Here is a 59,670-nt window from a genome sequence, read left to right on the forward strand (position 1 = left end):
TTAGCCAGAAATACACTTAAGCTATTGGCCAAACAGTATTGCAAATAATATAGTTTCTGTGTGGTTATTTCAGGAGTCTGGTGAGCTGGGAAACACAAGCAGACTCTTACTACATATAGTAAACTAATTTAAATTTCTAGAAAGAAATTTATGCAGTAGCAATGCTGAAGCATGCATGGGCAGCCCGTATATGGTGATTTTGTTGAACTTGTCCATATTGGGTTTCATAGTCTAAGTTGATGAGGATGACTGATCAGGTTTCTTCCTCAAAAGGGCACCAGATCTCATTACAGATGGTTGTGAACCACCACGTGGTTGCTGGGAATTGAACTCAGAACCTTTGGAAGAGCAGGCAGTGCTCTTAACTGCTGAGCCATCTCTCCAGCCTCCAATAAATTAATTTAAGGACATATAAAAACTCATGCTAGCTAAAGACAGACTACCATCATTAATTCTGTACTTTTATTAAAGACGTTTGTCATACTCAGTAATGTTTAACATCACCCTTTTCTGCATCTTCACTATTGTTCCTTTCTGGGTGCAGTTTAAGTGTGTAGCAATTTCTCCTAACAGAGTCCTTACACGGGGCAACTGGGTAAGTCCATTCTCAAGGCCCTGAATGTCACACATGATCCTCTATGCACACACGCTTAATTACATGCAAGCATATGTGCACATGTGCCCACGCTCAGCTTCGTACATCAGGTGCCCAGTACCCATACATGGTCTGAGTTCTCTAAACACGCCTGTTCATTAGTGACTTCCTCTGCTGCCAGTGGAGCTCTCCCAAGTCACTACCATGCTTTACATCATGTAGAAAACAGCACTTTGAAGTAAGAGAAACTTGAGCTTCAGAAGAAACACACAAAGGCTTTGAATGTACCAAGTGGAAAACAATGGATTCTTATACACTCAAGTATATTTCCCCAATTATTCCAAGCAAGTGTATAATCCCTGCTGTATCTATGTAACAATTAGACATTCTGGGAGATGGCTTGTTAGGTTGGCATTTGAAACAGTTGCATGGAAGGAATATTTTTGTAATATTAAAAATTTGCATTTATTTTTGTCTAGATATAGTGTGCTTATATTATCATCCATTTGGATTTTTGCAATGTTCTAGCCCTGACTAGGATACACAGCAAGACCCTGTTTTGAAAAAATAAAGGAAAGAAAGAGAAGATAAAAAAAACTTCACTTGAAAGAGACATGCACACATAATACACAAAGATAAAAAAAATCAAAGGCTGTCAGTTCAGACAAAACATGAAGTTCAGTATATGCTACATAACAAAAATCACTTCAACTATAAACTTATCAGGATGTTTACAAGTGAAACACAGAAAAGAGAGTCATGAAAACATTAATCAAAACAAAGCATAAATATACATCAGGAAAAAAAGGTAATTACAGAATAAGAACAAGATGAAGAACATTTTAATTTAGTCAGCTCATCAAGATTACATAATAATCCAAAATGTGTTATACATAATGCAGTTTTAAACACATTATGTAACTGGAATGAGAAACAAATCTAAAATCACAGCTGGAAATATCATGATGTTTTAGAGGGAAGGCTCTCTCTCTCTCTCTCTCTCTCTCTCTCACACACACACACACACACACATTCATGCAGGCACTCTCTCTAAGATTTCTTTCTTGACAACACCACATCAGGAAAATATGGAAATTCTCAACACTTTAAACCACAGGAACGTGGTTTCTCTGACCTTTATAGAACAGTCCCAGCTACAAAAGAAGAATTGTGCCAGGAACACCACCAACGTAGATCATCCTCTGATGCATAAAACCAACAAGCTCAAACTTTATTTATTTATTCTTTAATCACAACATTCAAATTAGAAATCAATAACACAAAACTCTCTTGGAAATCCCCAAATGTTTAAAAATCAGCATAACATTAGATTATTATTGTAAATTGAAGGGAATCTGCCTGAAAGGAAATGCTTTAGCACAGTTGGTGAGAATATAAATTAGTTTGAAAATAGAAAACAGTGGGGAGTTTCCTCAAGACATTGAAAGTAGAACCCCCATGTGATTCTGTAACCTCACTGCTGGGTATAGCTGAAAGGAAAATAAAATCAGGCTGTTGAGGCTATATCTTATCTTCATTCCCATATTTACTGTGGAATTACAATAGCCATGGGACAGAAACAAGCATCCCCACCACCAGATGAATGAATGAGTAAAATGTTATGTATACGCTGTGAAATGGTTTGGTCTTATGAAAACAGGAGGTGCAAAAGAAATGGTTCAGGGGTTAAGAGCACACACTTCTTTTGGAGAGGACCCAAGATCAGTTTTCAGCACACATTTCACACAGCTCACAACTGCCTGTAACTCCAGTCTCAGGGATCCAGCGCCCTCTTCTGGTCTCCACAGATACCTGCACACACATGCACAGCTCCCCCAACCCCACCAACCACCTCAATACAGGTAATTATTTTTTATTTGTTTGTTTAAATCTTTTTTTTTGAAAGAGAAGAAAGTTATGCCATTTATAACAGTGTGGATGGAAATGGAGTTAGTTATGCCACCTAAAATAAACCAGGTCCAGAGAGTCAAACACCTTGTATGTGGAAGCTAAAATTGCTGCTCTCAGAGAGGTAAAGAATGGAACGGTGATTAGCGATGCTGGTGGCAGGACCGCTAGAGGGAGACTTAGAAGCAGCTACTGAGCTGCAGTTAGGCTGGAGCAGGGGGCTTGGTGTGGTAAAGAGAAGGGTGCCGATGAATAGTAATGGATATTTCTGAAAACTCAAATAAGAGGGTTTAGAATGTCTTTGCCACAAAGACACAATAAATGAGAAGATAGATTTGTTTACCCTGATTCAATACATGTATTAAAATATCACATGGCACTCAATATACATTGTTTTTATTATATATGTATGTGTGAGCGTAACATTGTTTTTATTATATATATGTGTGTGTGTGTGTGTGTTACTTTGTTACTTTTCCCATAGTGACAAGAACATTTGCGACCTAGCTAGAAAAGGGCTTCTGTTTGCTCACAGTTCTGCCTATCTCATCCATCTTGGCAAGAAAGGCATGGCAGTGAGGAAGGCACGGGGGCAGGGGAGCTTGCAGCACAGCTTCATCACTTCCTGGCAGCTTAAAAATACAGAAGGGGCTGGAAACAGAGCCAGTTATAACCCTCGAGCCTGCTCCCGGTAGCCTGTGTACATCAGATAGACCCCAAGTCTCAGAGGATCCATGTCCCGTCAAAACAGTGCCACCAGCTAGGGAGACAGGTCACATTCAAGCCACAATGCAGGCTAAAACAAGTTAATTTTAGAATGAATTATAAACTGCTAAAAGTTAATTTTTATCTGTTAGAACAAATAAATTATTACAAAGTAATAATGTGAAGTATTATATGTAAACGCCTTGCCTGTAAATCAAAGCTCATTAGCATTTAGTGTTCTTTCCCCCAAAGATCCACATCGAAGATTTAAAGGTTTATGTTGAGACTACTTAACTCCATTGTCCAGACATTTAATGAGACAATAAATGTTTAACAGGTGTTGGTTTTTAGCACTTATTGTTTCCACCCAAAAATTGCCTCCAGAGAAATAATCAATGATTTAATATTCTGTATTATTTTATGGTGGGACACATTACTTCACTCAATGTATATTTACTAACATTTACTATGGCAATATAGGTAATAAAGACGCTCATTTGTTTTATATTCTTAAGAGGCTTTTAATTTGCGAAAGTTGTACGATAGGTACATGGAATGCTTCATATAAGATAGATATTTTAAAGGGGACACACACACACACACACACACACAGAGAGAGAGAGAGAGAGAGAGAGAGAGAGAGAGAGAGAGAGAGAGAGAGAGAGAGAGAGAAATGAAGGAATTTGGGCCTCGGGTAGACCATAGTCACTAAGGAAGCCCTGGTGATGATTCAGAGAGCATCATCAGCAAACACACCTGTGTTCCGGTGTCCTGAGTCCTTTTCTTTTTCCAGTTTATTCAAAGTTGCTACTCCTTGGTCGCAAAACTACGAAACACAAAAGTACATCCGTATGTGCACTGTGCTATACTTTTTAAATTAAGAATTTCTTTCTTTTAAAGACTGTGCTAAAGGTCCTGAGTCTTTTAAGTGCTACCTGTGTTACTGAGTACTGAGTCTTTCACTTCCTCCGCAGTCTGGTTCCCTCAACTACACTTTCTACAACTGTGTGTGGGGTGGGACTAGGAAGGTAGACTGGGGACTTACTTTCTGGGACATGCGCTAGCTGTTCTGCACGAGATCCTTCAGCAGATCTTCAGCCTTTTCCAGACACATGTTCTTCTGGGTGTTTGGGAGGAAAACCATATAGAGGGTCCTAGTTGCGCTACACCAACAACTGAGATACATGGAGGATCTTAGCAATGGGGAACTGGTTATTTGTAATTCAAGTGGTATTACCGTTGTAGAGATATTCTCATTGGTTTACCATGGTCACAGCTACCCTAGGGAAAATGGACCAAATGACTGTATCCATCTCTTCTCACATATTTTATTGCTTGCCAGTTTCATATGTTCATAGAGAAACAACACATGGTAGCCATTTTATTGGTCTTATAGATTGTTACACTCTGCTGCTATCATGAGACTATAACCACGTGGATAATTTTTACTTTTTTCGTATTGTATAAGCTACAATATTAGATATTAAACTGATTGGATGAGAAACAAAATAATCCAAGATTGATGATACATATTTTTAGATCAGTTTGCCCAAATACTTGTGCACATTTACAATTCTACTTGAAGTTTCAAAGTTATCAGGCTGTGGGTTTTAATGTTTACCTCTGAGTGTAGTCTAAGTGCTGCTAAGGCTTTGATAAATAATACTCCACAAAAATAATACTGCTTTTTAAAAAAAAGCTTACTCTCAATAAGAGAACATTACTAAGCCTGACTAAACATTTAGAAAGCGCATTGTGTTAAGTGAAACCTTGTATGTAATGAATAATGAGGGCAATAGAGAATCAGACCGGACAACTGTAATTGTCTCAAGAAAAGTATACAGTGGGGCCAGCTCTCCCATTACTTCCTCAAAGAGCCAACACAATGGGGAAAGTAAAGGAAGCGTTCCATAAAAACCCTGAAATGGGAACCAGAAAACCTCAGACATAAACTTGGGGAAATGACACACAAGGAAGCAAAGGCAACAGAAAGAGTGTCCTCCATCATAATCTGAGAGACATGGAAGGCCAATGTTTCCTAGAGACGGAGTTTCACGAGGTGAGCGCAGCCATCAGCACTTCTGTCCGTCACCATGATTCACCTACAGCTCCCTGAAATGGTGCTGCTGCTCTTGGCTTCTTCCACGCTCTCCTCCCTAGAACCGAAACTGCTTCTCTTCCCGTCAAGAATGAACGGGGAAAGTTTACAGCTACTGAAAACTTTGCCCTTCTCATCAGTCCTGCAGTGTCTAGCACACAGGAAGAATTTCCAGCTTCCTCAGCAGGCTGTGAGCCGACACCAGGACCAGAAGGGACATGCCCTGGCCGTTCTGCACGAGACCCTTCAGCAGATCTTCATCCTCTACTGGACACATGTTTCTCCCGGTGCTTGGGAGGAAAACCACATGGAAAGAATCCTAGCGGTGCTTCACCAACAGCTGAAATACGTGGAGTCACTAACTGGACTACAAGCGGAGCAGAAGAGCGGTAGCTTGAGTGTGCAGAACCTTAGGTTACAGATTAAAGCGTACTTCAGGAGGATCCACGACTACCTGGAAAACCAGAGGTCCAACAGCTGTGCCTGGATCATTGTCCAGGGAGAAGTCAATCGCTGTATGTTCTTCGTGCTCAGGCTCACAGGATGGCTGAGCAAACAAGAACCAGACCCTTGAACACCGAAACGAGAGTCAACAGTGTGATTTTAAAAGCATAGGTTGGTGGCAGAGTGTGAGGAGAGAGATGGACATTGCTGGTTCTTTTTGGTGTACGATGGCTGCCTTGTGTTGCTTCTGCGCGTCTTTAACTGTATCTTAAGATTGCATGAGTTGGCTACAGTTATTTTCATTTTGCCATGCCGTGTCATGTTTTCTACCAATTTTTAATTATTTGAGAATTAAAATTGATTCATTAAAATTACATAATTGCTTCTTCCAGCGGTGACGTTTTCACAGAATCCTGTAGCTAGAAATGATGAAGTATGACTTTAATGTAATTAGCATTCCTTAACAATTCCAGTGAATGCCTTGTTTACCAGAAATTGTTAGAGGTAATGAGTAAGAGTTGAAACTAAGACCAAATACTGAATATTTCTGTTACAAGAGACTAAGAGAAATATGGCCAAAAGACATGAACAATTTTCAGAGGAATGAAAACAGATTTAATCTCACTCATTATAATAATAATAATAATGCAGATTACAACTAAATGGCATGCCACTTTATCCTATTAGGTAACACCTCAAGGTTTAATTAAGAAAAATGCACAGACTCACAGACTGCTGAGAAAGCAGGACATTTTCCTGTATGGCAGTCACTGCTAGATTGATTGGCAAAAGCTCTTATAATTCGCCAGATCAGCAGAAGTTGGCACAGGCCATATTCTCACAAGGAAAAATGTTTTTGCTGAAGAGAATGCTTCCCATACATAAACACATAAAGCAAAAAATATAGGAAAATGTGTATAAGTGGTATATTTGGGCAAAACCATGAAATAACCTTCGTATTTGCTCTTGCTGTCTGCGAAGAACTAAAGAACACATGAAAAATAAATTACAGCGGCAAATTAGTGCACTGTGGAGGAAGGAGAGGCAGATTTGGGGGCACAGGCTGGGGAAGGAGATTTTTCACTCTTGTTTCTAAGTGGTAATTTCGAGTCAAATTAAATGTATCTAGCTAGTTAGGGTTATCAGAAATATCAGTGAACGAGCCTTGCTGCTCAAGGAAGGTGCTGGCTGAAGGCCAGAGGAAACAGGACTGAAGCAGCCTACTCTTGCCTGGCAATGGCTGGGAGGAAGCTGAGCACGCAGCAGGGAGGGGTTTCTGCTTCAGGAAGGGTCTGGCGGTGACATGATTACTTCTCTCCTGGGCAAACCTCTTCAGAAGTCCTCACAAAGCAATGTGGAGCAAGCTGTCTGAAGTCCACCGCGACTTGGTCTCTTTGCTTTTCTCTATCCGGATACAAGCAGCAAGGCGAAGAACGCAAGCCCCATAGCTACTTCTACTTCGCAATCGTTGCATAATCTGCCATGGAAGTTACTACTGAACTCAGAGGCTTGCTGGAGAACCTGACTGTCACAGTTTAGTCTAAACACCTCAGGCATCTGTTGGTGGATGCTTCTAGATTTGGTTTAAAATGAACGGGGAGAAGCTGACTGGGCTTCTGGATATGAAGCAATCTCCACAGTCAAGCAATCTTTCCAGCAACTGCAAACACAGGAGCTAGCTGGCAGGAAAAAGTCCTTGCTGACTTCGCTGTGAGGCCCAGGATAGGATCTGTTTACCTTTAAGTTCATACAGAGGTAGTGGAGTCAGGGAAGAAGTACTTACCACACTTGACTGAAAATACAGGTCGTTTCGCTTCTTCTGGTCTGGAAAGCTTTCTTGCTCTTGTTTTTCTTCTTCAAACCAGGAAGTTTTCAGAATCAAATCCACTGTCTAACAATTATTCAGCTCTCCAAACAACCTTGCAGAGTATTTTCTGCTAGTATCTGTTTTTCTCAGGTGGAACCAAGACTTCCAAGATGAAGTAACATGCTTAAGTAAGACAGCGAGTCCCAGAGCTAGCAGAAGCCACAGCAGGAGGCCCATTCCAAGGTACCCCGACTTGTGACTCAAAAGGCTGCTCTGCTGCCATACTGCTGCAAAAAGAAAAACCACTTGTGATAATACTTCTCTTCTAGCTCGTTTTATGCCCTCTGAATCCTGAATTAAAGAAATGACATTTCTCCTCCAGACGTCCCTTTCTGCAGGAGCCCGCTCCTACAAAGTCAGCAGGGTTCCTGGATAGGGATCCTAGGGCCAAAGAAAAGTCAGAAGAAACAGAAGACAGGATAGAATCAGGAGGTCTGTCTGGTCATGCCTAAGCAGCCAAACAGCCCCAGTTTATTCCAGAACTTGTATATATACAAAAGCTGAAGAAAGCACAGCACAGACTGTCAGTATCTAACCACAGACCATTCCTGTCCTTGAGTGAGCAGCCTCCTCTCTAACATGCGCTCACTGCTCGGAAGCAGCCTCACTTTCTACCTTGATGTTCCTGAGGTTTGTTGTCAGCAGTACACTGTCTACTAGACAGAGTGTTCTTTTCTCATGGGCTAAATCAGAAGTCTCTCACAGCCCTCAAGGTTATTGGAAAAGGCAGAGCAAGCAAGCTTGAACTCAAATGGCTTAAGTCAGAAATGACTCCAGATGGAAACTGAGACACACTTGGGTTCCCACACCTTTCCTCAAAACTGAGAAACTGGATGTTCCGTGAAAGGCGAGGAGTGGGAACAGCCATGGCTGCTATCACACGAGAGTGTAGAGTAAGCCGGGCAATGGTGGAGCACACCTTTAATCCCAGATCATGGGAGACAGAGACAGAGAGGTCAACATGGTCTACGGAGTGAGTTCCAGATGGCCAGGGCTACACAGAGAAACCATCTGGGAGTAGGGGTACAGTCAGAGTAAAACCATCTCTGGTTCTGAACAGCATTCAGTAAAAGAGAAGGAAATGGAGATGGGGAGGGGGCGGAGAGGATTGCCCACCTCTTTTATGGAGGTGGGGGATGACTCTGACGTGTAACCATGGCCCTGGATATGGAGGGCACAGCGTGAAATTCTATCTCTACTGAAAAACAAAAATAAACGCTATCTGAATTTCTCTGAGCAATTGCTTTGTTAGAGTCCATTTGGGCTGTGAGTGATGTTGGATGAGTCAATCAAATGGCTGAATTTTTTCCATTGTTTTTTTTTTCTTTAAAATATTCTGTGATGTCGCTAATGGGAAAGGAAAAATAATGGCTTCCCCAAACTACGAAGAGAAGAATGTAACTATGTCAAAAAGAAAAATGGGATTAGTGACCACAGAGCAGTGGTTCTGACCCATAACATGTATGTTCACGTGACCAGATAGTCCTGCTTCTCCCTGTCCCTCATGTAGGACACCCTTTATTCCTCTCGTTGCCATGGCCAGGTAGCTAACAAGAAGCGACTTAAGGGAGGAAGGGCTTAGTTGACTCTCAGTTCAAGGGGTCACAGCCCAGCGCAGTGGGCATGACAGGGCGGTGGGCATGTGAGCTCACAGTCAAGAATCAGAGAGCAGACCAAAATTGGGTCAAGCTAGCAAAATTTAGCACCCAATCTCAGTGACTCAAACTGTCTATGACATTCTGTTTCCTACTTTCTTCAGCTTTCCCAAACAGCTCCACCAGCTAGGGACCAAGTAGTCAAACACCTGCACTTGTGGGAAACCACAAGCACACACACACTGACCTTCAGGGCTGCTCTCAAGGGTTTTCCAGTAATCCCCTCGAGGGCGGGGTCCAGAATATTTACATCCTACACAGTTCTCTTCACAAGGGTGGGTGTGGCCTTGTGCACTGTGGAAACAGGACAATGATGACAAAAGCCAACACTTAGGAACATAGAAGATAAACTGATTTTATGGCTCACTGTTGGGTGTCGAGACAGGTAGGGTGGTCCACTGTTGGGTGTTGAGACAGTAGGGTGGCCCACTGTTGGGTGCCCAGACAGTAGGGTGGCCCACTGTCGGGTGCCCAGACAGGTAGGGCACATTCGTGAATTTGTAGAGTATTTTCATGAGTCAGGCAGTGATCCCGCCCTTACATTGATAAGCTTTCCACCTTTTTTCTCCCTAATCTCTGATGTTGCTCTCTGGGACATTCCTCCTCATCTGTGACATTCGTTCTGAGTTCTTCAATATTGTGGTTGAGCCTAGGACCTCACTCAAGCACCCTCTATGTGCCTTGGTCTTTTTTTCCTTTCCACTTTTGGGGCACACATTTTGAGATAACAACTCACTACCCTGAACTCACTCTGCGATCCAGGCAAGACTTTGAACTTGAGATTTAGAACAGTTGAGTTATAGCTTGTGCCACCAAACCATTTAACTATTGCACCTGGCTGAATACAGAATGGCTATAATAGACCTTCTATGCGTTTTCATTCATTCACTTACCCTTCGTTGCTTTCGTTAAATAATTTATTATTTTAAAACTACTGTATGACCACATGAACACTGAAAGACAAAATGAAAAAAAAAACTTATTAACAAGCATCAAGGAAAAAAAAAAGCCGAGCGGTGGTGGCGCACACCTTTAATCCCAGCACTCGGGAGGCAGAGGCAGGTGGATCTTTGTGAGTTCGAGACCAGCCTGGTCTACAAGAGCTAGTTCCAGGACAGGCTCCAAAGCTACAGAGAAACCCTGTCTCAAAAAGTAAAAAAATAAATAAATAAATAAATAAAAAAATAAAATAAAATAAAAAAAATAAAAACAAGCATCAAGGACAGAAATTCTTTTTTAACTTAATTAAAATACAATTATATCATTTCCCCCTTCTTTTTCTTAGCCCTCCCATGCATGCCTTCATTTCCATGCTACACACACACACACACACACACACACACACACACACACACAGAGCCATTCAATATTGGGGAACCAATTAAAGGGCTCTTCCCCAGGGAAGACTAATTCTGCCACTTTTAGCAGTTGCTAATTGCTTATAAAACAGATTTCCCCCCCCCCCATCTAGGTTGCCATGCCAACTGCTGTTGTCATTGTTCAGGTCTGATTCAGGCAGCCATGTTGTTGAAATTTCCCAGTGTAGCTTTCCTGTCCTAACTAGAAGGCACAATCTCACAGCAGACTTCTGGATCCTTTGACATTTAGAATCTTTCTGCCCCCTCTTCTGCAATGTTCCCTGAGCCTTCAGTGGGGGATTTCTGTTATACATGTATCAACTAGACATGGTTGGTTCTTTGCATTTTGACTAATTGTGACTTTTTGTGATGGTTTTCTTCTGCTGTAAAGAAGGAAGCTTCTTTGATAGGGCTGTGGGTGTGTGAGAGAGAACTTCTTTGATGGAAAGGAATCTACCCTTGCCTGTGGTTAAGTTTTAGAATGTTTGCTAGGAATATACTAGTATAAGGAAGGTCATAATCTTTCCTGCACTGGCCAGTTGGCTCAGCTCTTCAAGGCTAGACTCAACAACCAAAGAGACAAGGACAGAAATTCTTAAATCTTAGGACAGAGGAATCCATGAGCATTTTTGTCATGGGACTTTAAGGAACAGATCAACTTTGCCAGATGGTACTTAATATTTCCCATGTGGCTAGGACGAGCCTTTGCACTGACTGGGAATGAGATGCTCCTTTCTTACTCTGCTCCAAGGAATGTTCTAGCAATTCCCGTGTCAGCATTCTGACCCTTCATTTTACCTCACCTCTCACATCCCCTGAGAATAAAATGAATTTTTTTTTTCTGTTGCCGAGTGTTGCTGTGCGGAACTTCACACTGCTCTCTGTTTAGATTGCAAATGTCTTAACCAAATTATAGTCGTCGTTCGAGCTATTCTTGAATTTTGTGGAGAGGGAATACTTGTGTTAACATGCCTCTGGATTAGAGATGCACAGTCACACTTTCCCAGCTGGGGTGAGTTTGCTTTGTTCTATTTTATTTCAGCATTCTCTGGGAGTCTGTCTTACACTAATTCAAAAAGTCAAATTATATGACTTTCTAATATTTTACTGTCAAAAACCATATTTAAGTGACAAGCTCTTTCCTGATATAATTCTCATTTTAACTATTCAAGGGACTTCATTAAAAATATATTTTAATTTCAAAGCAATGAAGTAGAAGTCTGGGAATCAGTGGTTTTGTGCTTTGTTTTGTTTTGTTTTGTTAAAACAAACAACTTTATGGGCTAGAGAAATGGCTCAGTGGTTAAGAGCACCACCTGCTCTTCCAAAGGTCCTGAGTTCAATTCCCAGCAACCACATGGTGGCTCACAGCCATCTGTAATGATATCTAGTGTCCTCTTCTGGCTTGCAGGCAGAGCACTGAGAATACAGTATACATAATAAATAAATAAATCTTTAAAAAAATAAAATAAAATTTCAGGAGGGAAAAGAAACATTGCTCACTGGAATAGTTGACTGATGACTAATTTAGAGTTTGGGCACTCAACCTTCCCACTCAGAATAAACACATATGTTAGAGCCAGCAATCTGTAAAGTCTTATGTCTTCTCCAAAACTCATGCTGAGTCAAGCATCAGTGCATGTCTTTATATAAGCAACCAGGAGGCAGAGGCAGGAGGGTCTCTGAAAGTTAATTAGAAAAACAAAAAACAAAAAACAAAACAACTTTATTTTTCCAAGTAATTCTAAAGTGATACTAATAGAGAAACCATAGCTATGAGAGAACACATGAACATGGGAACACAGGCTGGAGAGATACTAGGGAACACATGAACAATGGGAACACAGGCTGGAGAGATGCTAGGGAACACATGAACATGGGAACACAGGCTGGAGAGATGCTAGGGAACACATGAACAATGGGAACACAGGCTGGAGAGATGCTAGGGAACACATGAACAATGGGAACACAGGCTGGAGAGATTACTTAGTAGTTAGCTCCCTTGCTCATTGTGCAAAGGGCCTGAAGTCAGTTCCCAGCACTCACGTGACAACTAACAGCCCTCTGTAATTTCAGTTCCATGGATTCTATACCCTCTTCTGGCCTCCAGAAGCATCAAGAACATGATGTATATACATACAGACATGCAAAATACACATCTAAAAATAAATCTTTTTAAAAAGCAGGGAGGGAAGTGGAGACTCTTGACGCTGATTTATGTGGCACACTTGTCTCCACCTCTGCTTCTCTGTCCTTCTGCAGTCATCCAGGAAAGACGGCCAGCCACCAAGCGAGAGCGCTTTGGCTGCCGAGACCAAGTAGGCTGCAGAGCCACCACTGAGGTTTGAAAGAAAACTTACCACTCACACTGGAACAATGAAGGTGAGGAGCAAGGAAGAGAGGCTGGATGGATGGGAAAAGAGGAGCAATAAGCACAGCTCTAAACTCTATTTCTGCTAGGGAGAAGGGCTGCAGGGTGAAGAGACCCCTAGCCAGACATGCAGAGTTGAAATTGGAGGTCTCCATTGGGTCCCTCACCTTGCAGAATAGGAAACCCCATGGAAGAGGGGGATTGTAGGAGTCAGAGAGGATGGGAGACACCAGAACCTGGCCCACTGAGTCAGCTAAGCAGGGCTCACATGGGCTCACGGAGACTAAAGAGGCAAGCACGGGGCCTGCATGAGACTATACAAGGTCCCCTGCATATGTTATGGCTGTTAGCTTGGTGTTTCTTTGAGACTCCTAACAGTGGGAGTGGGTTTATTTCTGACTCCCTTGCCTGCTCTTGGGACTCTTTTCCCCCTATCTGGTTGCCCTATGCAGCCTCCATATGAAATGGCTTTTGCATTGTTTTATTGTGTCTTGTTTTGTCCTATTTGGTTGTTGTCTCTTGGAGGCCAGCTCTTTTCTGAAGAGGAAATCGAAGGGAGTGAATCTGAGAAATAGGGGAGATGGTGGGGAGCTGGGAGAAGCGGAGGCAGGGGAAACTGTGGCTGGGTGTATGTTATGACATAATCTATTTTCAATTTAAACAAATAGAGCTGCAGTATTGGGTGTGTGGGGTCCACAGTCCTTTCCTGTGTGAATGGACAGAACTGATGTGCTAAGTTCCTGGAGAGGGTGGGTGGGGCCAGGGGACCTGCCACAGGTTAAAATTGACTATGAATCAGAGAAATACAAATGAAAAAAAAACTCTGAGATTACATCTTACACTTGTAAGAATGGCCCAGATCAAAAACACTGATGACAATTTATTCTGGAGAGGTTGTGGGATAAAGAGAACACTCCTGCATTGCTGGTGGGAGTGCAAACTGGTACAGCCCCTTTGGATGTCAGTGTGGCGATTTCTCAGAAAATTAGGAAACAACCTTCCTCAAGACCCGGCAATACCACTTTTGGGTTATCCAAAAGATGCTCAATAGTGCCACAATGACATGTGCTCAACTATGTTCATAACAGCATTGTTTGTCATAACCAGGACCTGAAAACAATCTGAATGCACCTCGACCAAAGAATGGATAAGGAAAATGTGGTACATTTGCACAATGGAGTACTACACAGCAGAAAAAAATAACAAAAGCTTGAATTTTGCAGACAAATGGATGGAGCTTGAAAACATCATTTTGCTTGAGGTAACCCAGACGTAGAAAGACAATTATCACATGTGTTCACTCAAAAGTGGTTTTTAAACATAAAGCAAAGAAAACTAACCCACAAATCACAATCCCAGAGAACTTAGACAATGAGGACACTAAGAGAGACTTACATAGATCTAATCTACATGGGAAACTAAAAAAGATCTCCTGAGTAAATTGGGAGCATGGGGACCTTGGGAGATAGTTGAAGGTGAGGGGAGCAGAGAAAAAAATGTAGAGATCAATAAAAATTAAAAAAAATAAAATAAAACTGACTATGAATTTTTCTTCTTGCTACAAAAATAACCTTCTGGGTAGTCTGCTCACTCACTTCTGGTTATGTTCCTAGTGATACAGACCAGGACAGACATCGGCTGTCTTCTTCATGTCCTGGTTAATGACAACTCCGTAACCAACAGACCCAAGGAAAAACATAAGCCTCTGGCAGATTTTTTTTAAAAAAAATAAAGAAAGAAAGAACTAACAATGGTTTCAGAAGTTCAAATTATCAAAGAGTCTGTTTTTCAAAAAATATCAATGAAAATGTAGCAGGTATTTTTTTCTTTGAAAATTGAAAAAACTGAAATAATCATTATAATACAAAAGATCTGCATTAGTGCATTCAATTTAAAAAAAACAAGCAAAGCAGGAAAAATGGTAATAATATAGTTTGTTATTGGAGGGAAAGCGGAAAAACAAGTTGAGCAACGGAAAACATGAAGCAGAGAACAGACTGTGCGCGTGTTCACCTGACCTGTGACTCACGCGTCCCCACGATTCAGTAAGCAGAGATCTTTTCATAGAGGCCGCGAACTGACCGACTACCCACACTAGCCTGGTTTCTCAATAAACAACAAACTGTCTTTTGATTTAAACAATAAAATACATATAGTAATCCAGAGTCGGTGGCTACTAAAAAGATAAGCTTCCAACAGTGCATTTAATCTCAGATCTCTTCTAGCTAGAGTAGCTGATACCATTGCTTTTGAAGAAAAGTTTTTTCAGCTTGCATTTTAATAACTTAACTTTATCATACGTCCTATTAAAGAGTGGGGGGTATTTAAATGCCTGAGACCGTAACTATACTCATTAAAGATGAATATAATCTGGCTTTATCTTAATTAGTCAGAGGGACTTAAGAATGAGGATACCTATTTTACTGTTGTTTCCTAAAAGTTGCCACTGAGCAAACACATTCTAGTGACTGATGTTACTCTGCCCTCTACTGGTTAAAATACAAATCCCCAGTCAGATGGGTTCCAGCCCAGAGATGTAGTCACCAGCTTCAATCAACCTCCCTCCCTCCCTCTTTCTCCCTCTTTCTGTCTCTCCTTCCCTCCTTCCCCGCCTTCCCTCCAGGATCGCACTGTGTAGCCTTGTTTTGCCTGGAACTGGTTTTGTAGACCATGATAGTTTTGAACTCACACACCTCTACCTGTCTTTGCCTCCCAAGGGTTGGGATTAAAGTCATGAACAGTCACACTTGCCTCAAACTTGAGCATTAGTGAAAATTTCGCCTTAAAGCCAATGAGCAAAACAAAAACAACATTAAATCTTGATCTGCATACCTTGGTCAAGTAAGAAGAACAGAAAATGTTTGAACATTATACAACCTTGGATTTACATTGCTAGGCCCATTATGTCACCCAAAAGGTCACACACTGCTTTCCCTGGATAAGTGTAGTCACCGCCGCTCATCAAAGAAGCCTGCTCAGCAAATGGAGATCAGCACAGAGAAACACAACTGCACACAATACAGATAGGAAAGAACAGTGGGAGAACCGGCTCCAGCGGATACATCTCCATCTATTCCACAGCACCAGGATTCGTGACGCGGGGAACTCCAGGAAGAGGGGGCGGAAAGACTGTAGGAGTCAGAATGTGATTAGGTCTGCTATGAAATAGTCTTTCCTACAAACGGCTGCATAAGACAAGACTAGAACAATGGAAGTGGCCATGGATTTATTAAAGTGGAAGGGAGGAAATGTTGCGGAGTCCCACCCCTAGACAAAGAGCTACAGCAACTAATGACAGGTAGGAGAGAAAGAGTCAGCTTTACCCAGGAATGAGCCCCGTATTGGTGGTCCGATGCAGGCCGGTCATCCCAGAAACTATATACACACAGACCACCAAAACAGACTCAGCAGACTGTATTTATATATTTGCTCATATACACATATAAATATATATGTATACAACAATAATTTTAAAAGATGCTATCAGCTTGAAGGGGGCAAGGAAGGGACTGGAGGGAGGATATTTGGAGGGGCTGGAAGGAAGGAGGGAAGAGGAGGAAGTGACACATTCCTATTTTAATTAAGAACATTTGAAAAGCTTTCAAAATGCCTGGAATATTTCAAGCTGATTTTAAACATTCATATCCAATAATGCTTCAACCTGATCATTTTCAAAGTGCAAAACCTTATTTTCAAATCTTAAGAGCTATTCAGACATCAAATGATATTTTTTAGGTTATAAATTTTGTGCATATATTATACAAAGCACCTTTCTCCTTGTTCGGTGCTCTCCATCAGCATCTGCACAAGCAAGGGTTTGTGAAAGACACAGGCATCTGTTCTGGCCTGCCTTTGGGGTTCTGACGGGCAATGTCCTCAGCTGTAGCCACTAAGAGCACCTCCTGTGCACATTCACTATGCTCCCTTTTAAAAGGGCCCTGCCCACCTCCCATCTCTCTCTTTCTTTCTCTGTCTCTCTTCTCTTCTCTTCTCTTCTCTTCTCTTCTCTTCTTCTCTTCTCTTCTCTTCTTCTCTTCTCTCTCTTCTCTTCTCTTCTCTTCCTCTTCTCTTCTCTTCTCTTCTCTTCTCTTCTCTTCTCCCCTCCCCTCCCCTCCCTCCCCTCCCCTCCCCTCCCCTCCCTCCCCTCTCCTCTCCCCTCCCCTCCCCTCCCCTCCCCTCCCCTCCTCCTCCTCTCCCCTCCCCTCCCCTCCCCTCCCCTCCCCTCTCCCTCCCTCGCCCTCCCCTCCCCTCCCCTCCCCTCCCCTCTCCTCTCCTCTCCTCTCCTCTCCTCTCCTCTTCTGCTACTCCTGTCCCAAGAGGTTGGTTTCCCCTCTCCCCTCCCCATTTTCCATCCCCCCCCCCAATAAAAAGCCTTCTCACATGAGTTCTGTCGCATGGCTACTTTCTCATGCATGCTACTATTTTTTTAAAAAATTGCAATAACATGGCTGTTGGCTAGTCTGGGGAAGGATATAATATATAATTACCCTTCACTGGTGGGGTTTCTTAGAATGAACCCAAAGGCCGTGACCCAACACTGATGTGGGGAACTGTAGGAAGTAACAGTGTATTATATGTTAGAAACACTGATGTGGGGAACTGTAGGAAGTAACAGTGTATTATATGTTAGAAACACTGATGTGGGGAACTGTAGGAAGTAACAGTGTATTATATGTTAGAAACACTGATGTGGGGAACTGTAGGAAGTAACAGTGTACTATATGTTAGAAACACTGATGTGGGGAACTGTAGGAAGTAACAGTGTACTATATGTTAGAAACAAGCATGGTGGAGGCTTAAAGGGAAAGGTGGGAGCTTCATTAAGAGGGACCACTTAATGTCTAATAGTAAGAAAAAGAAAGCTAATGAGAGGAACGATGGGGTGAGGGGTGGAGGACAGAAGGGAGAGAGAAGCCCAGAGGACCCTCCAGTGAAATCCCACAATGGAAAATATCCGACTTTTATGTCCTTTTAGGGAATGTGTGAGACATTTCATGTCATGCTAGTTTGTCAAACATAGCATACATAACGAAGAACATGGAGGAACCAGGTTCCAAAATTAGTCACTTTTAGGCCACAGCAAAGATGGATTCTTAGCTCTCTTCCCAGAGAGCGCTATAGGGTAGTAAGGCCTAGTTTCTTCAGGCTATGAGATCTGTTCCCTCAGAGTGACCATCATCTTGGGGGCAGACCATAATCTAATAGCCACTGTATCTATGTTTACCAAATCCCGCCCCCATATCTTTTGAGACCAAGTCTGTAGCCCTGGCTGGCCTTGAACTTTGCCATGTAGACAAGGCCTCCGACTCTCAAGAGATCTGCCTGCCTCTGCCTACCTCCTGAGTGGTGGGATCAAGGGTGTGGGCTACCACGCCCTACTAAACTTGCCCACTTTCTTAAGTTTCAGGTTCTGACATGTTCTGCCTCTTTAACTCCCTCTCACTTACTGAGAAAATGTAGCAAGCACTTGGTATAGTTTACCCCTAGAAAAATTCAGATTTCAAAGTGCAAAGCACAGTGCAGTGAGCCTCTCTCTCTCTCTCTCTCTCTCTGTGTGTGTGTGTGTGTGCGTGCACATGCACGTGCATGCATGTGTGCATGAACATGTATGTATTGTGTATAGATACAAGTTCGTGCTGCAACTCTGCCATCTAGATTTCTGTGCCTTTTGGGTCCTGTGTGTGGCTCTGCCAATTGGTCCAGGGTATCATTGCCTGAAGATGGGCTAGCTGCAACCAGTCACATGCAGCTGCCTTCAGCTGTCACAGCATAGAGATCCTTGCAAACACTTCATAACAGAGGTCCGAGTCTCTCCTCACCTTCTTTCTCAACAGATAGCGTGTGAGTGAGGTAGGTGAACTCCAGAACTGTAGCAGAACCTGCGCCAGGAGGAGATACTGCGCACTGACTCCCACTCCAACCTTTCCTGTACTTCAGTTGAACTTTTGAGGATTGCGAGTGATACAGCTACAGAGATGTGCTGATCAATTAGACAATACAGAACCAGCCAGGAAAACCTTTTCACATTAGAAATGTAAAGTGTAACCCAAATCAGTAACATTATACCTACATGTATATTTCATATGTGTGTATTGCATAAACACACAAGATACGTAGATATTTTATGTTCTATTATACCTTTCAAATATTATGATCTTCCATTCGGGGAGTGCATGGAAAAGATACTCTATTCTAGCTTCCTTCTCTGTTACTGTGTTGAAACACGAACCAAGAGCAACTTGGAAGAGAAAAGGGTTTCTTTGGCTTATAGATTGCAGTTCATTACCAAGGGAAGCCAAGGCAGGAACTCAAGACAGGAACACGGAGGTGGGAACTGAAGCAGAGGCGTGACCCTAGAGGAACGCTGCCTACTGGTTTTCTCCCAGGCTCACACTTAACTACATTTCCTATATAGCCCAGGCCCACCTTCCTAGGGATGACACTGCCCATCATGGTCTGGGCTCTCCTGCATCATTTAGCATTTAAGAAAATGCTTGACAGATACGGCCACAGGGCAATCGATGAAAGTCAATTCCTCAGTTGAGGTTCAGTCTTCCCAGGTCACTCTAGATTGTACTGAGATGACAAAAAACAACACATAAATATGTAACACATATGTATTAAATAGGAGCCATGCACAGATACTCCCAAACTCTTCTAACAGCAACATATGTACCATCCGAGTTTAATTCTTAAGTATTGTAGATAATACCCATGTACGTTTAACTTTTATAGCAGCACTTAAGAAAACTTAATATACATAAAGAACTTGTATATTAGAACTAAGATACGCAATATACATAAATTACATATTAGACAAACTAATATACATAAAGTTTTTTATTATATACACAAAGAACTTGTATTTTATATATACTACTTATATGTGTTATAGGTTAAGTAATTTCAAAACCCAAACTGTAGATGGAGCAGTGGGCTGCGTCCCGCCACCCAGCTAGCTTTACACCTGAAATAATTACATGGAAACTGTATTCATTTAAACACTGCCTGGCCCATTAGTTTCAGCCTCTTATTGGCTAATTCTCACATCTTGACTAACCCACATTTAGTAATCTATGTAGCACCACGAGGTGGTGGCTTAACAGAAAGGATCTTAGCCTGTGTCCATCTCGGAGAGAAGAGCTATGGCATCTGCCTGAGGCGTCTGCCTGACTCGGCTTTCTTTCTCCCACAATTCTGTTCTGTCTACTCCGCCTACCTAATTTTCTATCCTATTAAAGGGCCAAGGCAGTTTCTTTATTAACCAATGAAAGTAACACATAGACATTCCTCCATCACCAAACTGTGCATACTATAGTTCAACCTCCCAATTTCCACCAACACCCACACACATCAATGCAAAGGCATCACTGGCTGCCATTCTGTGATATTAGAATTGTCTGATAATTCTTAAAACGCATCTGCACTTTCTATTTAACCATATGTACCATAGCAAGGGGTGTATTTTTAGTATATAAAAATAAGATGGGATACGATATTTAAGAAGAATTTATTTACTCAGTCAGACATGAGACTTCTCCCCGCAGATGCCCCCACCCCAGTTCCTCCGGGTCTGTCCCACAGCATGGATGCGGCGTGATGTCTTTTCTTTCTCCCTACAGCTGCTCATTGGCCAAAGAAAAGCTAAGATGCCAGAAGCTGGAGACTTGATCTTTTCTGCAACAATAAAATGTCTGAGAACGGTGATATTCCGGCACTGGGTCAGTTTTGTGTAAAGAAAGGACCTCTTGTGCCTTTTGGAGCCAGACTGACAGTTGCCTGTGCCGCCTCATCGGACGTGGATAAGAGGAGCCACCAGGGGGCGCGCTCCCACTCGCCACTCACTAAGCGGCTCAGCTAAGGCGCGGTTTTCTTTCGCTTTCAGCTTCAATGACGTCCCTGGAATGGGGCTTTCCTCCCGCGCCCGGAATATTGCTCCCGAGGCACATAAGCACAAAGAAGCAGAAACCTGCTCACCGCTGCTCCGCGAAGACTTTGCTTTCTTCCTGTGTAAACTCGAAGTCAGTATCACAACCGCCTGCGCAGATGGGCTGGACGCGGAGGCGGGGAAACACTGCGGCAGGGGATTCCGTCCGCAGGAGAGCTGGTGGAGAGGAGAAGCTCGCGTGTGGCGCCAGGACCAGCGGTGTGCATTTGTCCGCGCCATGGGAGAGTCCCCACGCCGAGACGTGCGCACCACGTAGATCACTCTGGCAGAGGAATGGCGTGCTGTCCTCTTTCCAGGTCTGTGCCACGCTTCCACGCAGTTCCAGATCGAGATGGGCATTTTCTAATAAGTGGAGCCGCCTGACACTCAGCAGACGGACATTTCAGTTTGCTGAAACGCCTCAGCTTGTAGACAACTCTCTGTAGAGCACGTATAGAAAAATAACATGCAGAAGACATTAATGCACTTTCTCCTCCAGGAGCCCCACCCTTCATTCTTAATTTTTGTTACGTTTCTTTGTTTGTGTATGTAAGTGTGTGAACTCATGTATGGTGGCACACATATGTCGGTCGGAAGGCAATATGCAGGAGTCTGTTCCCTCCTCCCACCATGGGACTTCTGAATCTAGCTGTCACTCACTGTTTGAGGGATCGGTAGTTCTCTTTCAGACACTAGAAACGGGAAATTCTCATTTAGCCCAGAAACACAAATGTCTTATGATTCAGCAATACTTGAGTTCTGAGGCAGGCCACAGCTATGAGGGCATAGCTGCACATCACCAGGGCGGCCAGGAGAGGGAGCAGGAGGGCCCTGGGGAAAGGTTGCTGCTGGCAGGAGGTAGGTGTATGTCTGTGTGTGTTGGGGTGGGGGGGTAAACTTCGGATTCTGTTCTGCGAAGACAGCCTATACATAATGGCTCTTAAACAGGAAGCACAAAACTTACATTTTCTGAACATTTTCTAAATTTTGCTTTTATTTGTGATGTTTTCCCCTATGGCTGACAGTGACATCCATTCAGGATTGTAGGATTAAAGTTAATATTCCCAGGAAATTTCCGTTATGTCAGTTCAAATGGATATCCATCAATGAGAAGTATACCGAGCTTGAGGCCAGTGTGTGTGATCTCAAGTACACTTTCACACACCACATGTGTCTTGGGCTGTGCAAAAGTTTTGGGTCCTTATTCTCACCTCCATTTTAACCTAGAAATTCTCACCTTAGGGGTTTCTGTATTTGTTTGGAGATTTATATTGTTGTTGTTGAGTGGGTTCTTTTGTTGTTGTTTTGTTTTGTTTTGTTGTAAATCAAGATCTCACTCGGCGTCTCCAGTTGCCCTAGAACATGGAGGAATCCTCTCATCTCAGTGTCCTAAATGTGTGGGAATTTAAACATACCATCCCTTAGAAAACTCCTTAGAATGGAAATTTTGTTCACTGTTTCGTTCACAACAGAGCCTGCTGGCTCCTGGAGAAGGGACGTCTCTGTTGGTTCTCACCTTAAACTCATTCATTCAAGGCAATATGGTTGTAGTTCAAGGGCGCCACAAGCCTGGGATTAAAACATTGCCCTCTGTCTACCATTTTCTTACTAGGTCTACTATGCTATGCCTCCTGTACCAATAATCCTAGAACCAACCCAAATCCTTTTCAAATGCTTGCAGCTGTTGAGAGTCTACTTCCGCAGTCATCCCAGCTCTCCAGTAAAGTCTCTTCCCCAAGGCGCTTATTACATCTAACAATTCTCTCAGCTTTACTGAAAGGGACTTGTTTCTCTGTTGGGAAAAAAGAGCACTCTCTAGATCTTTATCTCTAACCCTCTAGTGCTTGCCTGGAGGAGTGTGGCCCTCCTGGTAACCTTCTCCTCATCTTTGACATTGGGCTGTCAAAGATGTCAACAGCCTTCAGATGGTGACAGTGAGCATTTGTTCTGTCTGAGTAGGTAAAGGGACCACCCCTTTACAATCTCCGCATTCAATAGCCAGTTTTTGCTTTGCCACGCATAGCTTTTGTGGTTGGATTCTTTTAGTAAATGACTGAATAATCTCATCACTTTAGTTTGTGAGTTGGGCAAGTCAGTGACAGTGTCTCTCATCAGAAGTTTATATAACAAGCGTGCATTGGTGTAGGATGAGGACAACGGATTTTAAAGTATCTTGTCCTCATATAATCAGTTCTTCTGCTTAGTAAGCTTGGGGTTTATTTGGTTGAAAAATCACTGGATTTAACTTGACTCTGGCTAGTTTGTGTCTTACTGAGATTGGTAAGTAAATTAAAATGCTGGAAACAAAAGTTCCAAGAAGTTTCAAAACATCCCTTTTTAAGACTTAGTTACTGTTAGAGAAACTAAGGGCCTTTAGTTGTTCTTCAGTTCCAGAGGACTGATTCTCTTCCCTTTGCTTGTCTATCTGTAACTCATTGTAACTATAAAGGGCACCCAGACTAATGGGAAAAAAAGCAAGCATGAATGAATGATTGAATAGATGAAAGCAAGAATGACTTTTTCCTTCATTTGTGTCTCTTTTTTTTTTCATTTTAAATTTAAATAACAGTAACAAAATAGTTTTGTGGGTTATTTTCCCACAGTGGTCCTTCGGTAAGGCGGGTCTTGCTGCTCTTGTAATGGTTCCTGTGTCATCCCGAGGTTAATGCAGGCTAAAGGGAGTGAATAAGAGGCAAAGGGTTGGACCATTTTTCTTTATACTTTTCAAGACATTTTTTTTCAGCTTTCATAGAAAGAAAACCTCTAGTAGATTGTGGACAAGGAGAAAACAAATTTAAGTCCAAATATCAAGAAAATGAAACAGGGAAGTGACTTTCCCCTGAAGAAAACGGCAGAACCGTTGCTGTGGGGGTGGGGAGAGCACTGTGAGATGCATGAAGCGGGGGGGGGGGGGGGGCGGGGGGGGGGGGGTGGGGGGGGGAAACACAAAGGTGCCAAGGTGGCTGTTTCTGGGAGGGCCACCTAGAGCCGCCTCTGACTTAGTGACCAGCCCTCAGCCTGGAAGACCTTTAATTTGAACCAGATGTGATCGGTTTTGCTGAAGGAAGGAGCCAAACCAACTGACACGCAGGAGCCTGGTCATCTGACCTTGGTCAGTAGAACGCTAACCCAGTTAGGATAATACCTCCCCTGAGGACTCCACCCAGTGACTAACTCAGGCAGTGAAAACACTACATTCCCAAGAAGCCTAGAATTTGGAGAAAGAGGTTTAGAATATCCCATGATAATCTACTCCTAACCTGGAAAACAGTGGGGGTATTTTTAAAAATGAAAGTGGAAGAAATTAGTTTAAGCTAAATATGTCCATCCACTAGTCTAAATAATTTAAAGTATTAGCTCGATCATCTCAAGAGCCCCTTGAGACTCTTTGAACAGAGATCAAAGGGTCAGATATACAAAGTCAATGCTTTAGAAAGAGTGGAGATGAGATAGGCTTATCATAAAGGAAGTGAGACCTGAAACAGCTATGGGGCATACCACGAGAGAGGGGATGTGCCCGGGACTGGTAGAGCAGCAGCTGAGATGACAAAGGCCCAGGTCAACTCAATTTCATTGTTTGTCTCTTTTGCTTGATTTGATTTTCCAGACTCCATCAGGCCTGACTGTGGTGTTCAAGGGGGCCTCTGAGATGAATTGTGGGGGTCAGAAGTTTATTAGGAGAGTTATTAATGCCACAGACACATGTACAACGAACAATAGCTTGTCCTAGGCTCTGAGAAGAATGCAAGCCCCAGCACCAGAGACAGAAAGCATGGGAAAGCGTGTGGTCTGAGTGGAAGCTGGCCCATGTGACAGAGTCTGTGTCCTTATTGCTCTCTGAGGAGGCGGGAGTGGAGGGTGGGGTTCAGATGACAAAGCAAGAAACTGCCTTGAGGAATGATTATCACAGTTATGTGGTCAAAGGCCACACTCCAAACCCTGTTTGCTAAGAAAAGACTGTTTTTCATTGCTATCTCCAAATGTTTGTAAGTTTTCATTACTGCCTGCAGCTGCTTCTTCCTGCAAACATCTATCTAACTGTGGTTTAATAAAAAAACAATTCTTTTGGTGGGCATGAAAGTGGGCTGAGATGGTCCCACTGTTGCCTAACCTGTCAAAGCTGTGGGAAACTGTTGGGGACTGCTGGACCTTTACAAAGCAAGGCTGGGTTCCTCTTTGGGTTTCTCCTTTTCTCCAAGTGCCAGCTTGAGTTTTCTTGGTTGGAATTTCTATAACATTGGTGGTAACGGAGAAGATGAGGCAATCTTGATGAAGTCCTACTGCAGAAGGAGAGGGGAAGATATGTATTCTTACGATGCAGCCTAGCTCTGAAGAGGCTAAATGTCCTGCAGCAAACCAAGCCAGCCTGTAGATGGAATGGCGGGCTGCGTCCTGCCACCCGGCTAGCTTTACCCAAAATAATTACACGGAAACTGTATTCTTTTAAACACTGACTGGCCCATTAGTTTCAGCCTCTTATTGGTTAATTTTCACATCTTGCTTTAACCCATATTTAGTAATCTGTGTAATTCCATGAGGTGGTAGCTTACCAGGAAAGATCTTAACCTGCGTCTGTCTTGGGGAGGAGAAGCATGGCGGCTGCCTATGGCGACTGCCTGAACCATCTGCCTTCTCTTTCCCAGCATTCTGTTCTGTCTACTCCACCCACCTATGTTCTGACCTATTGGTCCAAGCAGTTTCTTTATTAATTAACCAATAAAAGTCCTCCATCACCAGCCTGCCTTCTTCTAGAGAAGAAAATAAAACAGGAAAAGTGGGGAGGGAAGAGGAGAGAAGAGAAAAGGGAAGAGAGAGTGGTGGTATATAGACTATGTAAGCAATCTATTCTGTTGACTGGCTGGCTACAAAAAGTGAGGCTGGCCCCTTGTGTGGTTGCTTTCTCTTCAGAACTCAACATGGTGCCATCTTGGGCCTTGCTCCTGACAACCATGCACTAGGGCAGAGTAATACAGAGGTGGCCAGCTGTGGTAATGGAGCTATTAACACTCCCTGGTAAATGGAGTAAAGGAGAGCTAGGAGATCCTTACATGAGAGTCCAGGCATTGTTTCTCTGTCTCCTCTCTCAAAGGCAAATCATTTTGGGAGATGCTAGAATGTCTGGAAAGAAGAAGTGTTGCCATTTGGGGGTTACCATCTTGATCTGGTTCAATAACACTTAAAGAATGAAAAGGCAGTGGTTAAAGAATTAAATACAGGTAGCATCAGGGGATCATACGCAGTTTATATGTGTGCATGGGAAGGTTGATATCAGACATCTTCCTTAAACACATCCCGCACCTTTTTTTTTTTTCAGCTTAAGGGCCTTGCCGGTTTGGCTAGACAGCCTGGTCAGAAAATCACTAGGATCTGAAGTGACCAGGTGCTGGGATGACCATCAGTGACCTCCAGTGCCCAATCTTCATAATAGCCGATGTCAGACATGGGTATTCGCAGTTGTGTGGCAAACACTTCCCCAGCTGAGCCACCTTGGTAGCACACGGTTCTTAACTGGTCCACTCAGCTCTGTACCTTCTACTTGCAGGATTCAACACACTTGTTTTGAAGGTTGTTATTCATAAGTGAGGATTAACTCCTACATTTTAAATATTTTTATGAATTTTTTTTCAAAATTATTTTAGCTTAAAAATAGAAAACATGTTAGAATGTGGAAAGGAAAGAAAACCACAAAACATGTAGGCGGATTTTTCCCGGATGAACTCTTCACCCTCACCTGTCCTCTTGTTCCCAAGGTGAGAAACGTTCAGCCAATGCTATTAATTGGGACATGGATCTGTTTCACATGGAAGCCAATGCATCCCATAATAAAATGCTCTATTGCTGTGGCTCTGGCAGTCTTCTCCTTTCCACCAGGTGGGGTGGATCTTTCAGCCAAAGCAGCCAGGTTCTTTATTTACTGTCGTCTTGGCTCAACAAATGGCATTACCTGACCCATGATTGTTTGTGGGACAGTGGTTCACAAAGGCAGACAGAGCAAAATATTGATTCCTGGTTGTCCTACAAATCATGTCTTCCTTTTCTTCACCTTTAGAATTTATGGTTGCACGCTTGTGGTTTTCTAAAGTGATAAGTATGTTTTCTTTTTCACTTGTGTATCTCTTGAAAAACACATGCATATTCAATGGAAGCAGTGAGGTTCGCTGAGGAGACTCCAGCTTTAGGTCTGCTCTCAGCCATAGCACTGAGTGGTTGCACTTGTTGATCTTTGCTTACAACTGCCATCAGCACAAATGTTTTACCCAACATTTTTTGTCTCTGTGTTGTTTCTCCAATTTTATAGGCAGTCATTTTGGTTTTACAGACATTTAGCAAATCTGTAACAAGACTATGTCTGAAGGGCTGTCCTCTCATCTTTCTGACAAATAAAAATGGTTCATGTAGATTGTGTTACATGGAGCTACTCTCATGGTCCCAGATGACATGATCAAAGCCATGTAACAAGGGTCATCCTGTTTGAGCCACACGTTGTTGTCACTGGGGTGTGATGGATGCCTGAGGAGCTGGGATGGTGTCTTGGGGCTCTCAGTGACGAGTCTGTTTGCTTCATAGGGAATCACAGAGAGTGGAACTCATGATGACTCTTTGGTGGGTTCCACGGGAGTGAAGCTTCCTTCCTCTAAAAAAAGAAGACAGGCTGGACCTGATTAGCAGCCCACAAAGGTTGGGCAGGACGATCACAACTTCATATCTGGCTCAGGCAACTTTGTAAGACCCTGCCCTAAAATATTTAAAAAAAATGACAAATAGCATGGGGATATAGCTCAATGGAAGAGCATTTGGCTAGCATATGTGAGATCCTCATTGGAGTTTTTAGTACTGGAAACAAATAATGAAAGAAAGAAGAGTAAAGGTTTGGACTGGGAGATTTGGCTCAGTGGAGGAGCAATTCCTCACTTTGCATGAGGTCCTGGGCTCCATCCTCAGTATTAGTGAAGAGGCTAAGAAAGAATAGGGTGCAACTTACTTGGTAGAGTCTTCACCTACGTACATGAACCCATGAGTCCAGTAACTGACAGCATGTAAAACTGAGTATGGTGGCAAAAGCCTATAAAGGCAGTGCTCTGAAGGACAAGGTTTGAGGAGCAGAAGTTCAAAGCCATCCTCTGCTACATAAAGATTTTGAGTTCAGCATGGTCAACATAGGACCATGATAAAAACAAGTGAATGAATGAGTGAATCAATGAACAGAAAGACATTTTCATTCATATTCTTAGAGTCTATCATCACCAGTTTGGTAATTAACTGTCATGCTCACCATAATTAATTTTATGCCACTTACATTAACAACTGATGAATCTAATTTGTTTATAAAGGTTTCATGTTCTTTTTTGCACTGAGTCTGATACTCAGGAGAGATGCCACATTTACATATGCTGATTCAGAGCAGAATGCACCAAGCAGAAAGAAGAAGTGAGAACTGATCAAGCCAACTGATCTTTTCAACTAAGTAAGTCCAGTAAATGAACATCCCAAGTCTTTGCTGCCAATGACAGTTGTTATAACTGGGACTTTGCAGTCTGTGCATGGTGTTTATTCTGCTGGGGAAGTCCCTGAGCCACTTCTTGCTAGACCTGGGAGCCTAGATGTAGGCACACTGTTTTCAAAGCGTTTGTATTTTAAAGAAGCTAAACTGTGGATAGAACCTAAGAGTTTCCCTGGGCTGCCTAGGTTTCCTGAGTGAATTTCTCTACACTGTGATGACCTGCTGTGTTTTAGGAAAGAAAACATGTGTTTCAAAGGGTGCTAGAGTAAACTAAATTGTTCCTTTCAAATAGTCCATAGGCTGCTGTGGTCTGAGTCACCCCTACTGAGGACACTGGCTTGAGGTGGGATTCTTCTCTGTATGCTGTGAGTATCATTGGTTAACAAAGAACCTGCTTCGGGCCTGTTGCAGTGCAGAATAGGGCAAGGCAGGAATTCCAAGCAGATAGAAGAGGAGAGAGTAGGTGAAGTCACTGAGAAGCCATGTAGCCACCATAGCAGACAGATACCAGATGCCAGAAATATGAATGAGCTAATAGGCCAATTGTAAATAATACAGTTTCTGTGTGATTATCATGGGTCTGAGTGGCCAGGGAACTCCATAATTTTATGAATACGTAATGAGTCAATAACTTTGCCTTATGAAACACAATATGATACAGCTAACAGAGATTCCCAGGGAGCAATGACAACAAGGAAACATTCATAGAACTTTTGAATGTAATGTATTTGAATTGAAAAATTTGAAAATAAAGGCAGAAGCTAGAAATAGTAGGGGTCATAAATAAAAGATGTTATGTAACGGCAAAAGTGGTAGGTTTACTAAAAATGTGTTATCAGTGGTTGAGGATTGCGGGAGGCAGGGACTGATAGGGAATGTTACAGATGGAAGGGGAGAGAAGCAATGTGTGCTATCTAGTGCATGTTATTTGCCTACAGATGACCGGCATGGACTGTCCATTTTTAAAACTCCAAGAAAGGGTTTTCAATGTTTTCTTATTAAGAAATATCACTTGAGGAGAGTCATATATCTAAACTGCATAAAACTTCACAGCGTGTGCACATGTGTGAATGTCACACGGTACTGCATAAAGATGGACAAATTTCATCCTTTAAGGCATCAATTAAATGAAATTCAGTTAAAAACACATCCATCTATGTCACTCTGAGCCCCAACTAGCCCATTTACAAGTGGTGGGAAGAGAGAAAGCCAGGGACAAAGTCCTTCCCATGTAAACCATAGCACCAATCCAGTAGCAGGGCTGGAGCAATCCACAGTTTTCTCTGACCACAGGCAGACACCAGGCTGGTCCCAAGGGAAGTGAAAGTCCCCGTCCTCCTCAGCAGTCACATCAGCTCCTTAGTTACAATGTGCCTGTGAGTTCTATACAATCTACAGACGTCAGCAGCCTATCCTAATAATCTCTAGGGCTGCTTTACCCTTGTCTGTGTTTTCTCTAAGGACCCAGTGAGATTGGCACTGAACAAGCTCATTGCTTCAAAGTGGTAGGATGCTCCCTGGGTTATAAGGTCAAGGGAAGAGAGCTTCTAGAAGAAGGAAATGCAAACAACCTCTGCTTAGTACCCTGCAATGCACAGCAAACAGGAGGCCTCCCTTGCAATGTTACATCCAGAACTTGCAAGGTCCTCCCTCCCCACATGAGACCTGCAGAGTCCAGAGGAATTAATATGTCAAATTCTCCTCTTGCCCTCTGGAAACAAAGGACACTTTTGTCCACACAAAGGTATGATGACTTGAATTACTGAACATTTTCTCCTTCCAAGATGTGAAGACAAAAGAAAGGGGATCATCCCTATCCTGGCATAAGTTTCTTCCAGGATTTTTTTTCTTACCTGAGACATGGCAAAGTCTAAGCAAACAGAATAAAGCCTGTTTCCAGATTTGCCTAACTTCCTCTCTGCTGAACAAGAGACACATAGAAGTCATTATAGCACAGCTTTCGATAGTGGCATTTTATTTGTATTTTAATAATCAAAACTTGCCTGAAGATCAAAACAGTAAAACAGTCACACTGGCCAGACTTACAGACCAGGCAGCGATGACACACACCTTTAATCCCAGTAGCCACATTAGCTTGCCATAGAAACCAGGTGGTGGTGGTGCATGCCTTTAATCCCAAAACTGGAGAAGATTACAAAAGAGGAGGAGTCAGCTCTCAGTCTCGGTCTCACTCTGAAATTCCTGGAGGTAGGATCACCATTTTCGAACTGAGGTCGAGGTAAGAGCCAGAGGCTTGCTGCTTTGCTTTTCTGGTCTTCAGGTGAACCCCAGTATCTGTCTCTGAGTTTTTATTAATCATGCTCAGAACTCTCAGCTGAGACAGGTCAAAATGGAAGCAGACTCAGTAGCACGGGTAGAGTCTGACACATCAGATGTTGAGTTATAAGAGGAAGAATTAACGTTAGTAAGCTGCCTTCTCTGCATCATGAGGTACCTTCTGTGAGGTCTGCTTCATGTTACTGTTGGGTGGATACGACTAATGATTTACCGTGAGTCACCAACTTCAACAACAACAACAGGCAATGTGTAGCTAGGTAGTTTAAAAGAAGAGTGGGTATGGGTAAGTTATGTTTGTGGGAGTTCATTATGAATTCACAGGCATACAAAGGAGAAAAAGAAAAATGTAGCCATCAAAACAGCACTACCTGTAGCACAGACAATAAGGGCAACATTGAATAAATGGGACCTCCTAAAACTGAGAAGCTTCTGTAAAGCAAAGGACACTGTCATTAAGACAAAAAGGCAACCTACTGATTGGGAGAAGATCTTCACCAACCCCGCATCAGACAAAGGTCTGATCTCCAAAATATATAAAGAACTCAAGAAACTAGACTTCAAAATGCTAATTAACCCAATTAAAAAATGAGGTACTGATCTGAACAGAGAATTCTCAACTGAAGAAGTTCAGATGGCCAAAAGACACTTAAGGTTATGCTCAACCTCCTTAGCAATCAGGGAAATGCAAATCAAAACAACTTTAAGATACCATCTTACACCTGTCAGAATGGCTAAAATCGAAAACACCAATGATAGCCTTTGCTGGAGAGGATGTGGAGTAAGGGTACACTCATCCATTGCTGGTGGGAATGCAAACTTGTGCAACCACTTTGGAAATCAGTGTGGAGGTTTCTCAGGAAATTTGGGATCAACCTACCCCAGGATCCAGCAATACCACCCTTGGAAATATACCCAAGAGATGCCCTATCATATTACAAAAGCATTTGTTCAACTATGTTCATAGCAGCATTATTTGTAATAGCCAGAACCTGGAAACAACCTAGATGCCCCTCAATGGAAGAATGGATAAAGAAAGTATGGAATATATACGCATTAGAATACTACTCAGTGGTAAAAAACAATGACATCTTGAATTTTGCATGCAAATGGATATAAATAGAGAACATTATCCTGAGTAAGGTAACCTGTTGCAGGAGCTCCTTCTGTTCCTTCAGCCAATAGCCGCTGAGATACCAGCCCATTGGAGCGTGGTCTCTCTTTTTAAAAATGCGGCCACTTCCCTCCGCTCGCTCTCTGGCTTCCGGCTCCACTTCTGACGACTAGGCTCCCTTCCTGATTGCGCAGAGGGCTGTTGTCTGGGACGGTGATCTGGTAAGTTTTTTCCCCTTTAAATAAATAACCATTCTATTAATCATAATTCCAAACTGGTGTGGGATTGTTTGTGATTTACGCCATCAGTAACCCAGCCCAAAAAGATGAATATGGTATGTACTCACTCTTTAGTGGATTCTAGCCATAAATGAAGGACATTGAGTCTATAATTTATGATTCTAGAGACGCTAAATAAGAAGGTGAACCCCCCAAAAAACATGTAATTATCCTCTTGGATATTGGAAGTAGACAAGATTTCCAGGCAAAAATGGAAAACTTGGGGGTGGGGGTGGGATGGGGGTAAGGGGAGATGGGGAGAAAAAAGTGAGAATGGGAGGATGGGGAGAGCTTGGGGGAATGGGATGGTTGGGATAGAGGAGGAGTGGATACGGGAGCAGGGAAGTATATATCTTAATTAAGAGAGCCATTTGAGGGTTGGCAAGAGAATGGACTCTAGAGGGGTTCCCAGGTGTCCAAGGAGATGCCCACAGCCTGTTCATTGAGCAGATGAGGAGAGGGCGCCTGAAATGGCCCTATACTATAGCCACTCTGATGAATATCTTGCATTATCACCATAGAACCTTCATTTGGCGATGGATGGAGATAGAGACAGAGACCCACACTGGAGCACTGGACTGAGCTCCCAAGGTCCAAATGAGGAGCAGAAGGAGAGAGAACATGAGCAAGGAAGTCAGGGCCACAAGGGGCGCGCCCATCCACTGAGATGGTGGGGCTGATCTAATGGGAGCTCACCAAGGCCAGCTGGACTGGGACTGATGGAGCATGTGATCAAACTGGACTCTCTGAATGTTGCTTACATGGAGGGCTGACTGAGAAGCCAAGGACAATGGCACTGGGTTTTGATTCTACTCCATGTACTGGCTTTGTGGGAATCTAGTCTGTTTGGATGCTCACATTCCTAGACCTGGATAGAGGGGGGAGGATTTTGGACTTCCCACAGGGCAGAGAACCCTGACTGCTCTTTGGACTTAAGAGGGAGAGGAAAGGGGGAGGGGAGAGGGGAGGAGAGAAGTGGGAGGAGGGGAGGAGGTGAAAATTTGTAATAATAGTAATAATAATAATAAAAAGAAAAAACAGCACTACCTTTGAACTATATTCTATGTTTGATTTAAAGTTTTATTTTTATGTTAAGAGATCTTTAATTCAAATGTTTAAGGTTCAAACTTAACAGGGATGAAACTGTAAAATCATAATCTTATAAAAAGCTACTAACTTGTAAAATGTTAAAGATATTTAAGACATTCCAGCTAATGGTCAATCACCTTAACAATGATCAGACTTTTTAATGTGCTCAAAATTATGTTTGTAATTAGGCTAAGTATAAATGTATTCATTCGCAAACACAAGCTTTATTTAGCCTTCTGTATATGCTGTCAAGGTTAAGTCTAAAATAAACGACTAATAATAAGTAAAGTGTTAAAATCAGCTAGATTTAATAGATGGCCCTCAACATTGTCAGAGATCTGCACAATATGGCATTTAAAGGGTTTAATGATTGATACCAAGGTCATTTAGGTTATACTTCCTGTTCTAATTTCTTCTCAAATCTTTGATAATGTTGATAGCTAATTGTATGTGTTGTCTGTACTGAGAGTTATAGATAGATGCCTTCTTCTCCTCTACTTGCAGTATTAGCAAAATAAAAATGTTTATATTGTCCTTTAAATAAAAAATGGAGATTTTTTCTCATTTTAGGCCTATTAGGCACTAAAAGCCCAAACCACCCAGATTTCTTTATATTTGTGATTACTAAAAATTCATTTTTAAAATTTATATTTTTTGAAACATAACAAAACTTCTAAGAATAACAACATATACAGGCTTAGATTGGATTAGGAAGGAAAATGGGACTAAATTGGAATCAAGGAAGTTTTTAAAAAATATTTCTTCTGGATCATATGGTGATCCAAGAATACAAAAATTAATTGCATGTTTCTCAAATTTTCTTAGAGGCCAAGAAAGGGTTAAACTAAAAAATATAATCCATAAAAATTATATTATTTTGAAGTTTTCACCTAAAATCATTTTTAGTATAGCCTGAGTGCTGTAGGATTTCCTTCAGTCAGTAACCTTTAAGATACCAGCCTACTTGGGCGTGGCTCTTATGCTATAAATGCTGATGGAAAGCACATGCTTACTCTCTCTCTTCCCTGGCTTCTGGATTTGGTTCCTGTTTGCTGTTCATGCAGAGGACTAAGCTGTGAGTCTACCCCTAAATAGATAATCCTTTGTTATATGCAATTCTGAGCTAGTGTGGGATGATTTTGTAACTTCCATCTTTATCTGGCACTCCTGTGAATACTAAATCCATACCTATGGGGATAAACCAAAAAGGACCCAAAAGTTCCACCACCCGGAAGCTTTCCTACTCCCCGACACTTGACTCAACTTCACCTACTAAATGGCTTTCTTGCTAAACCCTGGATAGCTATAGTGGAGCTACCAAAACACGGAACCAAAGCGGCACAAAGAGCCCCATGCCGCCACTGGTTGTATCTCCCCACCACATGGCTGCAACCGTGACACCTGCTGGTCAATGTTGTGGGAGCTCCTTCTGCTCCTTCAGCCAATAGCTGCTGAAATACCAGCCCATTAGGGGCGTGGTCTCTCTCTCTTTAAAAAAGCTGCCACTGCCCTCCGCTCTCTCTCTGGCTTCTGGCTCAGCTTCCGGCAAATAGTTTCCCTTCCTGATTGCACAGAGGGCTGTTGTGTGGAATGGTGATCTGTAAGTTTTCCCCCTTAAATAAATAACCATTCTATTAATCATAATTCCAAACTGGTGTGGGATTGTTTGTGTCTTATGCTTTCAGGTCAATAAAGATTATTGCCCCTACAACAACTTGCTGAAATCTAACAGTGGTAAGTAAATTAATAAATTTGAAAGATATAAGTTTGTAGCCATTATTACCATTCAGGAATTTAATAACCATTTTGCTTACTCTGTGGATAATATTCTGCAAGGTTTATGTGATTTTCCTTGTACATCCATTTATTTGATTTTGGAAATTAGTTTTGTTTTTCATATTGTACCATAAAGAAAATGATTTGATAGCAGAGCCAAGAATGAGACACTTTTACAAATGCTACAGTCTTTACAGACTAATAATGAACAGCTAGTTGAAAAAATTAATACTATTGAAAAGGATAACGTTAATTTGACAGATAAAATCCAATCCATGTCGATGGGTGCTGAGACATTATCTGAAAGAATTTGTGCTGCTGAATTTAATAATCAGAATCTGTTGAAAAGTTATGATAGATTAATAGGTAAGGTATCTCTTCAGGAAGGTAATATGCATGCCATCAAAATTATGTCCTAGGATGAGACCTTATCTTTAATGGACAAATTTCATACCTTGGAATCCTCAGTGATAGCATTAGAACAGAACACTGGACAGGAGATTCAGACTTTACAAAAGTCAGTGGTAAAGAGATTTTTAAAAGATTAAGGAAATTATCAAAACTGATGAGCAGGGAGAAAAGGTACAAGGACAGGTTTCAGACTTATAAGTACATGCAAGAGTCCAGGATGACTTACCCAGAGTTTTAGCTGCCTATCTGGTAATATACTCTGAGAAGCCATCTAGCACAAAACACCCTAAGGTAGTCAAAAAAAAAATACATGGCAACCTAAAGGTATGAGTGATCTAAAATAAATTAAGCAAGCAATAGTATCCTATGCCCTGCATTCACCGTTTGTTAGGGAAGTCAATCAATAAAGCTACCTGACATGATTGGCTTCAATTAATATCAGTGGAAATAGAAAATGGACCCCAGCTGATATGGAAATGCTACTAGAGAGAAATTATATACGATAATAACAAATTTTAAGTATTAAAAATTTAATTACAATCAGCATAAACAATATCAACCAAGAAACATGTGATAAATGTTTCAATAATTATCCTATCCTAAGGAGTCTAGTCTTGTATTATAAATTACTTGGCTAAGTCATGAGAGGAAATTAACTATAACTATTTAGTCTTCAATCTCATTGATGATCAGAAAAGGGAAATAATATTATTTGAGTAAGCAGAAAGTACAATCAAGTGGCTTCTAAAATGTGCAAAAACTGACAGAATCAACCGGTTGGTTACCTGGGCAATCACCCAAAGTCTCATTTGCAACATTGGAGCAACCAACTTTGGCTAAGGCCTAGAGTAACTAACAGATTATTTTCCAAGGCAGAAAAAATTTCAGAACTGTCTTACCCTGTCTTGGCAGGATTTAACAGTCTTTTCTCTTGTATCCTGCTTGTCCTGTCCAGACATCATGCATTTTGTCAGTGGTCGTGGCATGGGTAATTCCTTGCCCAAAGGCCAGTTTTGACAAGAAGAAAACAAGCTCCAAGTGGACTGTCTCTGGTGCTCAGATTTTCTCAGAAATAGATCAGGGCTTCCAGGAACAATCGTGTCTCAGGTCAACAGAACCTTAACTTATTTAAATGCCATATTCTACAGCTCTTTGAAGTGGTTGAAGATTACCTGTCTACCCAGAATACAATTTCTATGTATATAAAGAATCTGGTTAGTCTAACTATAAGTATGACAAACAAGGATCACTTTTGACCTATAATTCTTAATACCTATATAACTTAAAGACTAATACTTCATATTGGAATATTAAACTATCTTTAAACAACTGTGCAGCAATTGAGAACAATGACCTCAAAATGTAAACAATGTGTAAGTATCTTGATCAGAGGTAGAAATGTATAATGCAATATGATAAATATATCTTAAAATTGTATCAATATGCAAAATGTCTTAAACAGAGGTAGAAACATGCATGCATACAATATGACATAATAACTTTGCCTAGGTATACAAATATTGTAGACAAAAATATGAACATATTCAATACAATTTGTTTGTATCAACATACAAGAATCTATACCAGTGTAAATTGCCTATAAATAATAGCTCACAAGTATTCACTCTATTACTTACTATTATTAGGGTGAGCAAGATTGTACTAATCTACCTATTATCCCATCCAATTTTTCTCTTTTTATGAAAGAGATTCCTGAGCCTACACAGTTTCTACCTCAATCCCCAACCCTATACCAATTATAATCAACCAGTAATTGATGTCCCTAACCCTGAGGACAAACTTTGTTGGGAGAGGGGAAGTCATCTTTGAGAATTACTTCCAGCTGTCATGGGGGCAATGTTCTTTCTATGGAGTCCTGTGAGAGATCGTTAGGTTTCAAGATTACTTTCTGGTATAATTGCAAATAGTCTCTGAGTATTCAGTAGGGTTTTTCTGAGGTTTCTTTTTGAATTTCTGGTCAGAACATTGTAAAACGGTGCACCATTTCACCTAACCATGTAGGAACCATCTTGAGCTGCTGGTTTCCTAAAAAGGTGTTAAAGTAGCACTACTACCATCACGATGTCATAGCAACCAGGTGGGGTCGTTGTTGTGGGGTCCCATCTCTTTCCTGGAAACTTCAAAGATTACTGCAGGAAAATTCACTGTTCATTGTGGAAAGCCTAAACATTATTTATACAGATATATATTCACCGAAATATATGATAGAGATAAACATAGGTATTATGAAAAGTAAAATTTTTTTCTAAATTCTTTCTTTTTTTCTGTCCCATACCAGATGGCTCCTGACATGAGACAGAAGCTCTGATTTTTTTCTTTTAACAACATGCTTGGATTTAGAGAAGGACAGAGCTATTGTCCAACTCCAAAGCCAGTTTTGATTTTTAAGTGAGTCATGACTATTATTCTAGTTAATGTTCAGAGATTCTTACCCTCAGATGACCCGTCCTCATAAGTCATAATTCTCTTTGTTTGATGATCCTATCTGGATAATTATTTTTTTCCTCTTTAGGCATCTAGATGTCCAAAGTCTCATGACTATTTGAAAATGAGTATTTTCCTTCAAAGACAAAAGGAGAACCCTGCCACAACCTTTATGAGGTTTCCATACCACCTGTATGGTTGTCACCTCTGTGGATGAGCTGTCATTTCTTTTTCTAAAGAAATTTCTCTTTTTCAAATGAAACTTTATTAATTTTGAGGGTATCCATAACATTTCTTCTCCTGTGCAAACAAGAGCAAAATCCTTTTCCCAACATAGCACATCTCCTAGTTTCTATTCTGAGGTCAACACATCCTTGAAATACACCAGCTGATGTAATTCAGAAGACTTTTCTATTATCCAATGTCTCTCTGATGCTGTTGTTTCTTTCTCATTAGCATTAAGAAAATTCAAAGTTAATAAAGCAGTATATAATCTATCTCTGGGGGTATTTTCAATTCCTTTATGTTTTTTTAACATATCGTTTATAAGTCAATTCAATCTTTCTATAACTGCCTGACTTGTAGGATTGTTCGGTATACATGTGATATGCTTTATATTATAATAGAGAAAAACTGTTTCATTTTCTTAAAGACATATGCTGGACTGTTATCTATCTTTAGTTGTGCAGGTATACCCATGATGGCCATAACTTCTAATAAATGCATGATTACTGATTCAGCCTTTTCTGAGATCAAAGCAGTTGCCCTATGAAAACCTGAATAAGTATCAATGGTTTGGTGTACACATTTTAATTTTTAAAAATCTGCAAAGTGGAACACATCCATCTGCCAGATTTCCTTCCTCTGAGTACCCTTTGGAATAATCACTGCAGGTACTAGTGTTTGAGTATAGAAAGAAAAAGTAGGACATCTCTTTATAGTCCCCTCAGCTTGATGTCATGAAATAGAAAATTCTTTAAATCTTTGCTATTGACAGATGTTTCTTATGAAATTCTAAGGCCTTCATGTGCTACTTAGAAGGAATCAGCAGCAGACCTAAGAAAGCAGTATGCAGAGGAGGGCCTGGGGAATATGGTACAAACTTTCCCCATGCACTATGCAGTCCCTGGGCTTTGCAAGCCTGGACATGAGGATAGGGGTTCGGTTAAGATGGCAAGGATCCCTGGTGGGCAAGTGTGGTGTACAAGTCACTCTGGCACCCAAAAAGGACTTGAATGGTCAGGTATTCTGTAACTTCCTGGACTATTGTGTCATCTTCTTTGGGTACTCTTGCATCACATCTCTCTCTCTCTCTCTCTCTCTCTCTCTCTCTCTCTCTCTCCCTCTCCCTCTCCCTCTCCCTCTCCCTCTCCCTCTCCCTCTGTTCCACTCTACACTGTGACCCTTCCTGAATCTGTCCTCCACACTGCTTCTTGAAAGTCGCCAAGAGGTTGTGAACATGAATAGGTGACATGTTGTGAAACTTTCAATGTTCAAAGTAGGCCCAGGTTGATGTTTCTTGTACTCTGAGGGTGTCCACAAGATAAACGGAATGGAACGAGCAAGAGCCATGGCTGATCACCCTTAAGAGTAGCAGGGCCACAGTGAGGGTGACCAGAGAGGGTATTTCTGCTCACACACTTGACTCCTCCTGCCTCACGTCACCCAGCGGCCTGCTTTGGGCTGATTAGAGCAAGGCACTGTCATGTGAGAACAGGTGCAGGCTGTCTGAGCAGAGTAGAGTCAATGCTGGTCTTCTGTAGTCTTGGGAGTGTCTGGTCACCTTGTCATGGTGCACCATCCCAGGTGAATCACAGGATGCTCAATCCTCTGCAACAGGTGGCCACCCATCTTGCCCACAGCAGGGACCCAGTTGATTGTATGTGTGTGAAGACACAGAGACAACGAAAGCCTGGGACATGCAGCAGGGTCCTGCCAGCATTGAACCAGGGCCTTGGCCATCTGTTACTAGGGCCCATTCAATAAACAAGGACGAAGTAGCCTTCTGACTCCAGTCTGAGAGTCCTGAGTTCCAACTAAATGGAAGGAAGCCAGAACCCGCTGACCCGCCTAGTAATGGCCTCAATACCTACCATCTTGGTAAATACTTACCAGACAAGGGTCCAACTCACAACACCCATGGCCCTTGCCAAACTCCACCTAGGAACTGAAACATATCCAGACCATTTGGATTCATAATTGTATTAGTAATCAGTTAGGATACTGCACATACACACTTCCATTATCCCAGTTTTAGAGCATGATGTACGAGACCCTTTTTTTTTTCATGGTTTATTTTTTTTTATATTTAAAAATTTCCATCTCCTTCCCTCCTCCTCCCCCTTCCCTCCCCTCCCCTCCCCTCCACCCATACCTCCCCTCCCTCCTTCTCAAGGCCAAGGAGCCATCAGGGTTCCCCACTCTATGCTAAGACCAATGTCCTCCCAACTCCCCCCAGGTCCAGGAAGGTGATCGATCAAGCTGAGAAGGCTCCCACAGAGCCCGTCCATGCAGAAGAATCAGAGCCCAGAGCCATTGTCCTTTGCTTCTCAGTCAGCCCCCGCTGTTGGCCACATTCAGAGAGACGGGTTTGGTCGCATGATCTATCAGTCCCATTCCAACTGGAGTTGGTGATCTCCCATTAGTTCTGTCCCACCGTCTCCATGAGTGAACGCACCCCTCTTGTTCCTGACTTTCTCCCTCAAGTTCTCGCTCCTTCTGCTCCTCATGAGGACCTTGGGAGCTCAGTCCAGTGCTCCAATGTGGGGCTCAGTCACCTTCCCCATCTGTCGCCAGCTGGAGGTTCCCTCACGGTCCTGACTTTCTTTCTCATGTTCTCTCTCCTTCTGCTCCTCATCAGGACCTTCGGAGCTCAGTCCGGTGCTCCAATGTGGGGCTCTGTCATTTTCTTCATCTATTGTCAGGTGGAGGTTCTATGGTGATATGCAAGAAATTCATCAGTATGGCTATAGGAACTGGTCTTTTCAGGCTCCCTCTCCTCAGCTGCCCAAGGAACTAACTGGGGGCATCTCCCTGGAAACCTGGGAACCCCTCTAGGGTCAAGTCTCTTGACAACCCTCAGGTAGCTCCTTAAATTAAGATATATGCTTCCCTGCTCCCATATCCACCCTTCCTATATCCCAAGCACCCCATTCCTCCGAGCTCCCCCCGTTCTCCCCTTCACACTTTTCTCTCCCCCATCTTCCCTTGGCCCAGTCTTGCCCAACCCTCAAGTTCCCAATTTTGCCTGGCAATCGTGTCTACTTCCAATATCCAGGAGGATTACTATATCTTTTTTTGGGAGTTCACCTTCTTATTATCTTCTCAAGGATCCCAAATTTATAGGCTCGATGCCCTTTAATTATGGCTAGAAACCGAATATGAGTGAGTACATCCCATGTTCATCTTTATGGGTCTGGGTTACCTCACTCAGAATAGTGTTTTCTATTTCCATCCATTTGCCTGCAAAATTCAAGATGTCATTGTTTTTTACCGCTGAGTAGTATTCTAGCATGTATATATTCCACAGTTTCTTCATCCATTCTTCCACTGAAGGGCATCTAGGTTGTTTCCAGGATCTGGCTATTACAAATAATGCTGCTATGAACATAGATGAGCATATGCTTTTGTTGTATGATTGGGCATCTCTTGGGTAGATTCCCAATAGTGGAATTGCTGGGTCCTGGGGTAGGTTGATCCCGAATTTCCTGAGAAACCACCACACTGCTTTCCAAAGTGGTTGCACAAGTTTGCATTCCCACCAGCAATGGATGAGTGTACCCCTTACCCCACAACCTCTCCAGCAAAGGTTATTATTGGTGTTTTGGATTTTAGCCAATCTGACAGGTGTAAGATGATATCTCAAAGTTGTTTTGATTTGCATTTCCCTGATAGCTAGGGAGGTTGAGCATGACCTTAAGTGTCTTTTGGCCATTCGAACTTCTTCTGTTGAGAATTCTCTGTTCAGTTCAGCGCCCCATTTTTTAATTGGGTTAATTGGCATTTTACCGTCTAGTCTCTTGAGTTCCTTATATATTTTAGAGATCAGACCTTTGTCAGTTGCAGGGTTGGTGAAGATCTTTTCCCAGTCAGTAGGCTGCCTTTGTGTCTTAGTGACAATGTCCTTTGCTTTACAGAAGCTGCTCAACTTCAGGAGGTCCCATTTATTCAATGTTGCCCTTAAAGTCTGTGCAGCTGGGGTTATGCGTAGGAAACGGTTCCCTGTGCCCATTTGTTGTAGAGTACTTCCCACTTTCTCCTCTATCAAGCTCAATGTGTTCAAATTAATATTGAGGTCTTTAATCCATTTGGACTTGAGTTTTGTGCATGGTGATAGATATGGATCTACTTTCATTCTTCTACAGGTTGACATCCAGTTATGCCAGCACCATTTGTTGAAGATGCCCTCTTTCTTCCATTGTGTACTTTTGGCTCCTTTATCAAAAATCAGGTGTTCATAGGTTTGTGGTTTAAGATCCGGGTCTTCTATACGATTCCATTGGTCAACCTCTCTGTTTTTATGCCAATACCAAGCCGTTTTCAATACTGTAGCTTTGTAATAGAGTTTGAAGTCAGGGATGGTAATGCCTCCAGAAGAACCTTTATTGTATAAGATTTTTTTGGCTATCCTGGGTTTCTTGTTTTTCCATATAAAGTTGATTATTGTCCTCTCAATCTCTGTGAAGAATTTTAATGGGACCTTGATTGGGATTGCATTGAATCTATAGATTGCTTTTGGTAGAATTGCCATTTTTACTATGTTGATCCTCCCAATCCACGAGCAGGGGAGATCCTTCCATTTCCTGGTATCCTCTTCAATTTCTTTCTTCAAAGACTTAAAGTTCTTGTCAAATAAATCCTTCACTTCCTTGGTTAGAGATACTCCCAGATATCTTATGCTATTTGTGGCTATTGTGAAAGGTGATACTTCTCTGATTTCCCTCTCTGCTTCCTTATCCTTTGTGTATAGGAGGGCGACTGATTTTTTGGAGTTGATCTTGTAACCTGCCACGTTACTGAAGGAGTTTATCAGCTGTAGGAGTTCTTTGGTGGAGTTTTTGGGGTCGCTTATGTATACTATCATATCATCTGCAAATAATGAAAGTTTAACTTCTTCCTTTCCAAATTGAATCCCCTTGATTCCCTTATGTTGTCTTATTGCTATTGCTAGAACTTCAAGCACTATATTGAAGAGATAAGGAGAGAGTGGACAGCCTTGTCGTGTTCCTGAATTTAGTGGGATAGCCTTGAGTTTCTCTCCGTTTAATTTGATGTTAGCTGTCGGCTTGCTGTAAATAGCTTTTATTATATTTAGGAATGACCCTTGTATCCCTAATCTCTCCAAGACCTTTATCATAAAAGGGTGCTGAATTTTGTCAAATGCTTTTTCAGCATCTAATGAGATGACCATATGGTTTTTTTTCCCTACAGTTTGTTTATATGATGGATTACATTGATAGATTTTCGTATGTTGAACCAGCCCTGCATCTCTGGGATGAAGCCTACTTGATCGTAATGGATAATTTTTCTAATGTGTTCTTGGATTCGGTTTGCCAGTATTTTATTGAGAATTTTTGCGTCAATGTTCATGAGTGAGATTGGCCTGTAATTCTCTTTCTTGGTTGAGTCTTTGTGTGGTTTAGGTATCAGGGTAACTGTAGCTTCATAGAAGGAATTTGGCAGTGACTCTTGTGTTTCTATATTATGAAATACCTTAAGGAGTATAGGTATTAGGTCTTCTTGGAAGTTCTGGTAGAATTCCGCATTGAAACCATCTGGTCCTGGGCTCTTTTTGGTAGGGAGGTTTCTGATAACAGTTTCTAATTCTTCGCGACTAACAGGATTATTTAGAGCATTTACCTGGTCCTGGTTTAACTTTGGTATATGGTATTTATCTAAAAAACTGTCCATTTCTTTTACATTTTCCAATTTTGTGGCATACAGGCTTTTGTAGTAAGATCTAATGATTTTCTGAATTTCCTCTGTGTCTGTGGTTATGTCCCCCTTTTCATTTCTGATCTTATTAATTTGCGTGTTCTCCCTCTGCCGTTTGATTAGTTTGGCTAAGGGTTTGTCAATCTTGTTGATTTTCTCCAAGAACCAGCTTCTTGTTTCATTGATTCTTTGGATTGTTTTCTGTGTTTCTATTTTGTTGATTTCTGCCCTCAATTTGATTATTTCCAGTCTTCTACTTCTCCTAGGTGAGTCTGCTTCTTTTTTTTTCCAGAGCTTTCAGGTGTGCTGTTAAGTCACCAATGAGCGCTTTCTCCGTTTTCTTTAAGTGGGCACTTAGTGCTATGAACTTTCCTCTTAGCACTGCTTTCATTGTGTCCCATAGGTTTGAGTATGTTGTGTCTTTGTTTTCATTAAATTCAAGAAAGACTTTAATTTCTTTCTTTATTTCTTCCTTGACCCAGGTGTGGGTCAGTAGTTGACTGTTCAGTTTCCATGAGTTTGTGGGCTTTCTGGGGGTAGCATTGTTGTTGAATTCTAATTTTAATCCATGGTGATCCGATAAGACACAGGTGGTTACTAATATTTTTTTGTAACTGTGGAAGTTTGCTTTGTTACCAAGTATATGGTCAATTTTCGAAAAGGTTCCATGAGCCGCAGAGAAGAAGGTATATTCTTTCCTATTTGGGTGGAATGTTCTATAGATGTCTGTTAAGTCCATTTGGTTCATTACCTCCATTAAGTCTTTCAATTCTCTGTTAGGTTTCTGTCTGATTGACCTGTCCATTGGTGAGAGAGGAGTGTTGAAGTCTCCAACTATTAGTGTGTGTGGTTTGATGGCTGCCTTGAGTTCTAGAAGTGTTTCTTTTACATAAGTGGGAGCTTTTATATTAGGGGCATAGATATTCAGGATTGAGACTTCATTCTGATGGATTTTTCCTGTTATGAGTATAAAGTGTCCCTTTCCATCTCTTCTGATTGATTTTAGTTTGAAGTCAACTTTGTTGGAAATTAGAATGGCCACACCCGCTTGTTTCTTAGGGCCATTTGCTTGATAAACCTTTTCCCAACCCTTTACTCTGAGTAGATGTCTGTCTTTGTGGTTGAGGTGTGTTTCTTGTAAACAGCAAAATGTTGGATTCTGTTTTCGTATCCAGTCTCTTAGCCTGTGCCTTTTTATAGGTGAATTGAGTCCATTGATATTAAGTGATATTAATGACCAGTGGTTGTTAACTTCAGTCATTTTTAGTAGTAGAGTTTGTGTGTTTCCCTTCTTCTAGTTGTGCTGGTGAAGGGTCGCTAGATGCCTGAGTTATTGTGGGCGTTGTTGGACTCCTTGGTTTGTGATTTTCCTTCTATTACTTTCTGCAAGGCTGGATTTGTGGCTGCGTATTGTTTAAATCTGTTTTTGTCCTGGAATATCTTGTTTTCTCCATCAATGGTGAATGCAAGCTTTGCTGGGTATAATAGTCTAGGCTTGCATCCATGTTCCCTTAGTGTCTGTAGCACATCTATCCAAGCTCTTCTGGCTTTCATGGTTTCCATTGAGAAATCAGGTGTAATTCTGATAGGTTTCCCTTTATATGTTACTTGACCTTTTTCCTTTGCAGCTCTTAATATCTGTTCTTTATTCTGTATGTTTTGTGTTTTGATTATTATATGGCGTGGGGATGCTTTCTTTTGATCCAGTCTATTTGGTGTTCTGTAGGCTTCTTGTACCTTCATAGGAACATCCTTCTTTAGGTTGGGGAAGTTTTCTTCTATAATTTTGTTGAATATGTTTTCTGGGCCTTTGAGTTGTAATTCTTCTCCTTCTTCTACCCCAATTATTCTTAGGTTTGGTCTTTTCATGGTGTCCCAGATTTCCTGAATGTTTTGAGTTAAGAATTTGTTAGATTTGTTTAGTTCTTTAATCTGTGAGTTTATTTCCTCTATAGTATCTTCAGAGTCCGAGATTCTTTCTTCCATCTCTTGTATTCGGTTGGAAATACTTGTCTCTGAAGTTTCTGTTCGTTTACTCAGAGTTTCCATTTCCAGTCGTCCCTCAGATTGTGTTTTCTTCAATACCTCCATTTCATTTATCAGGTCTTGTACTGTTTCCCTTACCTGTTTGATTGCTTTTTCTTGTTTTTCTTGTTTTTCTTGGGTATCTTTGAGAGATTTATTTATTTTGTCTACCTTTTTGTTTGTCATCTCCATTTCTTTATGGCAGTTTTTTACCTCCTGTTTAAGGTCCTCTATTATTTTCATAAAGTACTGTTTAAGGTCGGTTTCTTCTATATCTTCTGGGGTAGGGTGTTCAATTCTTGTTGTTTCGGGATGTCTGGCTTGTGGTGATGTCATGTTGCCTTTCATGTTGTTGGAGGAGCTCCTGCTTTGGCGCCTGCCCATCTCTTCCTTCAAAGGGAGCCCGGAGGCGTTTGGTGTCCTAGACCAATCTTTGCTGTGACTGAAACTGGTTGGATCTCCCCAGTGCCAGAGGAGGACCTATTCCTTGTGACACAATCTGAAGAAGCCCGCACTCCCTTGCAGGAATCCTCAGACCTGCCTGGAGGTCCGTGTCTGACCCCTTTGGGTGGATGGCCTTAGAACAGGAGCAGGACACCTGAGAACACTAGGGAAAGCTTGGGAGAAACAGGGACGGGAGAAACAGACACAAGCCTGCAGAGGGAAGTGGGGGTAGGGGGTCTGTGCTCTCTTCCAGGGCAGGTTGCCCCAGGGTCCGCCTTCACTCACCAGTTCAGATGGAATGTCAGTGCACAGGATCAGGGATTCCAGGCAGCCCAGGGTCGCAGCCCAGACAAAAGGGCCAAGGTGGGGGCAGGGCAGGATGGAATACCACACAGCGAACCTGGCAGCACAATCTGAAGGAGCCCGCACCCCTCCGCAGGAATCCTCAGACCTGCCTGGAGGCCAGAGTCTGACCCCTTTGGGTGAATGGCCTTAGAACTGGAGCAGGACACCCCAAAGAATGATGGATCCTCTGGCAGACTGTCAGGTCCCCTTGCAGGCCAAGCAGCTCTCAGACAAAGGCTTACCTTGCCCCGGGCAGTCAAATGAAGGAGGGGACCTCCCACCGGTCTGGGTGCACTCAATTCCAGGTCCCCAGAGCCCAAACAGGCTGAGCTGTGGGATTTTGTGGCCCCAAAGACGGGAGGATGAGGCAGGGGGAGGGGGAGAGGATTCTGGGTGCAAGCTGGGAAGGGACAGGGAGAGAGAGGCGGTATCCGGGGAGAATAACCCCTGCAGGAAGAGCAGGAAGTGTGCTGGAGGCAGGGGGAGTTGTGGAGTGTAGGTGGTCCCTCTCCGGGCAGCTGCCGCGGTTCGGGCACTCACTCCTCACTCACCCCAAAGAATGATGGATCCTCTGGCAGACTGTCAGGTCCCCTTGCAGGCCAAGCAGCTCTCAGACAGAGGCCTACCTTGCCCCGGGCAGTCAAATGAAGGAGGGGACCTCCCACCGGTCTTGGTGAACTCAATTCCAGGTCCCCAGAGCCCAAACAGGCTGAGATGTGGGATTTTGTGGCCTCAAAGACAGGAGGATGAGGCAGGGGAGGGGGGGAGGATTCTGGGTGCAAGCTGGGAAAGGACAGGGAGAGAGAAGCAGTATCCAGGGAGAATAACCCCTGCAGGAAGAGCAGGAAGTGTGCTGGAGGCAGGGGGAGTTGTGGAGTGTAGGTGGTCCCTCTCCGGGCAGCTGCCGTGGTTCGGGCACTCACTCCTCACTCACCCCAAAGAATGATGGATCCTCTGGCAGACTGTCAGGTCCCCTTGCAGGCCAAGCAGCTCTCAGACAAAGGCTTACCTTGCCCCGGGCAGTCAAATGAAGGAGGGGACCTCCCACCGGTCTGGGTGCACTCAATTCCAGGTCCCCAGAGCCCAAACAGGCTGAGCCCAAAGAATGATGGATCCTCTGGCAGACTGTCAGGTCCCCTTGCAGGCCAAGCAGCTCTCAGACAGAGGCCTACCTTGCCCCGGGCAGTCAAATGAAGGAGGGGACCTCCCACCGGTCTGGGTGCTCTCGATTCCAGGTCCCCAGAGCCCAAACAGGCTGAGCCCAAAGAATGATGGATCCTCTGGCAGACTGTCAGGTCCCCTTGCAGGCCAAGCAGCTCTCAGACAAAGGCTTATCTTGCCCCAGGCAGTCAAATGAAGGAGGGGACCTCCCACTGGCCTGGGTGCACTCAATTCCAGGTCCCAGGAGCCCAAACAGGTTGAGCTGTGGGATTTTGTGCCCCCCACACCCCCCCCAAAAAAAGCACGAGACCCTTTTCAAAAGGTGGATGATGGTGCCCAGTCGTCGATTCAGACTTCTTTCATCTGGTGTTGCACTGGACTCTGTGTTTGTGTGTGTGTGTGTGTGTGTGTGTGTGTGTGTTTGTGTGTGCTCTGACCTGAGGCCCTGAGCATGCTGTCACCTGAGCATAGATTCCTGCATGGAACTTCTTCTCTTCCTGGAGGTTCTCTCTGCAGGCAACGGGAATATGGAAGTGGCCACTTCCATTAATGCTCTGACAATCTCCCAGGAGCAAGGGCTGTATCCCTTAACCTCCAGATAGCGGGAGATTCGTAAGAAGTAGGTGCTGATGGCCATGGCCAAAGTAGGCAGACAGGTAGGTGTTTGCTCCCCTGTCCCTTCCAGAGCCTCCAGGCCACTCAACAGACTAGTGAGAAGGCGCCCAATTGTCCTCTCTGGCCAGGCATCTCTTGGGGCCTGTGGCCTGAAGAGCTGGAGAACCTGCCTAAGCATCTCAGAGTAGCAACAGGTGGCTTCTTCTCTCTGCTTTCCTTGGGTGATATGGCCTTTCTTCCAGGGACATCTGAAATCGGTTCTGTCTCGCAGGCACGAGAGGACCGGCACGATTTTCATTTGTTTTAATAAATGTAGAGTGTCCGTGCGCTGGGAATCAATTCTCCACGCTGCACTCCAGTCAAGTGTACAAGCTGTGCTGCAGCCCAGCTTTATGCTGATCAAGAGCAGAAGCACAGGCACCATGCTGAAATGTAAGGATTTGGGAGATGGCCAAAGAGGGCACGCACTTAAAGCAAGGCTTCAGACTCATTGAGCAATGAGATTTGCTGCTGCTTTAATAGTGAGTCAATGTCAACAAAAATCTAGTGAGTTTCCAAAATGCTTCCCATGCCGAAGTATAAACTAGTTATAATAATTCCATAAGAGAGCAAGTTCCAAACAAGCTAGTTAGAAATTTCCCCCTAAACCTAGTAATTGCCAAATATGCACGTCATAATGCAGTAGACAATATCCAGTCAGCTCCCTTGGGACTGGAGGGGGAGGAGAGGAGGGTAAGTGAGTCATCGGGAGGGAAATAAGAGGAGGAAAGAAGGTGGAAATTTGAAATATTTATAAAGCAATAAAAAATAAATAAAAAGTAGTGCTCTTCTCGGCAGGTTCAGGGAGCTGGTTGGCTCTACTCGGGTCTGGGCTCACTCTGAGTCCTTTTGCTTAGAGCACACTCCACCAAGGAAGGAGCCAGATTGCCGGCCTGGTTCTGCCTGTGCTCTGCCTATTCGGCAAGCAGCCGCCTGCAACTTAGGTCTAGACAGACTTGATTGGACAGAGGACCCATGGCAGAGAGAATGTTGGGGCTCCAAATCCAGAGAGCCAGACTTTGGTATGGTTTCCTTTATCTGACTCTGATGGTGTGTGTGAGTCGAGGTAGCCTTCTAGTTAGCCTTGAGCAGGCTGGAATGGAAAATAGGGAAGAAGAAGCTGGAAAGACTAGAGCTGCTGGCCACAGAGAGGAAGAGGAGCCCAGAGAGGACATGTGTAGATACTTGACCCCTATGCGCGGTGGCTGTGCTCAACCAACCTCCTTAAGTGGTACTTCAACCAGGAGGATGGCGATCCTGTCTTTCTTTGCTTCAGCACCACACTCATGGCAATGGCATTTCCTGTCGAAAATCCTCTTGCTCTGTTTCAGAGTGCTTCACTGTGGTGCCCCCTTCTCTGGGACTTGTTAGATCCTCTGAGCCTCTGGAACTAAAGGCAAGGTTCTCCCACTCCCTGGATTATTAGGCTTCCACTGACAATTGCTTTCACCGCCAATCTATGCTTTTGACGGTTTGGATCCTTTGTCTGTTTTCTTCCTATGATACACGTACATTTATTGTCATTAGAGTTTGCAACCATTAGTCTGCTGTCTGATGTCATTGATCCAGGGCCTTGGCCATCCATTATTAGGGCCCTTTCAATGAACAAGGATGAGGTAGCCTTCTGACTCCAGACTGAGTGTCTTGAGTTCTTAGTTAACAGAAGGAAGCGAGAACCCGCTGATCTGCCATGTAATGGCTTCAATTCCTGCCATGTGGTAAAATATTTGCCGTACAAGTGTCCATCTTAAAAAACTCATGGTAATTGCCTAACTCCCCGCAGGAATGGAAAGCCAAAGAGACAGTTTGGAATCATCAATTTATTAGTAATCATATAGGATATGGCCAACACACCCTTCCATTGTCCCAGTCTTAGAGCGTGATGTAAGATATATCCTTTTCAAAAGGTGGATGATGGTGCACTCTCCTTCGATTCAGACATCTTTCATCTCGTGTTGCCTTTGTACTCTCTCTCTCTCTCTCTCTCTCTCTCTCTCTCTCTCTCTCTCTCTATCTCTCTCTCTCTCTCTCTCTCTCTCTCTCTCTCTCTCTCTCTCTCTCTCTCTGTGTGTGTGTGTGTGTGTGTGTGTGTGCATGTGCTCTGACCTGAGGCCCTGAGCATGCTGTCACATGAGCGTGGATTCCTGCATGGAGCTTCTTCTCTTCCTGGAGGTTCTCTCTGCAGGCACCGGGAATATGGAAAGGGCCACTTGCATTTCTGCTCTGACAATTTCCCAGGAGCAAGGGCTGTATCCCTTTCCCTCCAGATAGTGGGAGATTTGTAAGAAGTAGGAGCGGATGGCCATGGCCATAGTAGGCAGACAGGGAGGTGTTTGCTTCCCTGTCCCTTCCAGAGCCTCCAGGCCACTCAAAAGACTAGTGAGAAGGCGCCCAATTGTCCTCTCTGGCCAGGCATCTCTTGGGGCCTGTGGCCTGAAGAGCTGGAGAACCTGCCTAAGCATCTCAGAGTAGCAACAGGTGGCTTCTTCTCTCTGCTTTCCTTGGGTGATATGGCCTTTCTTCCATGGACATCTGAAATCGGTTCTGTCTCGCAGGCACGAGAGGACCGGCACGATTTTCATTTGTTTTAATAACTGTAGAGTGTCCGTGCGCTGGGAATCAATTCTCCACGCTGCACTCCAGTCAAGTGTACAAGCTGTGCTGCAGCCCAGGTTTATGCTCATCAAGAGCAGAAGCACAGGCACCATGCTGAAATGTAAGGATTTGGAGATGGCCAAAGAGGGCACGCGCTTAAAGCAAGGCTTCAGACTCATTGAGCAAGGAGATTTGCTGCTGCTTTAATAGTGAGTCAACGTCAACAAAAATCTAGTGAGTTTCCAAAATGCTTCCCATGCCGAAGTATAAACTAGTTATAATACCTCCATAAGAGAGCAAGTTCCAAACAAGCTAGTTAGAAATTTCCCCCTAAACCTAGTAATTGCCAAATATGCACGTCATAATGCAGTGGACAATATCCAGTCAGCTCCCTTGAGACTGGAGGGGAGGAAATGAGGGTGAGTGAGTCATCGGGAGGGAAATAAGAGGAGGAAAGCAGGTGGAAATTTGAAATATATATAAAGCAATAAAAAATAAATAAAAAGTAGTGCTCTTCTCAGCAGGTTCAGGGAGCTGGGTGGCTCTACTGGGGTCTGGGCTCACTCTGAGTCCTTTTGCTTCCTTTTGCACACTCCACCCAGGAATAGCAGGGTGCCGGCCTGGTTCTGCCTGTCCTCTGCCTATTCAGCAAGTAGCCGCCTGCAACCTAGGTATAGACAGACTTGATTGGACAGAGGACCCATGGCAGAGAGAATGTTGGGGCTCCAAATCCAGAGAGCCAGACTTTGGTATGGATTCCTTTATCTGACTCTGATGGTGTGTGTGGGTCGAGGTAGCCTTCTAGCTAGCCATGGGCAGGCTGGAATGGAAAATGGGGAAGTAGAAGCTGGAAAGACTAGAGCTGCTGGCCACAGAGAGGAAGAGGAGCCCAGAGAGGACATGTGTAGATGCTTGACCCCCATGCGCGGTGGCTGTGCTCAACCAACCTCCTTCAGTGGTACTTCCACCAGGAGGATGGCGATCCTGTCTTTCTTTGCTTCAGCACCACACTCATGGCAATGGCATTTCCTGTCGAAAATCCTCTTGCTCTGTTTCAGAGTGCTTCACTGTGGTGCCCCCTTCTCTGGGACTTGTTAGATCCTCTGAGCCTCTGGAACTAAAGGCAAGGTTCTCCCACTCCCTGGATTATTAGGCTTTCACTGACAATTGCTTTCACCGCCAATCTATGCTTTTGACGGTTTGGATTCTTTGTCTGTTTTCTTCCTATAATACACGTACATTTATTGTCATTAGAGTTTGCAACCATTAGTCTGCTGTCTGATGTCATTGATCCAGGGCCTTGGCCATCCGTTATTAGGGCCCTTTCAATGAACAAGGATGAGGTAGCCTTCTGACTCCAGACTGAGTGTCTTGAGTTCTTAGTTAACAGAAGGAAGCGAGAACCCGCTGATCTGCCATGTAATGGCTTCAATTCCTACCATGTGGTAAAATATTTGCCGTACAAGTGTCCATCTTAAAAAAACTCATGGTAATTGCCTAAATCCCCGCAGGAATGGAAAGCCAAAGAGACAGTTTGGAATCATCAATTTATTAGTAATCATATAGGATATGGCCAACACACCCTTCCATTGTCCCAGTCTTAGAGCGTGATGTAAGATATATCCTTTTCAAAAGGTGGATGATGGTGCACTCTCCTTCGATTCAGACATCTTTCATCTCGTGTTGCCTTTGTACTCTCTCTCTCTCTCTCTCTCTCTCTCTCTCTCTCTCTCTCTCTCTCTCTCTCTCTGTGTGTGTGTGTGTGTGTGTGTGCATGTGCTCTGACCTGAGGCCCTGAGCATGCTGTCACATGAGCGTGGATTCCTGCATGGAGCTTCTTCTCTTCCTGGAGGTTCTCTCTGCAGGCACCGGGAATATGGAAAGGGCCACTTGCATTTCTGCTCTGACAATTTCCCAGGAGCAAGGGCTGTATCCCTTTCCCTCCAGATAGCGGGAGATTCGTAAGAAGTAGGAGCGAATGGCCATGGCCATAGTAGGCAGACAGGGAGGTGTTTGCTTCCCTGTCCCTTCCAGAGCCTCCAGGCCACTCAAAAGACTAGTGAGAAGGCACCCAATTGTCCTCTCTGGCCAGGCATCTCTTGGGGCCTGTGGCCTGAAGAGCTGGAGAACCTGCCTTAGCATCTCAGAGTAGCAACAGGTGGCTTCTTCTCTCTGCTTTCCTTGGGTGATATGGCCTTTCTTCCAGGGACATCTGAAATCGATTCTGTCTCGCAGGCACGAGAGGACCGGCACGATTTTCATTTGTTTTAATAACTGTAGAGTGTCCATGCGCTGGGAATCAATTCTCCACGCTGCACTCCAGTCAAGTGTACAAGCTGTGCTGCAGCCCAGGTTTATGCTCATCAAGAGCAGAAGCACAGGCACCATGCTGAAATGTAAGGATTCGGGAGATGGCCAAAGAGGGCACGCGCTTAAAGCAAGGCTTCAGACTCATTGAGCAAGGAGATTTGCTGCTGCTTTAATAGTGAGTCAACGTCAACAAAAATCTAGTGAGTTTCCAAAATGCTTCCCATGCCGAAGTATAAACTAGTTATAATACCTCCATAAGAGAGCAAGTTCCAAACAAGCTAGTTAGAAATTTCCCCCTAAACCTAGTAATTGCCAAATATGCACGTCATAATGCAGTGGACAATATCCAGTCAGCTCCCTTGTGACTGGAGGGGGAGGAGAGGAGGGTGAGTGAGTCATCAGGAGGGAAATAAGAGGAGGAAAGCAGGTGGAAATTTGAAATATATATAAAGCAATAAAAAAATAAATAAAAAGTAGTGCTCTTCTCGGCAGGTTCACGGAGCTGGGTGGCTCTACTCGGGTCAGGGCTCACTCTGAGTCCTTCTGTTTAGAGCACACTCCACCCAGGAAGGAGCCAGATTGCTGGCCTGGTTCTGCCTGTGTTTTGCCTATTCGGCCAGCAGCCGCCTGGAACCTAGGTCTAGACAGACTTGATTGGACAGAGGACCCATGGCAGAGAGAATGTTGGGGCTCCAAATCCAGAGAGCCAGACTTTGGTATGGTTTCCTTTATCTGACTCTGATGGTGTGTGTGGGTCGGGGTAGCCTTCTAGCTTGCCTTGGGCGGGCTGAATGGGAAATGGGGAAGTAGAAGCTGGAAAGACTAGAGCTGCTGGCCACAGAGAGGAAGAGGAGCCCAGAGAGGACATGTGTAGATGCTTGACCCCCATGCGCGGTGGCTGTGCTCAGCCAACCTCCTTAAGTGGTACTTCAACCAGGAGGATGGCAATCCTGTCTTTCTTTACTTAAACCCCAGACTCATGGCAATGGCATTTCCTGTCGGAAATCCTCTTGCTCTGGTTCTGTCTTGCAGGCACAAGAGAACCGGCATGATTTTCATCTCTCATAGCTACTGTAGACTGTTAGCGCCCTGTGAGTCAGTCTCCAAGATGCACCCCAGTCAAGCGAGCATGTTGTGCTGCGGCCCAGCAGCACCCCTATCAAGAGCAGAAGCACAGGCACCATGCTGAAATATAACTCTCGCAGCTGGCCGGCAGAGGGCGCGCGCGTAAAGCAAGGCTTCAGACCTCTTGAGCAAGATGATTTTGCCACTTTAATAGTGCACTTCTCAGAAGGCTTAGGGAGCTGGTTGACTGCTCTGGGGCCAGGGGTAGCTCTGAGTCCTTTCGCTGAAAGTGCATGCCACACAGGAAGAAGCCAGATTGCTGACCTGGTTCTGCCTGCGCTCTGCCCATTCGACAACCACTGCCTGGAACCTAGGTCTATACAGACTTGATTGAACAGAGAACCCATGGCAGGGAGGATGTGGGCACTCCAAATGCCAGAGAGCCATATTTAGTATGCATTCCTCTGGTTTGAATATCACATGGTGTGTGTGGGGCGCGGTAGCCCTCTAGCTCGCCTTGGGCAGGCGGGAAGGGAAAAAGGGAAGTAGAAGCTGGAAAGACCAGAGCTGCTGGCCCCAGAGAGAAAGAGGGGCCCAGAGAGGACACATGTCGAGGTTCGACTACTGTGCGCGGGAACTGTGCTGAAGGGCACCAAGTGCGACTTTCACCAGGAGGATGGTGATCCTGTCTTTCTTTGCTTCATCCCCACACTCATGGCAATGGCATTTCCTGTCGAAAATCCTCTTGCTCAGCTTCAAAGTGCTTCAGAGTGCCCACTGCTCTAAGGCTTGATAGATTCTCTGATCCTCTTGAACTGATGGCAAGGTTCTCCCACTCCCTGGATTATTAGGCTTCCACTGACTATTGCTTTCACCGCCAATCTATGCTTTTGACAGTTTGGTTGATTTCTCTGTTTTCTTCCTATGCTACACGTACTTCTACTGTTATTTTATTTTGAAACCATTAGTCTGCTGTCTGATGTCATTGATCCAGGGCCTTGGCCATCGGTTTCTAGGACCCTTTCAATGAACAAGGATGAGGTAGTCTTCTGACTGCAGACTGAGAGTTGAGTTCCTAGTTAACAGAAGGAAGCTAGAACCCACTGATCTGAATGTAATGGCTTCAATTCCTGCCATGTCTAAAATATTTCCTGTGCAAGGGTCCATCTTACAACACTCATGGTATTTGCCTAACTCCGCCCAGGAATATAAAGCCAAAGAGATAGTTTGAAGTCATCAATTTATTAGTAATCAAATAGGATATGGCCAACACAGTCTTCCGTTCTTCCAGTCTTAGAGCATGATGTATGATATACACTTTTCAAAAGGTTGATGATTGATTGGCTATCTTACCAATCCCTTTTCTGAGGGGCATGACCCCTCCAGGGCACAAATACCTTTTTTTTTTTTTTTTTTCTTTTTTCTTTTTTTGGTTTTTCGAGACAGGGTTTCTCTGCAGCTTTTTTGGAGCCTGTCCTGGAACTAGCTCTTGTAGACCAGGCTGGCCTCGAACTCACAGAGATCTGCCTGCCTCTGCCTCCCGAGTGCTGGGATTAAAGGCGTGCGCCACCACCGCCCAGCTACAAATACCTTTAAAAGATCAATGTTTTTGTTGTTTGTTCTCTTGGTTCCCTGCTCTTTGCTGGAACTCTGGCTATCTAAGTTTCTCCCATTTTCTTTTTTCATTAAAGCTGAGTATTTTATATAAGGCTAGTTTGGTTATTTCCCATTGCCAGCCCACCATGCCTGCTACATTTTGGTGCCCATGTGAGGCTTTCTTTTCTTTTTTTTCTTTTTTTTTGAGCTACCCTGGGTCGCTTCCGGGCTGCCGGGAACCGGAGTCTGGGGATTACCCCTCACCCCAAACCCGGGGCAGGCCAGACCACCAGGCAATAGTAGAGAGGCTTGGCTCTCAGCTCATGGCTTACAGCTTGCTCACCCGACACCCCACAAATACTTCGTGCACAGACACGACTTGGCAGCTCCAGCCCCGCTGGACTGTGCGCCATATCCACCCGGCCTGCTAGCCTGCAATAGCACGCGTAGCTTTCACAGGGCACTCAAGCAAACGGAGCTCAGGCCCCTGTACTCTGCGCGTTCTTACATAGGCGACTGGCTTTGAGGCCACCTGTGTCTCTGGGCATAAGAGTGGCTCCTCTGCCCATTTTATAATCCACCCAGTGCTCGGTCTGTGAGCTTCTATTTTTTAGAATTTCCTTTCCTGGTCTGACTTTCTCGGCCACGTGGATCCAGGTGCACCCCGCCATCTACTGGCAGGTAACAGTCATTACAGGTAAAATTTCTTTCGATTAAAAATAAATAAATACATAAAAATAAATACAGATCTTGAAAATGTCTGATAATATCACCATTGAAAAATTTTATAGATTGTTTGATTACACAATGACTGAGTTATGGCAGGAAGCTAATGAGGTTTTCTTTGGTTGGATATTTACAGGGCTTGGTATTTTTCTTATTTTTATTTTTTTAATTATAACGTGGTTGGACAATAGGAAAATGATAGAGTCTTACAGGATGAATCCAGGATTATTAAGGCAGAAGTTGAAAAATTAAGGAAGGGCACAACTGTTTTGAGAGACAACTTCCAAATGGTTGAGGTAATTTCAAAAACAATTCAGATTGACAATAACCACATCAAGAAACAGTTTGAAGTTCTCGAGGAAAGGAATAGATCTTTGTTTGATATGACTCTGTCAATTGACCAAAATTTACAATAGGTTCAATCTGATATTGAGAAAAAAATCATTGCTGTGGAGGAGGGAACAGCTGATTTGAACCATAAATTTCAGTCCCTGTCTGTAGGAACTGAAACATTATCTGAGAAGATTCAAACCATTGAATGTATTAATAAGACTTTATCAAAGGGCTATGAAAGATTAATGAACAGAATTTCAATACAAGAAGGCACAATTCATGCCATGAAAATTCTCTCCACGGATGAGATATTATCTGTATTGGACAAACTTCATATCTTAGAATCCTCTATGAAGGCCTTGGAACATAATTCTGGACAAGAGATTCAGGCCTTGCAGAAGGCAGTGGTAAACAGATTTGAAAAGATTGAGGAAATTATAGACTCTGATGAACAGGAGCAAATGGTAGAAAGGAAAATCTTAACCCTATCAGTGAATAAAACTCTCTGGGATAATTTCCATAAAGCTCTACCTGCCTTTCCAGTAATAACAACAGAGAAAGTGACTGGCTCTAAAAACCCCAGGGCCATCAAGGAACATACATGGGAACCCATCCATATGAATGATCTGAAAGAAATTAAACAGGCTATTATGAATTTTGGGATACATAGCTCCTTTGTTAAGGAGATGCTAAAAACTTGGTCTATCAGCAACAAACGAATGCTGAATGATTGGATTCATTGATCTTGGCAGTTCTAGAGAGTGGATCTCAATTAAATTGGAAGTGTATGTTCAAGTGCTGTTTAGAACAGCAGGAAAGAGTGAAGGGAATTGACATTACCCTAGATCAAATTCTAGGTGAAGGCTTTTTTTCTGATCCTCTAGAACAAGCTAATTATGATGAACACATCTTATCCATATGTACTACAGCAGCCTTAAAGGCTTGGGACAGGGTTCAAGACCCAGGACAGAGAATGGAATCATATATCAGAGTTAAACAGGGTCAGAGAGAACCATTTAGTGACTTTTTACAAAGACTAACTAAGGCTGTACAAATAGGGATATCTGACCCAGAAGCAAGGCAGGTAATAATTGAGTCTTTGGCTTATGAAATGCCAATGTGGAGTGCAAAAGGATTTGGGGGCCTTTAAAGATCAGATCAGCACCCTTGGATGAATGGGCCTTGCATACAATGAATGTTGATACGTTTGACTATGGCACTGAAGCATGGATAGAAGAAGCAATTTCCAATGGTAAAAGAAGGCATCAAAATACCAAATGTTTTAATTGTGGCAAAATAGGACATATGAAAAGGAATTGTAGACAAAGGATTTCCAGAAATAATAATAATAATGCCTCTTCCAGGAATAACAGAAATAGGAGGCCTCAGCCTTCAGGTTTATGTAGGAGATGTGGAAAAGGCAGACAATGGACGAACGAATGTAGATCAACAAGAGATAGACAAGGCAACCTGTTGCCATCGGGAAACGAAATGGGGGGCATCTTGCAGGCCCCCATGGCAAATGTGGTCCAGTCATTTCCTGTTACTACAGAGAACATGCCTCGTCAGGAAAATTAGAAAGCCCCATGCCTGCTGTTAGAAGCAAAAATGGCCTGAAAGATGAGTTATGTGTATTTTGGCAAATTTCTATAAGTCATGAAAGACCAAAGTTAAGAGTGTGTGTAAATGGTTTTCATTACTGGCCTGCTGGACACAGGTGTGGATGTAAGTATCATTACTCCAGAATCTTGGCATCCGTATTGGCCTCTACAGGACATAAATGTTCAGTTCCTGGGAATTGGAACCCTATCTCGAGTAAGGCAAAGCACGAGATGTGTTGAATGCATAGGGACAGAAGGACAAATAAGAAAATTAAGGCCATATGTAGCTAATATTGCAGTGAATTTATGGGGCCGTGACCTATTGCAGCAATGGAATAACCAAATTAACATTCCTGCTACATCTAGAGCCTATATTTCTGAGGAAAATATTAAAAGATATTACAGACAGCAAAAACCAGCTGTTCGGGCTGTACAAGAATGCAAAGCAATTGATGCCCCTTCAGAGATACCAACAGCCCTGCCTCTAAAATGGTTGACTGAGAAACCAATATGGAAAAAGCAATGGCCTTTAGCTGAAGAAAAGTTGCAGGCTTTAGAACAGCTGGTACAAGAGCAATTGGATGCTCAACATATAGAAGAATCTACCAGCCCTTGGAATTCTCCTGTATTTGTGGTTAAGAAAAAATCTGGTAAATGGAGAATGGTGACAGATCTCAGAGCTATCAACAAGGTTATTCAGCCTATGGGATCTCTGCAATCTGGAATTCCTCTGCCCTTTTTATTACCAAAAGGATGGCCTCTCATAGTTATTGATTTAAAGGACTGTTTCTTCACTATACCTTTATAAGAAAAAGATAGAGAAAAGTTTGCCTTCACAGTGCCTACTTATAATAACTCTCAACCTACCAGGAGATACCAGTGGACCATCCTCCCACAGGGTATGTTGAACTCTCCCACCCTGTGCCAATACTTTGTAAATCAACCATTGCAAATAATACGCAAGCAATTTCCAAAGTCTATAATTTTTCATTACATGGACGACATCCTGTTATCTGATTCAAACATGGATACCTTAGAAAGACT

General features: G+C 43.1%; 4 protein-coding genes and 1 long non-coding RNA gene across 5 annotated transcripts; 2 read left to right on the plus strand and 3 right to left on the minus strand.

Annotated features, from left to right (window-relative positions):
- Nucleotides 1-5,301: 5,301 nt before the first annotated feature.
- Nucleotides 5,302-5,926, plus strand: Ifne (interferon epsilon). Its single transcript, XM_038332298.1, has one exon. The coding sequence runs from the start codon at nucleotides 5,302-5,304 to the stop codon at nucleotides 5,878-5,880; it is 579 nt and encodes a 192-aa protein (XP_038188226.1). The 3' UTR covers nucleotides 5,881-5,926.
- A 15,104-nt stretch (nucleotides 5,927-21,030) lies between these two features.
- On the plus strand, nucleotides 21,031-31,161 carry LOC119818010. The gene is made up of 3 exons (XR_005285982.1): nucleotides 21,031-21,245; nucleotides 27,496-28,393; nucleotides 28,722-31,161. It is a non-coding gene; the product is annotated as an uncharacterized LOC119818010 (long non-coding RNA).
- Nucleotides 31,162-48,203: 17,042 nt separating this feature from the next.
- On the minus strand, nucleotides 48,204-48,785 carry LOC119817269 (interferon alpha-6-like). The gene has a single exon (XM_038334436.1). The coding sequence runs from the start codon at nucleotides 48,783-48,785 to the stop codon at nucleotides 48,204-48,206; it is 582 nt and encodes a 193-aa protein (XP_038190364.1).
- A 1,741-nt stretch (nucleotides 48,786-50,526) lies between these two features.
- Nucleotides 50,527-51,108, minus strand: LOC119817271 (interferon alpha-6-like). The gene has a single exon (XM_038334437.2). The coding sequence runs from the start codon at nucleotides 51,106-51,108 to the stop codon at nucleotides 50,527-50,529; it is 582 nt and encodes a 193-aa protein (XP_038190365.2).
- Nucleotides 51,109-52,801: 1,693 nt separating this feature from the next.
- LOC119817272 (interferon alpha-6-like) lies at nucleotides 52,802-53,383 on the minus strand. The gene has a single exon (XM_038334438.1). It carries the CDS (start codon nucleotides 53,381-53,383, stop codon nucleotides 52,802-52,804), a length of 582 nt encoding a protein of 193 aa, XP_038190366.1.
- Nucleotides 53,384-59,670: the final 6,287 nt, after the last annotated feature.

This window comes from Arvicola amphibius, chromosome 6 (genome assembly GCF_903992535.2).
Source record: "Arvicola amphibius chromosome 6, mArvAmp1.2, whole genome shotgun sequence".
Taxonomy (NCBI): domain Eukaryota; kingdom Metazoa; phylum Chordata; class Mammalia; order Rodentia; family Cricetidae; genus Arvicola; species Arvicola amphibius.

Coding starts and splice junctions, on each gene's coding strand:
- Ifne (XM_038332298.1), top strand. CDS start 5,302: ATGATTCACCTACAGCTCCCTGAAATGGTGCTGCTGCTCTTGGCTTCT.
- LOC119817271 (XM_038334437.2), bottom strand. CDS start 51,108: ATGGTGCCTGTGCTTCTGCTCTTGATGAGCATAAACCTGGGCTGCAGC.
- LOC119817269 (XM_038334436.1), bottom strand. CDS start 48,785: ATGGTGCCTGTGCTTCTGCTCTTGATCAGCATAAAGCTGGGCTGCAGC.
- LOC119817272 (XM_038334438.1), bottom strand. CDS start 53,383: ATGGTGCCTGTGCTTCTGCTCTTGATGAGCATAAACCTGGGCTGCAGC.